At 42.3% G+C, this 71427-nt stretch overlaps 4 protein-coding genes across 4 annotated transcripts in view; all 4 read left to right on the forward strand.

Annotated features, from left to right (window-relative positions):
• Positions 1 to 15484: 15484 nt before the first annotated feature.
• Positions 15485 to 23163, forward strand: LOC117871171 (stromelysin-1-like). The gene is made up of 10 exons (XM_034758877.1): positions 15485 to 15639; positions 15799 to 16043; positions 16361 to 16509; positions 16603 to 16728; positions 18201 to 18362; positions 19211 to 19355; positions 20448 to 20581; positions 21194 to 21353; positions 22518 to 22621; positions 22806 to 23163. The coding sequence occupies exons 1-10, from the start codon at positions 15532 to 15534 to the stop codon at positions 22907 to 22909; spliced, it is 1437 nt and encodes a 478-aa protein (XP_034614768.1). The 5' UTR covers positions 15485 to 15531; the 3' UTR covers positions 22910 to 23163.
• An 8768-nt stretch (positions 23164 to 31931) lies between these two features.
• On the forward strand, positions 31932 to 40931 carry LOC117871798 (stromelysin-1-like). Its single transcript, XM_034759560.1, has 10 exons — positions 31932 to 32062; positions 33118 to 33362; positions 33475 to 33623; positions 34629 to 34754; positions 35231 to 35392; positions 35580 to 35736; positions 37453 to 37586; positions 38251 to 38410; positions 39995 to 40095; positions 40696 to 40931. Exons 1-10 carry the CDS (start codon positions 31964 to 31966, stop codon positions 40794 to 40796), a joined length of 1434 nt encoding a protein of 477 aa, XP_034615451.1. The 5' UTR covers positions 31932 to 31963; the 3' UTR covers positions 40797 to 40931.
• An 8802-nt stretch (positions 40932 to 49733) lies between these two features.
• Positions 49734 to 58833, forward strand: LOC117871172 (matrix metalloproteinase-18-like). Its single transcript, XM_034758878.1, has 10 exons — positions 49734 to 49920; positions 50931 to 51175; positions 51687 to 51835; positions 51931 to 52056; positions 52621 to 52782; positions 53230 to 53347; positions 54132 to 54265; positions 56361 to 56520; positions 58164 to 58267; positions 58505 to 58833. The coding sequence occupies exons 1-10, from the start codon at positions 49816 to 49818 to the stop codon at positions 58603 to 58605; spliced, it is 1404 nt and encodes a 467-aa protein (XP_034614769.1). The 5' UTR covers positions 49734 to 49815; the 3' UTR covers positions 58606 to 58833.
• Positions 58834 to 69939: 11106 nt separating this feature from the next.
• LOC117871173 (stromelysin-1-like) overlaps positions 69940 to 71427 on the forward strand; it is an 8981-nt gene continuing 7493 nt past the window's right edge. Inside the window, exons 1-4 of the mRNA XM_034758879.1 lie at positions 69940 to 70063; positions 70223 to 70467; positions 70785 to 70933; positions 71027 to 71152. Coding sequence (XP_034614770.1) covers positions 69956 to 70063; positions 70223 to 70467; positions 70785 to 70933; positions 71027 to 71152 — 628 coding nt within the window. The 5' untranslated portion in view covers positions 69940 to 69955. The remainder of the gene's footprint in view (positions 70064 to 70222; positions 70468 to 70784; positions 70934 to 71026; positions 71153 to 71427) is intronic.

Below are 71427 nucleotides of genomic sequence, written 5' to 3' on the forward strand. Positions count from 1 at the left end.
CACTCCCTTGTTAAGTCATTTTCCTCTCCTCAAGTCATATCAAGGCCAATAAACCCTGAAGTCCAGTTCTGTAATGGTTTTCATTTAGCTGTTATTCATCAATGAACAATTTGAGCAAATTTTGTTTCCCAGCAGGGGCATTTACCCACATCACCTCTTCAGTCTGATGCTCTAGAATAGTTTACTTTTTAGTATTATTATAAAGACAATGGACCACTCAGTCCTCCTACATCCCCTTTAGACTGCTTCAGTGTGGCAATGGAAACTTAGAGCAGCCTAAGGCAGCAGCTAAGGAGTCTTCTATGCTAGTAGACAGAACCACTTGAGCTGAGGATTCCCGCATGCTAGAGCAGTGGTTCTCAACATGGGGTCCATGGCCCCCTTGGGATGTGCAAACCCTTTCAGGGGGGCTGTGGGGCCCCACGGCTAAAACCCAGAGCCTGAACCCCAGCACCTCCTGTGGGGCTGAAGCCAGGAACCTCGGGGTTGGAGCTGCAGGGTTGAAGCCCTGATCTCTGATAACCCCCCGTGGGATTGAATCCCTGATCTCCGGCGCCCCCCGTGGGGTTGAAGTTGGGAGCAGCTGGGCTTCTGAGCCCGGATGCTCCCCATGGGGCAGAATCCCTGAGCCCATGGGCAGAGTTGGGAGACACGGGGGTGTTGGCCCCCTCCCCAAGCAACAGTGCAAGAGCAGGCAGTCCTGGGGCAGCTCCACACACCTCTCTCCACCTCCTTCTCTTCCCGCCCCCTGGCCAGGTCCGAGGAGGGAAGCTGGAGCCAGGCAGTGCTAGGGCAGCTGCTGCTCTGGTTGGTGCCATGGATCAGTCAGCCATGGCATTCCCTCATCTCTTGCTGCTGCTGGTGCAGGGGGTTGAAGTTGCTCCTCAGCTCCCAGCCCTCTTTGCTATCAGTCAGTAAGAGCTACCTTGGTTGGGGGACCCAGCTGGCAGATCCCTTGGGGAACACGGACCGCAGGGGAGCCCTCCCATCACACAGCCCCTAGCTACCCCCCTCCCTGCACCCTGAGCTACCCCTCTGCCCGCACAAAGCCCCTATCTACCCCTCTCCCTGCACCCTGAACTACCCCCCTGCTCCCACCCATCCCTGCACCGTGAGCTACCCCCCTGCCCGCATACAGCCCCTAGCTACTCCTCCCCCTGCACCCTGAGTACCCCCCTGCCCGCATACAGCCCCTAGCTACCCCTCCCCCTGTACCCTGAGCTACCCCCCTGCTCCCACACAGCCCCTAACTACCCCTCTCCCTGCACCCTGAGCTGTTTTCAAACTTTTTGAGCTGAGCCCCCCACCTTTGAGTTCTAATTTTTGATTGCGCCCACCCCCCCTAACCCAGACTGGCAGGTGGCCTGCTGAGGTGAGTCAGGGGGTAGAGGTGGCACTCCCTTCCCGGACCCTGCCATAAGGAGCTAGCTTGAGCCCCGCTGGCCCCTGCCCACCCAAAATAGAAGTCAAACTACACCTATGCCTGTACCCCCCTCCCCTGCCCAGAGCTCCCTCCTTCCCCACTGGGCCTTGGAGTTTTTATTGCATGTTGTGAGGTGCCTCAGAAAGAAAAAGATTGAGAACCCTGTGCTAGAGGATTTCTCAGCTGGTGTAGGGCTGGCTGGAGTACAGGGGTATGCCAAGGTGGCAGAGGCATTCCTGACCAGTGGAGTGGCAACTTTGGAGCCACTATCCATTGGTGATTCTTGCAGCATCTAAATAGGAAGAATTGCTGCATGTCATTTAATTCAGTACAGGCTGTTTTTAAAAATATCCTTTGGTGGAGATGGAGACTGCAGAAAATTCAAACAATTCCAATTACCCCTCCACTTTCAGCACATTCTCATGCTCCTCTCTTCTTCTGCCATCTTGGAAGTCCCAATCTTAGCCAGGCACTGAGGGAAGCACAGACAGTGCACTATCCAAGTATGATGGAGACAAGATATGGAGCTGTGTGCCATCACTTCTGTGTGCTGACGCCAGCCCGGTTCAAAATGTCTCACTGTTTCCCCTTGTGCTCTCACATACTAGATAAAAAGGATGGGAAGGGGTTTGCAAAACAGAACATTGCAGCATTCCACAAAACAGAGCTTTTAAACTAGAACAACAGCCGAAAACAACCCTCTGACCCTTGTCAGAGGTAAAAGGACAGCAGCACCCTAAAGAGGTCCTGTTTACGAGGTGGGGGCTATGGGTGAGTTATCCATGGTCAGTGGTATAAGAGGCTACTGACAGTTCTCTAACAGTGAGTGTGAACCCACCACATGGAGAACTACAAACAACAATATGGTCTCTGTCCCATACCCAGAGCTACAATAGGATTGAAAGGGCTCAAGGAAATCTGAGGGCTTCAGCTGACAACTATGGTTATCAATATGCCCTACTCTTCCCCCAGTTAGGAAGATTAAAAACAGGGCAATAACTGGCAGCCAGCATCGAGTAACGGCTTCCTGAATAATGGCCTAACTGCTGCTCATTTCAGGGAAATAGCCACCTGAAGGGAAGCATTAATGTCAACCATTATTGCTGAAATTAGCACCACCTTATAGGTACAAGTGGTCCCAGTGCTTCCCTCCACTTCCTGTCACCAGCCCCAAGGACAAGGGTGCAACTCACCAGCCACTTACCATTATTTTATATGCATATTGTGATAGCACTTAGGCCGTTCAGTCAAGGACCAGTACTCAGGGGCCATTGAGTTAAAGACCATATCAATCATTAAGTCACGGATGGTGGGAATTGTATCAGTTACCAGTTTTGCATGAAACAATATGAATCTAAGAGCAAGGTGTGATGTTATATGAGTAAAATATGACCATGTAGATCACTGTAGCTACCACTGTTATACAATTGCAATAAATCTTGTACAAAGTATGCCAGGTAAGGTGTCAATGGAAAAGTTATGGTTTGATTAATGTGATTATCCTATTTGTATGCATGTGTCATTTTTGTATCTGGAGTTCTGAATATTGACTATGTAATTGTATTTCAACTGTGTTTGCTCCTGGTAACACCCACAAGGTATTTACATCCAGTCTAACCAGCACATTGTGAAGGGAATGTTTAAGTTGATGGCCCATCAATGACACAATGGGCCATGGAAGAAGCCTATCCCCACTTTCCAGATGGACTGTAAGCCAGTGAGGGGAAGTAAGAACTCACCTTACCCATCTATAGAGGCTGCCCAGATTCATGTATATAAAATTAAATGGGTGCTGCATGTTTACTTACTCCCCACTGCTGCTGGAGAAGGTGGGCAGTGACTTGGCTGCACCCCAGAGCTGGTGGCCAGAAAAGTTGAACTGGTTTGATGGGAGGGTGTCACAATTTGAAACTGGAAGAGGCCAGCAGAGCAAGAAGGAAGCAGCAAATGAATTGTGTCTCAGAGGCAACTCCTGTTGCTTTTCTGCACCACCTATTTCTCCAGGTTGTGCCTAAAGTCAATACCTAGCTCCAATAAACTGATCTTCTGAAATGAATGACAGGATCTTTTCACAGAAAAGCTCTCTTGAAAGGTCTCAAGTTTCAAAATTTGGATCTAGATTTCCTTCCCCCATTCCTCAAAGTTGTGGGGTGTTTGGCTTAGGCCTATCTCTGGTTTTAAGAGTCATGACATAATAATAACAAATTATAACACTACTTAAGATCACATATTTGGGGGAAAAAAACCTCCTGATTAAACATTTCTGCTGGGAAATGAAATGTGGCTCAAGTAATTTGTTTATACACGTCCACTAAATACAAATATGGAACTGCTTTAATCTTTGTTACTGTTGATGTCACTTGAGAAGAGGAAACTGACTTTACAAGACAGTGCTGGGAATTCATCCCTAATAATTGAGATCTGTCACTGATAGTCACGTAGATCATTTCTCTATGTATCATTACAATGGAACCTGGCCTATATGCCCACTGGAATTTGAATAAATACAAAACATTAATATCACTATTTACTATTAGAATGGCATTGAGAGGCTCCAGCTAACATTGAGACAGAACAAATCCATAGTAAAAGACAATTCCTGTCCGCAAATGCTTGCAAGAGAAAGGAAGTATTATTAACCCCCTTTTATACGGGAATCAAGGCATAGAAAGACGGAGTGAGTGGCCCATGGTGATGCAGGAAGTTTATGGCAGTTGGCAGAAATGGAACCCAGATCCAGACTTCCACTTGGTTTTATCATAGGCCATCTTTCCTATGTCTCATTCAAATAGTCTCAGTCCCCTCCCACACAGTTTCCTTTCAGTCTGCCTGGCTCACAAGTAGGGAGCAATCTGACATTGGGGAAGGGAGTGGTACAGCAATAACCGTGAGAAGGGAGGAAGAAGTGCCTGAATGGGAAAGGGGAACCGCACAATAGGAGAGCTGTCCTTAATAAACCATATGGAGAAGGGGAGAAGAAATAGTTGGTGATGTGAGGAGAGACCAAAAGGGAACAGAGCCTCCTTTCCTCACCCAAACCATGCTGACTTGCCATCAGGAAAAGACCCAGGGTGCAGTTATCACAGGGACTAAGCTGTGCTGCCTCCTTACCATTCACTTTCAAACAGGTACTGAAAAATGTATTTACCTAAAGCTGGGTGTCAGAATTTTGACTGGAATTCAGACCAATCCTAATTTAAGGCTGAATTTTGGGATACTCACAGTACCACCAAAAACACAGACAGAAAGTGAGTCAGCTTTTTTCAGCCACAAAAATCACCCTAACAAATATTCTTTGGCTACTTTAAAGCGTGTGCAATAATAGAAGCTAAAAGTCATGGATTTGTTCTTCATCCTGTCTGTGTGTGGGTAGAGAAACAAAATCCTCACTCGTTCTTCAACTGTTTTTTAATGATGACTATCTAAGAACTTAGAGAGACAAGGTGGGTGACTTAGTACCTTTCATTGGAACAACTTCTGTTGGTGCGAGTGACCTCGGTCAGTACAGACCCAGAGTTCAGAGGTGCATCTGCAGAGTTCACCTCCCACCCTGGGTGGAGGTAAGGAGGCACCATATTCCCTATGCCTCTCCACCAGCCACCCTGCTGGCCATTCGCTGCACCTCTCCAGCCACTCATTCACCAGCTGACTGTTAGTCACCTTCTGCTACCACCTGCATTTCTGCTGTGATCACTGTACATCACTCTCTTAATGATTTTCAGCTCTTTGCAGGCTGGGCAGAAACGTTGCCCCATCTCAAGTGATTTCGGCTCTGATTGAGCATGTAAAATAACAAAAGAGGCTCCTAAGGAAGCCTAGTTAGCTCTTTCTTTGATCAGTGGGGAGGAACACGTTAAACCAGGATGTTGGTGTTAGTCCTGCTTTGAGCAGGGGACTGGACTAGATGACCTCCCGAGGTCTCTAGTCCCCCCTAATATTCTATGAGGAACCCTTGGGGTGGGTTTGCAATCCTCCTGGCTGAGACACCTATCCCCATCCCTCTTATTTTTACAGTGCTCTGGCATTCAAGCCCCTGGCTAAACGAGGTCCTTTCAGCTAAGGGTGGCGCCCCTCATTTTGGACAGGCTAAGCACAGTCCTGCTTCCCTGTATTCCTATAATAATTACAACATTGGTAACTGCATTTCACTACCCCTGCATTCAGTACTAAAGTGATTTGTAACCCAACACCAGCCAAAGTTGATTACTTTAAGGAAAACACTACTCTATCTGCTGGATATCTCAGTAGAGCAGGAGCAAACTGTATTTACATAAACACACCCAAAGTCTCTCCCCCTCTCAGCTAGCTGTCAGGGAAGCATTCATTCAGTACATTTAGACCCTTACATGAGTAATCGCTATCCAGGAACATTCACATGAGCAGCTTTTGTTCATATGAATGTCTGTTCTTCATACAAATGCCCACATTCACATGTGTGTCCAAGATGGTCCTCTTTTCATTATTCACTGCTTGTTATTCACAATTTGTTACTTTTTATTCCGTTTTTAAAGTCTCAGTCAACCAATTAGGAAGCCGAAATGATGCCGTGTGACAGCAGACCAGTATCACATGACAAGGAATGGGTAGTTAAAATGAAGGGTTTGCAAGCAAGCCATAGCCTGGCTCATGTTAATTCCACCTATTTGGGTCGTATTTGTGAATAGCGAAGATATTTGTAGTAATCAGAATTTGTTCACACAAAATTCTCAAACGCACACACAAAGAGGGTTAAATTCATCAGGCAATTTACTTAAAGTGGATGATTTGTCCAGCTGTAATCTCTTTGATATCAGACTGTTTTATTAAGATGTATCTGTGTTTGAATTTTATGGAATCTTTATCAAATGAGAAGCCATTTTTCAGAAACTTGAAAATTTCTGTGCACTAGAAACAACATTTCAGACTGCTTTTTCAAATTTTGCACTGGGTTAGTTGGTGTTCATTGTTGCTGCATGGAATTGGGCCTGTTTTCTTGATTGGATGAGTCTACCCTAGGCAGTCCGCAGGACAAATAGTTAAAGCTATTTTAATTCATTTCCTCAAATGAAGTGGCTGCATTTAGTGTGTTCTCTCTCAGACGGCCAGCAACAACGGTTGTCGGTGGTGGTGGGGTGATTCATTTCCCTCCTGGCTGCAGTATGGTGGGGAGAGTAGATTATCTCCATCCCTTGGGATTGTAGGCAAGCAGTGGTCCTGCTTAGCATTCCTCAAAGACTTTGCAGGGAAGCACAGTCCTTGCTCCAAAGAAGATACAGAAGAAGGCAATAGTCCACCTTCCTGGCAGGAAGACACCATTATATAGGGTAGAGGGAGACTATGTGTAGAGAGAGCTGTGAGACCTGGTGGGTTCCCCATAGGTTCCAATAAAAATTAAGATTGTCCCTATTCTTGTGGACACCTCAGTCATCTGCAGGGTCTTTGGAAACTGGCTGCATAATGGTAGGATGGGTCTGTCTCTCCAGGTGGGCAGCCAGAGTTTCTGGTCATTCAAAGCCTGTGTGATTTCATCCCATGCCCAGTAAGTAGTAACAGCACTAAAGCAATAGGAACCTGCTCTCATATAGGCCACCACCTCCTCTGACAGAGTGAAAAGACCTAGCTACTTCTTCCATCCTTAGGCCTGCCAAGACCTTGATTCTTCAGCTTGGCTCTCTGTGTGATAAGTCTTTATAAGTGGACTCTCTATGTCATTATCTAAATAATTGATGAAGATATTGCACCAGGTCTCACAGCTCTCTCTGCACATAGTCTCCCTCTACCTTATATAATGGTGTCTTCCTGCCATTGCCTTCTTCTGTATCTTCTTTGGAGCAAGCTGGGAAGGGTTGCAAGTGCTTTGGAGGATAGGATTAAAATTCCAAATGATCTGGACAAACTGGATAAATGATCTGAACTAAATAGGATGAAATTCAATAAGGACAAATGCCAAGTACTCCACTAAGAAAGAAGCAAGCAGTTGCACACATACAAAATGGGAAATGACTGCCTAGGAAGCAGGGAAGTGGTCGCCTAAGGCGCTGCGATTTGGGGGGCGGCGACCGCAGCGGTTTTTCGGCAGCGGGGCGGCATTTTGGGGCGGGACCTTCCACTGCCTCTGTGGAAGGGCGGCATTTTGGGGTGGGATCTTCCGCCGCCTAGGGTGGTGGAAAAGCTGGCAGCTTCCTGCTAGGAAGGAGTACTGCAGAAAGGGATCTGGGCATCATAGACTCATAGACTCATAGACTTTAAGGTCAGAAGGGACCATTATGATCATCTGGTCTGACCCCCTGCATGCTGCAGGCCATAAAATCGTCCCTACCCCTTCCCTGGACTCTGCTGTTGAAGTCCCCAATCCTGTTTTAGGTGACTTCAATCGGCAGAAACCCTCCTGCTAGAGATCCCTGCCCCATGCTGCGGAGGAAGGCGAAAAACCTCCAGAGGCTCAGCCAATCTGCCCTGGAGGAAAATTCCTTCCCGACCCCAAATATGGCGATCAGTAAGACCCCGAGCATATAGGCAAGAGTCTCCAGCCTGACCCCTATCAGCCATTATACAATTTACCTACCATTTCTTGGTTTTCCTTGACTACTATGTTTTACCATTAAACCATTCCCTCCATAAATTTATCTAACTTAATCTTAAAACCAGACAGGTCCGTCGCCCCCACCGTTTCCCTCGGAAGGCCGTTCCAATATTTCACCCCTCTGACGGTCAGAAACCTTCGTCTAATTTCAAGCCTGAACCTCCCCACAGCCAGTTTATATCCATTCGTTCTCGTATCCACATTAGTACTAAGCTGGAATAATTCTTCTCCCTCCCTCGTATTAATCCCTCTAATATAGTTAAAGATAGCAATCATATCCCCCCTCAGCCTTCGCTTTGTCAGACTAAACAACCCAAGCTCCTCTAGTCTCTTTTCATACGACAGGTTTTCCATTCCTCTGATCATCCTAGTGGCCCTTCTCTGCACCCGTTCCAGTTTAAGTTCATCTTTTTTAAACATGGGAGACCAGAACTGCACACAGTACTCCAAATGAGGTCTCACCAGCGCCTTGTACAATGGAAGCAGGACCTCCTTATCCCTACTAGATATACCTCGCCTAATGCATCCCAAGACAGCATTGGCTTTTTTCACCGCCACGTCGCATTGTCGACTCATAGTCATCCTGCGGTCTACCAGGACCCCTAGGTCCTTCTCCTCTTCCGTTACTTCTAACCAATGCGTCCCCATCTTGTAACTAAAATTTTTATTAGTCATCCCCAAATGCATCACCTTACACTTTTTACTATTAAATTTCATCCTATTCCTGATACTCCAATTCACAAGCTCATTCAAGTCTCCCTGCAGGATATCCCTATCCTCCTCCGAATTTACAACGCCTCCCACCTTTGTATCATCCGCAAACTTTATCAGCCCACTCCTGCAATCGGTCCCGAGGTCAGTTATAAATAAATTAAATAAAATGGGTCCCAAAACCGAACCTTGAGGCACTCCACTAGTAACCTCCCTCCAACCCGACAGTTCACCCTTTAATACGACCCGCTGCATTCTCCCCATTAACCAATTCCTTATCCACCTCTGGATTTTCATATCGATCCCCATGTTTTTCAGTTTAACCAATAATTCCTCATGGGGTACAGTATCAAACGCTTTACTGAAATCCAGGTATATTAGGTCCACCGCATTTCCCTTATCTAATAAATCCGTTACTTTCTCAAAGAAGGAGATCAGATTCGTTTGGCACGATCTGCCCTTTGTAAAACCATGTTGTAATTTATCGCAATTGCCACTAACCTCCAGGTCCTCAACTAGTTTCTCTTTCAGAATTTTCTCTAACACCTTGCACACTACAGATGTTAAACTAACAGGCCTGTAGTTACCTGGATCACTTTTTTTCCCTTTCTTGAAAATAGGAACCACATTAGCTATTCTCCAGTCTAATGGGACCACCCCCGAGTTTACAGATTCATTAAATATTATCGCTAATGGGCCTGCTATTTCCCGCGCCAATTCCTTCAATATTCTCGGATGAAAATCGTCCGGTCCTCCCGACTTAGCCCCATTAAGGCATTCAAGTTTTGTTTCTACCTCGGATACGGTAATCCCCCATCCTGAATGCCCCTCTGTAGTGGTGCTAGTATCCCTAATACCTTCAATGGCCTCATTAAACACCGATGCAAAATATTCATTGAGATATTGCGCCATGCCTAGATTGTCTTTAATCTCCTCTCCGGCAATAGTCTTCAGCGGTCCCACTTCTTCTTTCTTTGCTTTCTTCCTATTTATGTGGCTGTAAAACCTCTTACTATTGCTTTTAATTCCCCTCGCTAGGTCCAACTCTACACGGCCTTTGGCCTTTCTCACTCTATCTCTACATTCTCTGACTTCGCTAAGGTAAGTTTCTTTACTAATCCCTCCCCTCTTCCACTCTTTGTACGCTTTCTGTTTCTTCCTAATCGCCCCTTTGAGTCGGTCGCTCATCCAGCTTGGTCTAAATCTCCTGCTTTGTAATCTTTTTCCCTTTTTTGGAATGCAGGCCTCCGACAGCTCATGCATCTTTAACTTGAAGTAATCCCAGGCTTCTTCTGCCTTTAGATCCATTAATATGTTTGCCCAATCCACTTCCCTTACCAGTCCCCGTAATTTGTTAAAATTGGCCTTTTTAAAATTATAAACCCTAGTCTTTGACTTAATTCTGTTACTCCTCCCATGTATTTTAAACCGAATTAGCTCATGATCACTGGAGCCCAAATTGTCCCCCACTACCACTTCCTCAACGAGGTCCTCACTACTTACCAGAATCAAATCTAAAATGGCCTCCCCCCCTCGTCGGTTCAGCTACCACTTGATGAAGGAATTGATCAGCAAGCACATCTAGGAACATCTGAGCCCTATTATTACTACTAGCGTTTGTGCCCCAATCTATATCTGGGAAGTTAAAGTCCCCCATAATTACACAGTTTCTATTAGTAATTACTTCTCTAAACACATTAAATAGTTCCTTATCCATATCCTGGGTCGATCCCGGCGGTCTATAGCACACTCCAAGCACTATCCCCGGAGAGGCTCTAGTAGTCCTATTACCCAGTGTGAGTATTGCCCAGACGGACTCTGTGTTATCTAATCCATCAACTATTATTTCTTTACAGCTTATTTCACTATTGACATACAATGCCACCCCCCCACCTTTACCTTTATTCCGGTCTTTCCTAAACAGCGCATACCCCTCCATACCTGTGTTCCAGTCGTGACTGCCATTCCACCACGTTTCCGTTATTCCTACGATATCTGGTTTCAGCTCTTGGACCAAGAGCTCCAATTCCTCCATTTTATTACCTAGGCTTCTGGCATTGGTGTATAAACACCCTAATGTATGTCGTTTAGCCTGTCTCCCATTCGTAGCACTATAAGTTGCGGGCCTCCTTGCGTCCGTCCCCCCTGTCCTTCCTATGTCCAATCTCATCTCCCTGGCTATGTCTCCTCTCATTTTACTCACCTTTTCCTTACTGGAATCTGGCGTGGAGATTAACTGTGCATCTCCCAACCTTCTCCCCAAACTTCCTAGTTTAAAGCTCTTTTGATAAGATGAGCCAGCCTCCCTCCCAGAAGTCTATTTCCTTCCCTACTCAGGTGAAGCCCATCCCGCGAGAACAGGTGTCTGTCCCCGAAAGCCTCCCAGTGGCCATACATCCCAAAGCCCTCCTTATAGCACCACTCTCTTAGCCAACTATTTATTCTCACAATCCTATCAGCCCTTTGCTGCCCTTCCCTCGGAACGGGCAGAATCCCACTAAAGATAATCTGAGCCTCTATCTCCTTGAGCGTCTTCCCCAGCCTGGCATAATCTCCCTTGATTCTCTCTAACGAGAACCTAGCCGTGTCATTCGTTCCTACATGAAGGATTATCAAGGGGTTCTTACCTGCTCCTTTTAGGATCCTTTTCAACCGCAGGTCCACATCGCGTATCTTTGCCCCCGGTAGACAGCACACACTTCTGTTCTCCGGGTCATAGTGGGTTATAAGCTAACTATGAGTCAACAGTGTAACACTGTTGCAAAAAAAGCAAACATCATTCTGGGACGTGTTATGCGTGTTGTAAGCAAGAGATGAGAAGTAATTCTGCTCTACTCTGTGTTGATTAGGCCTCAATTGGAGTCCAGTTCAGGGTGCTAGATTTCAGGAAAAAGAAATTCCACAGAAGAGCAATAAAAATGATTAAAGGTCTAGAAAACATGACCTATGAAGGAAGATTGAAAAAAATGGGTTTGTTTAGTCTGGAGAACAGAAGACTGAGAGTGGACATGATAACAATTTTCAAGTGCATAAAAGGTTGTTACGAGGGAGAAGAATTGTTCTCCTTAACCTTTGAGGATAGGACAAGAAGCAATTGGCTTAGATGGCAGCAAGGGATGTTTAAATTGGACATTAGGAAAGACTTGCTAACTGTCAGGGTGGTTAAGCACCCTGGGATAAATTACCTAGGGAGGTTGTGGAATCTCCATCATTGGAGATTTTTAAGAACAGGTTAGACAAACACCTGTCAGGGAGGGTCTAGATAATACTTAGTCCTGCCATGAGTGCAAGGGACTGGATTAGATGATCTCTTGAGATTCCTTCCAGTCCCACAATTCTATGATTCTATGATTTGTAATTTATTGTATACACAGATGCACACCATGTCCAGTGGGGATAGGAAAGACCAAAAGCATATGCCCACTCTAGTTCCACTTTTGGAAATGGTAAAGGGATTCCTCAAAGACTTTGGAGGGAAGCACAGTCCTTGCTCCAAGGAAGATACAGAAGAAGGCAATAGTCCACCTTCATGGCAGGAAGACACCGTTATATAGTGATCTATTATGGCTCCTGCCCTCCTTTCTTCACCCTTTTATCCTCCACCCTAGGATCTAGCTAACACAGAGAGGCAAAGTGCCAAATTCTACTTCTGGATAGTATTTCAAATATCTGTAGTTAAGAAATCACAAAATTTCCAGCTAGCCCTGGGATTTTGATTATCTGCAGAAAATTTTGGTACTGTTGAAATTTAATTAAAAGCAACATTTGAGACCTCAGATAACCATATAAGTTGGACTGGAGAAATATGTTGCACTAGTGGTGATCCATAATACTGGAAGGATGGTCCAGCAGTTAGGACATTAGCCTGAAGACTCAGGAGACCTGGGTTTAATTCCTAGCTCTGCTACAGACCTTGGGCAAGTCACTTAGCCTCTCTGTGCTTCAGTTCCCTGTCTATAAAATTAGGATAATAGCACTTCTCTACCTCAGAGGGGTGCTGTGAGGATGAATATATTAAGGACTGTGAGGTGCTCAGTCACTCTAGTGATGAATATAAGTAACTAAGCTAGGTCACTGAAAGTCCCTTCTGTAGAAGTGGGCACTGCTTCCTGAGAGCCTGCCACTGATGCTGTAGGGATTTCTGCTTTTTCACTTCTGTATTATACAAATATATGTTTTAAACTCTGTACATCTCCCATCTGGAGCAGGAGGGTGGCTCCTGGTCTCCTCCCCCCGAAGACACATGCATCAGGCAATGCAGTTGATTGTAATGGTGCTACTGGTATAGGCCAGTAGCAGATTACTTATCTCTCCCTGTCTATCCCCAGAGTAATGGGGAAGTAAAGAGGGGCCTGTGCCTCAGAGCAGGGGTTTTCAAACTGTGGGTCGCGACTCAGTACTGGGTCGCAGAATGGAAGGGACTAGGTCATGGTGGTCCAAACCCCTGCCCCAGCTCTGAGTCCCCGCAAACCTGAAGTCCCCTCCTGCACCCCAAACTCCACATCCCTGGCCCCACCCCAGAGCCTGCACCCCCAGCCCAGAGCCCTGACCCCTCCTGCACCCCAATCCCTTGCCCAGATCCCCCTCCCACAGCCTGAACCCCTCATTCTCGGTCCGACCCCGCAGCCCTCACCCCTGTACCCCAACCCTCTGCCCCAGGCCTGATCCCCTCCCACACCCCAAACCCCTCAGCCCCAGATCCATTGGGTTGCAGGCATCAACAATTTTCTTCAACTGAGTCGCTAGAAAAGAAGTTTGAAAACCACTGCCTCAGAGGGACGATTTGAGTCACAATGTCTCCTGGATACCCTGGGCATGGTTCCTGTGCCATTACTTAGAAATGTGTGAACTGTTCTCTGACAACCTGCAGAACTCACCTCTGTGGCTGTCAGTTTGACCTGGCTTGCATATCTGGGCCTTCACAGTCATACCGATTCTCAGTTCATCACATCTGATATGCAGAACCATAAAATCATTATCTGTAAGCTTCAGTCTGCAGAGCATAGCAACTGGACTTGTTCATTAGCCTACCTCACCCTTCTGAGAGCCTTGGACAAGAGCCAGGCACATTCTGGTCTGTAATTTTTTAGTTACTAACATGCTCAGTTGCCAATCCTAGGGACTGAAGTTTACAGATAAGAATATTATGGTCCCATGTGTCAAATGCCATTGAATGAGATACAGCATTTCAAGCATTGTGGAGAGACAGGAAGAAAGTGAGGTCAAAGTCCTACCCTCCCTCATAAAGTCCTATGGTATGGCCCATGGATTAGCAATCAAACTGGGAAAAGATTATGATATGGATACTCATACCTTCCCCAGGACCTATTGTGGCAACACCCATTAATAGATATGCTTGGTCCTTGCAGAGGGGATATAATTATTTATAGTGGGGTGCTAATCATGATGTGCCAGAGTTAACGTTGCACAACTATTTCCATTTTAGTCCTGTCATTAGTTGCTTGCATCTTTCTGAAACATTCACTTTTGGAAGCTGACATTTCCCATAGTTGGTTTGTGCACAAACATGGTTTGGGAAGGAGAGGGTCGGAGTGGAAATTTGATCTGAAAAACAAGTTTGGCATTTTTGAATGTGAGGCCTCAAGTTCATAGATTCATAGATTCTAGGACTGGCAGGGACCTCGAGAGGTCATCGAGTCCAGTCCCCTGCCCTCGTGGCAGGACCAAATACTGTCTAGACCATCCCTGATAGACATTTATCTAACCTACTCTTAAATATCTCCAGAGATGGAGATTCCACAATCTCCCTAGGCAATTTATTCCAGTGTTTAACCACCCTGACAGTTAGGAACTTTTTCCTAATGTCCAACCTAAACCTCCCTTGCTGTAGTTTAAGTTCAAATGCTCCGTTCTTGAATGAACCCAAAGCTCTGTTGTTCTCGCCCATCTTTTATAGTAGTTAGTTCTCATGCAAGTCTATGGGTCTTGCTGTGTCATATTTGCATTGTTTATCACAGATCTGGTTGTATACATAACCATCTTTTATCTTCTTATCTGGAATTTTGTTCTTGTTTTTGGGCGGATACCTTTGTACTTTAGGGTTGTTAATGTGCACTCTTTGGCCCTTGGGACAAGATAATACTGGCATCTTTGTTTCTTCACTTCCCCTTTGGTGATCATCACATCCGTTGTTGGCGTCTCTTCTTATTTACTCACACACTTGCATTCTCACTCATACAAAGAATGGCTAAACAATTTTCTAATGAGCAATTAAAGAGAACAGCAAAGTGAACAGTTAAACAATCTTTTAACAAGCAGCTTAGACTTGGAGCAAAAATAAAATGATTTTAAAGCAAAACAATTTCATATTACAATTTTAGCTTATAAAACAAGACAACTACTGACAACAAATTGGAACAATTTACTAGATTAAGACAACATTTGCTAACATGTTTTTTCTCACACAGCTACCTTTTAGCACCTCTGAAAAATCAGACTACTTTTATGCAGATGCCTAGATACGACTTTTGGTGCTGAACTCAAGTTTGAAAATGTTGGACTAATTTAGGATGGAAAGGGGGAAAAATGGGATGGAAAGGAATAGGAAGATATCCTGGACATCCTCTGACAATATTGCAAAATCAGGGGGTTTCAGACGAGGTCACCTGTAGTGTGTCATACTTCTCCTAAAAGTAGCATTGTGTATGTTTTGTGGAAAATCAGAGGATGTTATAAACTGTGAGTCATGTCACTGTTGATTTTACAGAGCACCCAAGTGATATATATACTGGGACACTGAGGAGACATGCATAGAAAAGATAGAGACTGAGAGATTTTGTTAAACTAGTGACAGGAAAAAGAAGCGATCTTGAAAATGAAGAGTCTTTCATTCCAGATCTTACTTTGTGTAGCATTTTCTTATGCTTTACCATTAGTTCAAGAAACAGAGAAGAAAAATGAAGAAGACATGCAATTTGCTGAGGTAATGACTGTAGACAGTATATATGCATAAAGCTGATAGGAAGAATTAGTCTTTTATCATATTAAGATCACAGCAATAACTATATAACTATTAAGATTATTCTATACATTTTAAAAGAAACATGAATGTCATAAAATGTGGGTATTTTTTTCCCGTCAGAAATATCTGGAAAAGTACTATAAACTTAAAACAGAGGCAGAACCTATCTTTAAAATGAAGAACAGCAAACCCATAACTGACAAAATCCAAGAAATGCAGAAATTCTTTGGGCTGAAAGTGACTGGGGAACTGGATTCCAATACTCTGAAGGTGATGAAGCAGCCCAGGTGTGGAATACCCGATGTCGGTCAGTTCAGCACCTTTCCACTGTCTCCTAGATGGACAAAAACAGATCTGAAATATAGGTAATATTTCAATGTGTTTCCTTGAGTGCCTCAGGGAATTACAGAAATAATTAGCTTTATATGTTTATTATTATTTATTCTTATCATTATGGTAGCACCTAGGAGCCTGAATCAGGATCAAAGCCCTATTGTTGTAGGCACTAAAGAAACACAGAGGTAGACATATATTGTGTGTCAAGGAGCATATTGTCTAAAAAGACAAGACATACAAATATAATATACAGACAACAAGGAAGCAAAATGTTTAACTTTAAGTACATGTCCTGTTAGTTGCATTTTTAATTGCTTACATTTATTTCCTTATTATTCATTTAAAGGATTTTGAACTATACACCAGACATGGAACCAGCTGATGTAGATGAAGCGATTGAGAAGGCTTGGAACGTCTGGAGCAGCGTGACCCCACTGAAATTCACCAGAGTTTATGAAGGCAACGCAGATATAATGATCTCCTTTGTGGCTGGATGTAAGAGAATCCCCATGTGTCAAGGATAAGTATTGACTCCTTTACTTACAGTCCTGATTAAGAAGAATCATACTTTTATGTATCCTTTTCTAGTTCATGGTGACTTCTTTTCCTTTGATGGACCGGGTAAAACTCTCGCTCATGCCTTTGCACCGGGCGAAGGTATTGGTGGAGATGCCCACTTTGATGAGGATGAATACTGGACAAAAGATTTGAAAGGTAGGTATTCCTTACTATTTCATTAGCATTCTCTGTGTACAGTGTTTGATTTTAAGAGCTATTAGCTCATTTTTACACTGGAAAGAGATGGGGACACAAAAGTAATGCAGCTTAGTAATAACTACTTATAAAGGGTCTGAACATGCTGTACTTCTCAGCAGAATTCGCCTTGAAATCAGTGGTTCAGATTCTGAGCTCAGTGACACCCATGACAATCCATAGTAATTCCACTGAAGTCAATGCAATGACTACAACTGTGGCTCCCGTGGAGTGACTGGAATTACCATGGATGTGGACTGGTTTGACTGAGTTAGTGTCGGCATAGAATTGTGCCCTCAGGGTGAGATTCTTAGCAGTTGTAAAATATTGAACTCACCACTTTGAAAACAAAATAAAATAATAAAGTGATGATAACTTTTAATAACCTTGTGCAGGGAAAACAATGTGTGTTCAGTGGATGAGTGTATTTGTGGTGCATGTTGGGTGCTTCTGTCTAGTGTGCTTTATTGTGGGTTATATTATGGGATCACAAGCTATGGGGCTCAATGCAGGAATTATGGAGTGAAATTCAATGGCCTGTGTTATTCAGAAAGTCAGTCAAGACAATCATAATAGCCATTCCTGGCCTCTGAATTCATCAATATTAACAAAACCTTGATTATACGTAAGGAGGGATATTTCTGCAGTATGAACAGATGCTTTAATTTTGGCTGGTCTCATATTTGTTTCTTTGAAGGAATAAAAATGTAATAACCTCTACATAGTCAAAAACTAATTATTTTCACAGTCTTTTTTCAAGACTAAACATGCCCAGCTTTTTTTAACCCTTCCTCATGGGTCATGCTTTGTAAACCTGTTACCGTTTTGGTTTCTCTGCTCTGGATGCTTTTTGATTTGTCCAAACCTTTGTTAAAGTGTGGCACCCAAAACTGGACACTACTCCAGCTGATGCCTCACAAGAAGCACAATTCCCTCTTGTGTCTTACATATGACACTCCTGTTAATACACCTTAGAATCATATTAGCGTTTTTTGCAACTACATCACATTGGTTGCTGATGTTCCGTTTGTGATCCACTATAAACCCAGGTGGTTCAGATCCTGAGTCCCACTGTGACCTGGATCCAAGCCCTGTCATTTTGCAAGGTGGACACAGCTCAAGCTGCAGACCAGAGTCAGAAGGTGTGTGTAGTCCATATGGATGTGCTAATATGTCCGTGAGGCCTGGGTCCAGCAATTGTGAGGTTTACAATGCAATATGGATACTTAAGCATGGGCTTGGAAACATTGTGTTCACAATCCCAGGTCACACAAAGCCAGGTTTACAATGCAGTGTTGACATACCCTTTGTTTCCCTTTTTAAACTACTATGTTCACCCTTCTCCTCCTCCTCTCCGCTCACCCGTCCTTTCCTATTGTTTTATGGGGACATTTATTTAATCTACGTGCATTCTACGCTTTTTATATTTTTAGGACACAACCTGTTTCTTGTTGCTGCTCATGAGTTTGGCCACTCATTGGGTCTTGATCATTCAAATGACTTTGGCTCCTTGATGTATCCAATTTATACGCCGAAGGATACCAGAAACTACAGGCTCCCTCAGGACGATGTTGATGGCATTCAGAGCCTATATGGTAAGGAGGAAGCATCACTTTTTTTTAAAGTCTCTCTCATACAGGTTACAAACAATCTGATGAGAATGTGTAACCAAGAGCCATACCGTGGCCTACCTGTGTGGGGTGTGAAGGGGGTAAGGCGCCTCCGTCCTTAGAGCAGTGTACAGGGGCTGGCTGTAATTGCAGTCCTTGCTCGTACCTTTACACAGGGACTGTGTTCCCTCTTGTGTCCTCTTGGGTGCTAATCATAGCCAAAGGGATGAGAAGCAGGTAAGGCCATGGCTCACTCTAAGTCCATCTGCACGAGCTAGCTCAGCTGGCTAACTCTGAGGAGGAGCATATAGTGCGACCCCTTCGTGCATATTAGTCACCCCCTGCCTCCCCTGCAGAGGTAAGTGCTTCCTGGGCATCACTAATCCAAAAGGTTTAAATATGTTTCTGTATGAAACTTTGTGACAGTCTTGTGCCAGCTCCTAAGCAGATGTGAATTGGCACAGCTCCATTAATATCAAGGAGGAGTTCAGAGAGGCAGTGGTGAGGGCACTAGGCTAGGACTCCAGAAACCCAGGTTCAATTCCTTGCTCTGCCATAGAGCTTCTGTGTCACTAATCCTCTCAGTTCCCTCATCCGTAAAATGGGGATAATAGCATTGTCCTACCTCACAAGGGTGTTGTGTGGATAAATACATTAAAGATTGTGACGCGTTCAGATAATATGGCAGTGGTGGCCACATAATTACCTAGATAGAATGGGGGAAAACACTGTTTCAAACCAATGGAGAATTTGGCCCAGTACTGCTGTTCTCCAAGAGCTGTAATAGCAATACTAACTGACCTTCCAATTCTGCTTTTAACCTCTTCCCTAAGGACCCCCAGCCTCTACTGAGCCACCAGTTTCCACACCACCCACAGAAACACCCACAGAAACATCAACCACAGGCATCTCTGACCCTCACGTGACTTTTGATGCCATCACCACCCTCCGTGGGGAAATAATATTCTTTAAAGACAGGTAAATTATTTCTGTTTTGTCAACATCAAGTTTTGCTTAGTCTACACTTGTAATGGCAATGCTTTGACAATTAGTTCAAGAGGGGGGATTTCCTTCCAAATGTATAGTCAACACAACCTCATAAATTTCTACTTGCCCTTGTAACCTGGGCAAAGTAACTGGGCTTTCTGACAGCTGAGTAAATATTAGTATTTTAAATCATCCTTAGTCATCCTGTGCATGGTCTGTTACATTTCCATGGCAATTGTGCAATCAGAGCATTGTACTTTGGCCTACAGCCATATCACATGAAGCATTGTTCTTGACAGACTGGTGTCAGGCTGCGGATGGCAGATCTAAAGGGAAAACTATGGGGCTATCGAAAGTGTTGTTGGTGATTCAGTAGGTGGCATTCTTAGCCTCCAGACAGCATTGAATCAAGGCTCCAGCTGCAGTGCTTGGCGACACTCTGCTGTTAGAGGCGCCATCTTTTCAATGAGATCTGATACTTAACCCTTTAACGGGTCATTTAAAGATCCCAATGCACTTCTTGCAAGATGGAATAAAAGTGGCATCCCCAGGGTTTTGGCCAAATACCAACTCAGGGAATGACATTCTGCCTGCATAAATACTTCGTGAAGATTCAACGGAAGAAATTATTCTAAATGTCCCTCCTAAAAAGTGCAGTTTAGTGTTGCTGTGCATTGTCAAAGAGCTGATACATTGCACCGAAGAGATGGCTGCATTTACATGGTGGGCAAAAGGATTCCTCCTGACACAGCGTTACAGATAGGTTTCAGCTCTTCCCTGTGCCTTACTGGGGACCAAAGGAATGGGAGGGAAAGGGTGAGGTAAAAGGGCAGGGTGGAAGAACCACAGTGCAAAGAAATAGGACAGGATTTCTCTGTAGCGCTGAAGAGGGCACTAGGAAATGGGCATTGCATCTCCAAGGGGACATGATCTGTGGGTTGGGAGCATGTCCCACCACCTGCAACTAAGGAACAAATGTACAGCTCATGTAGTAGGAATTTTTATTACATTTTCCTGTTGACGATCTCGTGAATTAATGATAAAATATGATTATATGAACAAGCAACTTGTCTTTTCAATCAGGTACATCTGGCGCAAGAGTCCTTATTTCCCAGGTATTGAGCATGATTTAATTTCTTCCTTCTGGCCAACGCTACCTTCTGGCTTTGAAGCTGCTTATGAAATTGACAAAAAGGATCAAGTGTTTCTTTTTAAAGGTATTTCTATTGAATTCCTAGACATTCTTCTTACATGTGAAAATGAAGAAGCAATTATTATTATTTATAATAACCACCACCACCTAGCACTTACATAACTTTTCACTTCAAAGTGCAGTTTCACAGTCATTAACTAATTAAACCTCACAACAGTCCTGTGAAATAAGATATTATGCCTATTTCATAACTGAAAGGAAAACTGAGAGTGAAGTTAAATGATGTGCTTAAGGCAGGTGAGAGGATCAGTTATATATCTGAGCTAAAGTGTTTAAAATGGAGTGCTTACATTTAGTCAGCTAAATTCATATTTAGGCACCTAACTAAGTGGCCTGATTTCCAGAGGTGCTGAACAATCCTAGCTCCCATGGGGGGGAAATGTTTTTTTTAACTACTCTAATGAATTTATAAAGCAAAAAATCCAAGTGTCCTGAAACCTTAAACATTCCAGCTGCCTTGCGAGAAAGGAGTGTCTTCAAATTCAATGCTATCAATGGAATACACCCCTCAGGGAACAGAAAAGTTTCCTTGGGGAAGCTCCACGACTGTAATTAAATACTGCTTAAGCTCATCAGAAGTACCTATCAAGCTTTCCTATCTTGTTTTTCTTGACAGGCAACCAATACTGGGTTGTCAGTGGATACTCTGTACATCCAGGTTTTCCTAGGAACATCCACACCCTGGGCTTTCCAAGATACGTTAAGACAATTGATGCTGCTGTTTATGATGAGAATACAAAAAAAACGTACTTCTTTGTAGGTGACAAGTATTGGAGGTAAGATTAAATTCTCCCAGCAAATAATCCATGCATCTTATTTAAAGCCTTATTAAGCCTTTACATTTGGAATTCTGACAAATCTGTGGCTCCCTTGAGTAGGATTTCATGACTGGTATATTGCACACCCCATTATTAAGCTGAATTTCAATGACAACAAAGATAGAGCTCAGATCTTCCTTTTCTTTAAAACACTCGAGTTAAAGAACATTTTCCATTCGCTGCTAGTACAGTAAAAGCTTTTTTATCGGGCATGTCGGGAGAACGGGGGGTGCCGGTAAGTGAAAAAGTCCGGTTAACTAAGAGGGAAGGAGTTTGGGTGTTGGAGGGGGTATGGGCAGCTCTCTACAAGCAGCAACCTATCCCTGCTGTCCCTAGGGGGAGGCACAGCTAGGCCCCCTCCTGAACTCACACTCCCTCCCAGAGCACATGCCCCTCCCCTCTCCTGCACGCCGAACCCCTCGTGGCTGTTCCTCCACCTAGGAGAAGAGGGATATGTCTCCGCTTCCAGGGAAGCACGCGGAGCCAGGTATGCAGCCTGTTGGCCCGTGCCAACTGGACTATAAACTGGACTTCCGGTGAAGATTAGAAATGTCAGTTTATAGATCTTTCCGCCTGGTACAAGGCCAAATAATACAGCCTTTACTGTAGTATGTTCCTATAACATAGGTGAACATATCCAATTCTACCCAGCAGAAGGTAGGGTACACCAACACAGTGGCCAGTTCATTATAGTATAATAGTGTAATTTGGACAGGGACTGGCTTTGTGTTACAGGTTTGTACAGAGCTTAGCACATCCATTTAAATCTGTTTTTCTTGCCTTTCTCTCACTTGGGTCTTATGCGTATGCTTAGCTTCACTCAGGTGACTAGTCCCATTGACAACTCATAAGCACAAAGCAAGTCAGGTACAGAAATGTCTTTGCAGGCTATCAATAGGAAAAACAAACTATTTAGTCAGAATAGCTACAGACAACTGTGCATAGATTAGTAAAGGTGAAAGTATTCGTATAGTAAGGATTTATACAATTCAATGAGTTTACAGTAGCTCATGGTTAGTGAGTTTTAGCTAAGGGCAGGACTTACTTGTTGTAAAGGTCAGTTGGAGTCAATATTAAATATCACATGCTTATGTATTATTTTCATTTCATTTCTTCATTCAGTTATGATGAAGTCACCGAATCCATGGAAAAGGGTTATCCAAGACGCATATCAGTTGACTTTCCAAGAATTGGCAATAAGGTAGATGCTGCTTTTCAGGAAAAAGGTAAATAGAAAAAAATACTTTGATAGGTGAATATAATGGAAAATATGCATTTCCATAGATTCATTACAGACATTAGTAAGGGTGTTTCTTTATGTGTACACATTTTAAGTTGCAGCATTGTTTGTGGAAAGAGAATGAATATACATTTGTACAAAGTAATTATTCATTTTGTTTTTATTTCTAGGAAATTTCTATTTTTTCCATGGCTCAAAGCAGTATGAGATAGACACCAAGTCCAAGAAAGTTATTCGTGAAATGCAGAGAAATAGTTGGTTTGACTACAAATAAGAGCAGACACACAAGGCAAAAGAAACAGAATCCAATTTTGTATGCACTAGAGATGGCTTTTCATCGATGTTTTGTTTCTAATCAGTGTTATTTATCTTTTACTTTATGTCTGAGTCACATAAGAGCTGTGATCCCTGATAAATATTATTTTAAATAACAGAGAAATGTTAAATGTAATATATAGTTTTAACTTATCTTAGTATTGTATTTAGGCTATTTATTAATGTGTCACTCAGCAATAAAGCTATTTTATGTTTGTGTATATAACAGTCTTGGGTTCTTTTGGTCCAGACTCCTTGTCTTTCTGGTCAGCAGCACTAGAGAAGGGGCCAGTGAATTTAATTTAATTGCCCTGCAGGCTGAACTCCCAGCTCAGCCTTTCAGACAATATGATGACTTTAAGAAACTGCACTAGCTGTAAAGGAGAGGCAGAGCGGGAGGCAGAAGTAAGTGGGCAGCTCCAGGGTAGAAGCAAGGGGAAAGACATTAGAAGAAGAAAATAGAAGCACAGAACTAGACCTTAACTCTCTGCATCATAAGAGTTGATAGTTCTAAGACAGCTATGACCATCTAGGACCTTGACAGTCAGCGTTATGCTGGACACTGTGATCATGTGGAAGTTCACTGTGCTCTGGTATGTTTACTCCTAAAGCACATCTCGACTATGTGAGTTATTTTGCACAGGGCCTATGACACACAGTTGAGTAGTTCTGATTCCATCCAGTAGAGGGCAGTCACACCCCCTATTCATTACAATATTATTCTAAACAACTGATTCTATCATCACGCACTACCTGAACTGTTATAATTTCTTTGTGTCTTTTGTAATGAAGTAGAAGGGACTGACATAACCCTAGATAAAGGTATTGCAAAAGATGGGGGTGTCGGATGGCAAAAGTGGGAGATTTGGTGGCTCAGGGGAGTGACAGTGGGATATATCCTTCAGTTCTCTAATCTGAATGCAGCTCAGGTCAATCTGAGCTATGAGGGAAAACTGAAAAAACTGGGTTTGTTTAGTCTGGAAAAGAAAAGACTGAGAGGGAACAGTTTTCTAGTACATAAAAGGTTGTCACAAGGAGGAGGGACATAAATTGTTCTCATTAACCTTTGTGTATAGGATAAGAAGCAATGGGCTTAAATTACAGCAAGGGCAGTTTAGACTGGACATTAGGACAAACCTCCTAACTGTCAGGTTAGTTAGGCACTGGAATAAATTGCCTAGGGAGGCTGTGGAATCTCCGTCATTGGAGATTTTTAAGAACAGGTTGGACAAACATCTGTCGGGGATTGTCTAGATAAGACTTAGTCCTGCTGTGAGTGCAGGGGACTGGACTAGATGACCTCTCAAGGTCCCTTCCAGTCCTATGATTCTAGGATTCTATTGTTGGTGACTGGAACTGGATATAGCTATGATAGCACCAGGCGGAAATTGGTCATAGATAGAGCACTGAGCACTTACCCAAATCAGGTGATGTCTTAAATTGAGTACCCAAAATCCAAGGCACCCACAATCACCAGTCACATTTGAAAATCTTGTCTATGTAGTGTGCACCCAACCCTGCTCTCACTGATGACAAAAGTTATGTGCAATCCTAATGACTGCATTCAGAGTAGTATCAGGCCCTGAATAAACACGCACTGTGAGAATGTGTGGTGGGCGTGTGGTATAGACCACCCAATCAGAAGGATGATGTAGATGAGGCTTTCTTCAGACAACTAACTGAAGTTTCCAGATCACAGGCCCTGGTACTAATGGGGACTTCAATCACCCTGACATTTGCTGGGAGAGCAATACAGCAATGCACAGACAATCCAGGAAGTTTTTGGAGAGTGTTGGGGACAACTTCCTGGGCAACTACTGGAGGAACCGACTAGGGCCATGCTCCTCTTGACCTGCTGCTAAAAAAAAAAGGGAAGAATTGGTAGGGGAAGTGGAAGTGGGTGGCAGCGGTGACCATGAGATGGTCAGGATCCTCACAAAAGGAAGAAAGGAGAGTAGCAAAATATGGACCCTGGAATTCAGAAAATCAGACTTTGACTCCCTTAGGGAAGTGATGGGCAGGTTCTCCTGGAAAGATAATATGAGGGGGCAAGGAGTCCAGGAGAGCTGGCTGTTTTTTAAAGAAGCCTTATTGTGGGCGCAGGAACAAACCATCCCGAAGTGCAGAAAGAACAGCAAATATGGCAGGCAACCAGCTTGGCTTAACAGTGAAATCTTCGGTGAACTTAAACTCAAAAAGGAAGCTTACAAGAAGTGGAAATTTGGACAGATGATTAGGAAGGAGTATAAAAATATTGCTAGGGCATGCAGGGGTGTATTCAGGAAGGCCAATGCACAACTGGAGTTGCAGCTAGCAAAGGATGTGAAGGATAACAAGAAGGGTTTCTACAGGTATGTTAGCAACAAGAAGGTCAGGGAAAGTGTGAGACCCTTAGTGAATGGGGGAGGCAACATAGTGACAGATGATGTGGAAAAAGCTGAAGTACTTTTTTTGCCTTGGTCTTCACAGACAAGGTCAGCTCCCAGACTGCTGCACTGGGCAACACGGTATGGGGAGGAGGTGAGCAGCCCTCAGTGGTGAAAGAACAGGTTAAGGACTATTTAGAAAAGCTGGACGTGCACATGTCCATGGGTCCAGATCTAATGCATCCGAGGATGCTTAGGGAGTTGGCTGATGTGATTGCAGAGCCATTGGCCATTATCTCTGAAAAATCATGGGGATATGGGGCAGGGCCAGTGCTACCATTAAGGCAAACTAGGTGGTTGCCTAGGGCACCAAGATTTGGGGGCGCCAAAAAGCGGTGCTCCCAATTTCCCCCCGCGGCAGCTCCCCACCCCCCAGGCCTGGGGAGCCGTGCGGCAGTTCCCCACCCCAGCTCAGCCTCTGCTCTGCCTCCTCCCTGAGCACGCCGCCCCCACTCTAATTTTCCTCCCCTCCCAGGCTTGCGGTGCTAAACAGCTGATTGGCGCCGCAAGCCTGGGAGGTGGGAGAAGTGGAGCAGCAATGATGTGCTCGGGGAGGCGGCATAGCAGAGGTCATCTGGGGTGGGGAGCTGCCACACGGCTCCCCGGGCCGGGGGGTGGGGGTGGGGAGCTGCTGCGGGCTGGGGGGGGTGCCTCAGGGTGTGTGGGGGGGGCTGCAGAACAGTCAGCCTCACTTCAGTCCCTGGCAAAATCATGGAGCAGGTCCTCAAGGAATCCATTTTGAAGCACTTGGAGGAGAGGAAGGTGATTAGGAACAGTCAACATAGATTCACCAAGGGCAAGTCATGCCTGACTAACCTGATTGCCTTCTATGATGAGATAACTGGCTCTGTGGATGGGGAAAGTGGTGGATGTGATATATCTTGACTTTAGCAAAGTTTTTGAAACGATCTCCCACAGTATTCTTGCCAGCAAGTTAAAAAAATATGGATTGGATGAATGGACTATAAGGTGGATAGAAAGCTGGCTAAATTGTCGGGCTCAATGTGTAGTGATCAACAGTTCGATGTCTAGTTGGCAGCCGGTATTAAGCGGCGTGCCCCAGGGGTTGGTCCTGGGGCCGGTTTTGATCAACATCTTTATCAATGATCTGGATGATGGGATTACTTGAACCCTCAGCAAGTTCTCAGATGACAATAAGCTGGGGGGAGAGGTAGATATGCTGGAGGGTAGGGATAGGGTTCAGAGTGACCTAGACAAATTGGAGGATTGGGCCAAAAGAATCATAGAATCATAGAATCATAGAATATCAGAGTTGGAAGGGACCTCAAGAGGTCATCTAGTCCAACCCCCTGCTCAAAGCAGGACCAATTCCCAGCTAAATCATCCCAGCCAGGGCTTTGTCAAGCCGGGCCTTAAAAACCTCCAAGGAAGGAGACTCTACCACCTCCCTAGGTAACGCATTCCAGTGTTTCACCACCCTCCTAGTGAAATAGTTTTTCCTGATATCCAACCTGGACCTCCCCCACTGCAACTTGAGACCATTGCTCCTTGTTCTGTCATCTGCCACCACTGAGAACAGCCGAGCTCCATCCTCTTTGGAACCCCCCTTCAGGTAGTTGAAGGCTGCTATCAAATCCCCCCTCATTCTTCTCTTCTGGAGACTAAACAATCCCAGTTCTCTCAGCCTCTCCTCATAAGTCATGTGCTCCAGACCCCTAATCATTTTTGTTGCCCTCCGCTGGACTCTTTCCAATTTTTCCACATCCTTCTTGTAGTGTGGGGACCAAAACTGGACACAGTATTCCAGATGAGGCCTCACCAATGTCGAATAAAGGGGAACGATCACGTTCCTCGATCTGCTGGCAATGCCCCTACTTATACAGCCCAAAATGCCGTTAGCCTTCTTGGCAACAAGAGCACACTGTTGACTCATATCCAGCTTCTCGTCCACTGTGACCCCTAGGTCCTTTTCAGCAGAACTGCTACCTAGCCATTCGGTCCCTAGTCTGTAGCAGTGCATGGGATTCTTCCGTCCTAAGTGCAAGACTCTGCACTTGTCCTTGTTGAACCTCATCAGGTTTTTTTCTGCCCAATCCTCTAATTTGTCTAGGTCCCTCTGTATCCGATCCCTACCCTCTAGTGTATCTACCACGCCTCCTAGTTTAGTGTCATCTGCAAACTTGCTGAGAGTGCAGTCCACACCATCCTCCAGATCATTAATAAAGATATTAAACAAAACCGGCCCCAGGACCGACCCTTGGGGCACTCCACTTGAAACCGGCTGCCAACTAGACATGGAGCCATTGATCACTACCCGTTGAGCCCGACGATCTAGCCAGCTTTCTATCCACCTTACAGTCCATTCATCCAGCCCATACTTCTTTAACTTGGTGGCAAGAATACTGTGGGAGACCGTATCAAAAGCTTTGCTAAAGTCAAGAAATAACACATCCACTGCTTTCCCCTCATCCACAGAGCCAGTTATCTCATCATAGAAGGCAATTAGGTTAGTCAGGCACGACTTCCCCTTCGTGAATCCATGCTGACTGTTCCTGATCACTGAGAAATCTGATGAGGTTCAACAAGAACAAGTGCAGAGTCCTGCACTTAGGACGGAAGAATCCCATGCACCGCTATAGGCTGGGGACCGACTGGCTAAGCAGCAGTTCTACAGAAAAGGACCTGGGAATTACATTGGACAAGAAGCTGGATATGGGTCAGCAGTGTGCCCTTGTTGCCAAGAAGGTCAATGGCATATTGGGCTGTATTAGTAGGAGCATTGCCAGCAGCTTGAGGGAAGTGATTACTCCCCTCTATTTGGCACTGGTGAGGCCACACCTGGAGTATTGCATCCAGTTTTGGTTCCCTCACTACAGAAGGGATGTGGACAAATTGGAGAAAGTCCAGCGGAGGGCAATGAAAATGATTAGGGGGCTGGAGCACATGACTTACCAGGAGAGGCTGAGGGAATTGGGCTTGTTTAGTCTTCAGAAGAGAAGAGTGAGGTGGGATTTGATAGCAGCCTTCAACTACCTGAACGGGGGTTCCAAAGAGGATGGAGCTCGGCTGTTCTCAGTGGTGGCAGATGACAGAACAAGAAGCAATGGTCTCAAGTTGCAGGTCTAGGTTGGATATTAGGAAACACTATTTCACTAGGAGGGTGGTGAAGCACTGGAATAGGTTACCCAGGGAGGTGGTGGAATCTCCATCCTTAGAGGTTTTTAAGGCCCTGCTTGACAAAGCCTTGGCTGGGATGATTTAGTTGGGGTTGGTCCTGCTTTGAGCAGGAGATTGGACTAGATGACCTCCTGAGATCTCTTCCAACCTTAATCTTCTACGATTCTATGATTCTATGAATGTATCTCATTGCATATTACTGTAACAAATGCATATACACAGTTGATATTTTCCATAAACAATAAGATCATTGTTCAGTCTAGTCCAGGATGCAGCAGTGGCCAGTCTGAGTTGCTTCATAGGAAAGAGAAACAAAAGTTATAATGCTCCTCACAGGCAATTTTCAGAGGAGGTGCCATGTGGGCATACCTGCTGGAGAAAAGAATGCTCTCGCGTGGCCTGAATAGGAGATGAATTTTCAGAGGATTTGGAAATTCAGCTCCATCATTGCCCGGCCTGGCAGGGTTTAGTCCCTTCTCTAGATAGACACACATACATGGAGAGTTTCAAATGAATCAAGTCTGGCCTGGAAGTGATTCCTGCATGAAGGGATGTTAGTGGATCCAGCATCCTTAATGTTATAGAGGAAATTATGGCAGATTAGGCTTCTGGGAAGAACACACACTCTAGTCTGGAAAGGAAGGGAGATCCACCAGGAGCCACACAAAAGGCACAAGCAAGACAGCAAGCCCTGCCATTAAACAAAGACTATCTCATTCATACGAGCTGTCATTATGCAGCTGTCAGAAGAGGGGTACATGCCTCTCTCTCTGCAGCTGGCATTCTCAGCAACATAATTCATACATATGGCTCCATATTTACACACACTAGCCTCAGGGCTTGGCAGTAAACTACGCAGACAGGCGGGAGATGTAAACATCTCTGTTAGACGCCACTCATCAGGGGCACAGCCAGAGCTGCAGTTTTACAGCTCAAAAGTTCCTCGTGTGTAGGTCCTCACTCTTGTACTTTAGCCTGTGGCTCCCACACTGCTGCCAGAGTACACTGTGGCCAGAACAGGGCTGGGTCTGTGAAGCATTTTCAGAACAAACCGTACTCATTACCTCACAGGCAAGCCGTGTGGGGACCCCCACTCTTATCTTCTGCCTTTCAGGTTGGTATTTGTACAATTTAAAGTAGCATTTACATATGCTGATTGGCAACTTGCATGCATGAACACAGTTGAAAAGGACCAAATTTTGAGACTTCTACTCAGCATTGTGCCCACGGGAGGATGTCGTCTTCTTCTGGTGCTGTTACTAGGGGCTCTGGCCAAGGGAATGCTGCTGGTGGGGGTATCGACCCTGGCATAGCAAGGGCCAGACAATGGTATGAGACATTCCTGAGAAAGAGGCTTTGAGAAAGGAGAGTGTAGCAATTAGCAAGTCAAATCTCTGTGGAAGAACAAGAGATTCTCATTATGGAGGTCACTTCTAGGTTCGATCGCTTCATGGGCAAGGCTTCAAAAAACATCTCTGTGGCTATGAAAGTTTCTATATGGGATGATATACTAAGAAAAGTGAATGATTTTAGTGGATGATGGACGGCACCAAGAAATGGGGGGGAAAGAGGGAACAGAATAAGAGGGCAAAAGTTAGCAACAGGGCACATTTGACAATATTGCTGAGTCCTGCCAATCAAAGTACCACAACAACCTCACTAAAACCGTCCCAGTGCCTCTGTGGATGGGCACTATAATGCAAACAATGATGAGTGTGGAAAATTTAGGCCCCATGACCAAGTGTCTGCTTCCTCCTGAATCTCTGTCTTGTGTCCTGTTTCAACAAGACCAACCAACCATCCAAGGGGAGAAAGCAGATACTCAAGACTTCATCATAATGTCTATCTCCTGGGGCTGCTTTCTGCTGGTTTCCACTGATGTGTCCCAGAGGGAAATAATTCAGCAAAGGTCTCTGTAATGTATGTACCTCTCCTTTCAGAAATCTCCTCTATTGCCATCTCTCACTATGTTTTGGATACTTCCTCTGCCTACTTCCTGTGGCAGCCTGTGCCATTTATGGTGGAGAATGAAACAAAAGATAATTCTCCACCCTGAGGTGGAGATGGTGGTGTTAAACCATTAGTTAAAGATTTGAGCTTATGAATTTTAGGGGACTTTCTAAGGCCTCATGCCCAATATTCAGGATGCTGATGCTGATTGGTTCATGCACCATATGAAGCAGAGAGAAAGCTTCCTGACAATAGCGGGGAACATATTATCCAAAGCATAAGAGCTAGGCCCGGATTCTGGGCTCTGTGGTGGCTCAGTACTCTGGCTTTGCTGGTATACAAGGGCCACAAAGCAGGCCAAACTGGCCATTTGGGAATCAGCTCTGGCATAAGGGAGATTCTGTTAGGATAGAGCCAGCAGGACATTCCCATATCACCCTGCTAACAGCCCCCAGTGTAAGGGAGCACCAGGGGTGTGGTGGTAGATTATGGGGGAACATGTTGAAGGAGGAGATATAGTCAGAGCACAGTGCACTCCTGCTATTCTGTACCATGTTCAGCACAGTGTAAGATGGAGCAGCTTCTAAGGACTGTTCTAGCTTTTATTGTTCTGTTCCTTCGCTGTCTCCAAAATTAAGGTGGTGGTGCAACAGTCCTTTACCCCATGCCCAATTCCTGCATTCAGTTTACCTTAACCAGGCCTGAGAATCAAGTTGTAATTGCTGCGTGGGATTGTTGCTTGGTAGTACAGGCAGGAGCAATGGGCAGAGAGAGACATGGGTGGTTCCAATAGAGCTAAGAACCTTATTAAAGATAACCTGGAAGTGATGCAAATAATCAGCATTGCTTTTTCAGTGTCTTATAGCACAAGGACTATTCCAGTGGGTAAGGTGAGCAGATTATGGCACTACATTAACAATGAGATTTCTCCCAAAATACATGTGACCATAGAAGACACTTGTTTCAGTTGTCTACAAAAAAAACTGGAACCTGCCAAGGTTTCATTTTGTTTCTTATTAGAGGCCACAATTCTGCAAAGACTTACATCTGTGCTTACCTTTGAGCACCTGAGAGGTTTCAAATTAATGGGCCTGTTCAGATGCTTAAAATTAAGGACATTCATAAATGTTCTGAGGCTCAAGGCTGGATTTTTTAAGTAGCTAAAATAACATTTTTCTTACCTGAAGAAACAGTGAGTTTATAAAGGAAAGGAATATCAAGCTATTTCCTGAGCATTAATCATATTGCCCGATTGCAAAATTTGCAAAGGGGCGGAGTGGGATGGGAGGCAGTTCACATGAAATCTGTCAAGCTTTTCATGCCTAAACCAGTGTTTGCATATCTTCTGTTGGTAATTGGAGGCTGTTCTAAACTGTGAGTCAGGCTACACCTGACTTTATGAAACACACAAGTTCTATATAAACAGGGATACGTGAGAGACTTGTATGTAGCGGGCGGAGATTGAGATCTACATAAAGACAAGACATAGAAGCAAAAGAATGAAGAACCTTCCGTTTCTGCTGTTACTATGGGCCGCATCTTGTGCTTTTCCTATAGATCCGAAAAGGAAAGTGGAAGAAGAGACGAAGCTTGTTCAGGTAATGATTGCAGACACACAGGACCAGATCCTGAGCTGGAGTTAATTGAAGTTAATGGAGCTATGCTGATTTACACCGGCTGAGGATCTGACCCTATACATGCTGATGGGGTGAATAGTCTGGTTCAGCATTTCCCAAAGAATAGAAGTAAGCCCTCCTAGAGGGGTGTGACACACTGGCCGTGAAAGGTTCCCCAAGGCTGCCCTTCTAAAATGGTGGGGTGGAAGGGTGGATAGGACTTGTTTCATTTTCCTGAAGGGGGTGCTTGGTTTCAAAAGCTTGGAAAGTGCTTGCCTTGGGTGCTGTTTTAATGGATGTGCAATGCTCAAAGTGAGGCAATATTTCTAAAGAATAATTCAGCGTTGACATCATGAACCGTAGACATTTGCCAGGAAGCATCTTATTATTATTTTGTTTTACATTATTTTGCAGGAAACAATTTAAAATTACAGTGCACCCGTTTAGGGTCTGATACTGCAAACATTTAAACATGTGAATAACTTGACACACAAGTAATCTTCTTGGCTCACTTGGGGCTTCTCAGGGGAGTAAAGATATTCTCATGCATAGGTGGTTGTAGGATCGGGATCTTCATTTTTGGCTGCATCATTGCACATGATAAAATGTAATGCTATTGGCAAATCATGCTTTCAATCATGTTCTTCAAACATCTGTCATTGTCTGTCTTTAGATACTGCATGGAGTGCTGGAACAGATAGTAAGTCTAAGGTGTTTTGTCACAAAATGTTCCATTTACAGGGCAAATGTTTATTCTGAATGTGTTCTGAGCATTAATCCTATTGTACAATTGCAAAACATTCATGCTGAACTCTTGTAGCCACATTATCACACAACAAGATAACGTCAAGGTATTAATATAAATGGAAAATGGGAACTAATTTCAGTTTTACAAAGTTTCTAAACAAGATGAGTTCCTGAGACACAGAGGGAACAAGCAGCAGAAGCCCAGGATAGATCTCATGACAGAATATTTAATATTATTTTGCAAGATCTAAAAAAGAACCTAGTGTCTTAATATATATCTGTTTCATCAGAAGTACCTGGAAAATTACTACAGCTTTAAGACAGATGGGAAGCCTGTTCTAAGATGGAAAAGCGATAGTCCCATAGTCAACAAAATCAAAGAAATGCAGGAATTCATCGGATTGGAGGTGACTGGGAAATTGGATTCTAACACTCTGGAGGTGATGCAGAAACCCCGGTGTGGAGTCCCTGATGTTGCTGATTTCTCCACCTTTGCAGGACAACCAAAATGGGGGAAAAGAACTCTAACATACAGGTAACTATGCAGTAGTAGAGGGATTTTCTTGAATTAAAGGGAAACAAGTTGCTCCAAGTAGATGATCAATATTGTAAAGAACTCAGCTGTTTCTCTATATTATATTTGAAAGGATTTTGAACTACACACCAGACATGGCCCAAGTTGATGTAGATGCAGCCATCAAGAAAGCTTTTACAGTCTGGAGCAATGTGATCCCATTGACATTTACCCGGGTTGACAGAGGTGATGCAGATATATTGATCTCCTTTGCAGCCAGAGGTAAATATATCTATTATCTATATATAATCATTGTAAATATTACCAGACAGAGGTCTGTGAATTATTTTTCCTGAAATTATTATTCATTATTATCATTTGTATTAGGATGGGGATCCCATTGTGCTAGGTATTATACAATCACACACAAAAACACAGTCCTCACCCGAAAGAGTTTACAATCTAAGGTTCTGATACTGCAAAGATTTATAGCTGTACATAACTTTACACACTGTGTGTAGTTCAACGGGATTGTGCGTAGTGTATAATGTTCAGCCTGGGCAGACATCGGCACAGAATCAGGGCTTGTGGGTTTTACTCATGACTGTAGATCCATGTAAGTCACTGGGACTACTCACATGCTTAAAGGTAAGCACAGGTTAAAGTGCTTTGCTAAATAAGGGCCACAGAGCTCTGTGCTTGGGGCTGGCTCCCCCTCGGGGGCTTTTCTGTGGTGGAGGAGGGCAAACTCCACCCCCAACTGGGATGATGTGGGTGGATCCTCAGGGAGATTTCTCCCACAAAAGCTCTCTTCTATGTGCATAGGAGGTAGCAGGATCTTAATTAGACATGATGCAGTGAGTAAAGAGAACAGAAAGTAGTGGAGGATGGTGGAGGGAACAATAAAAGGTCATGTGATTATTTTGGTTTCTCACATGCTTGTCTTGTGGTTCGACTATATAAATACAAGTTGTACAACAGCTCGCCATTATTTTTATTTACTTTCCTTTCCTTTGCATTTCTCCTCCCACCAAGCCATTGTACCTGCATTCATGCCCATCTCCAATCCTTACTCAATTCCCACTGACTGCTTCATGATCTCTTCCATTTTGACAGATTTTTGTTTCACTTCCAATTGTTTAGTGTCTGCAGATCTACTAGAAAGTCAAAATTTTCCACTTTTCAGTAAAAATTGACAAATAATGGGGTTGTCAAAATTGCATGTCAGAGGAATTTGGAGTGTTGCAAATGCACAAAGAGTTCTATTGCATCTTATTCCATTCTTAGTTCACAATGATTTCAATCCCTTTGATGGTCCTGGTGGGACGGTTGCTCATGCCTATGCACCTGGCAATGGTATTGGTGGAGATGCTCACTTTGATGAGGATGAAAACTGGACCAAAGGCTCACAGGGTATGTAAAACAACTCTTAATATTTCATACCTGGGCTCGGTAGGATTTTCAAAACAAGGCACCTAAATTTTGACTCCTAAAACCATAGTTAGATACCTAAGTGAGTGGCTGATTTTCAGAAGTGTTGAAAAACCAACAGGATTTCAGCACTTTTGAAAACCCATCCCACATAATTAGCTTCCTCAGGCCCCAGTTTTCCAAAGGCATCACAACATCTGGACTCTTGTACCCACATTGATCTCTGCTGGAGTTGTTGGGTGCTGGATCAGGCCTACAAGCACTGCACCTTTGTACTTTTGATGCACTTCAATGTATTTTCATTGTACTTAGTTTTATTTCAACTATATCTGAGTTTACTATAAGCACTAAAACCCTCTGTTGTATTGAGTGTAATTGGGTGGCTTGTATTTCACATTGATGGGCAAGAACATGAAAAGACTTACCTTTCTTTTATACATTTTGTTTGCTGTTTTTAGGTTCCAACTTGTTTTTCGTGGCTGCGCATGAGTTTGGCCATTCACTGGGACTCTTCCATTCTAGACACCCTGATTCACTGATGTACCCAGTTTATAGACACTTTGATGCCAAGACTTTCCGTCTTCATCAGGATGATATTAATGGCATTCAATACCTCTATGGTAATCAAACATTATTAATTGCTCAATGTTTATGGCCTCTAACAAGTTCAAATAACTTTTAATGAAATCCATGTTGAATGGTTATATTAACTATAGCTTGAATAAAAATGACAGATCCACTGAAGTTATCTGAATTTTATAATATCAAATCCTAGTTTTAATTTCTTCTCTAAACTGTTTTCCCTAGGACCTTCATCTAACCCCCCTGAAGATGCAACAGAATCTACTGTCTCCATAGAACCCCTGGAGCCAACAGAACCACTACCACCAAACACTTGTGACCCTAATCTGACTTTCGATGCTGTCACCACTTTCCGTGGAGAAATAATGTTCTTTAAAGACAAGTAAGCTGACTGGCTTAAAGCAACATCATATCTTTTGCTTAAATCTTCCTTTGATGGCACAATAATTTGGAAAAATAAGAAACATTCCAAATTTTGTCCAGCATGTTAGTCAAACCAATATTATGTTCAAAAAAGGTTCAGATAAATATCACCAATCTTTCTTCCCAAGTGCCAACAGACCTCCTACTTACCTGCACAGAAATGATCGTTAAGGGATATTTCCTTAGACTGTAAGCTCTTTGGGTCAGGGGACATCTTTCTGTTCTGGTTATTTATGCAGTATCTAGCACAACAGGATACATAGGTGGGGTCCTTGGTACTACCACAATGCAAATGATAAACCCTAATAATAATAATAACAGCAACACACACTTGCCACACTTATTTCCCAGTCTAATCATAGGAGAAAACTTGTCAAATTTAGATAAGATTGTGGTAACTGTTGACAAATTCTGACTTCTTCATTGTGACCTCTGTATGCTGGATTCTATCCTGGTATCTAACACTGGCAAGTTTTATTTGGGTACTTGGGTTCTGCAGTATTCCCGGGACAATTCATGGATTAAAACAACTGACCAGAGATGAGCAGTAAGTGTGCCAAAGCTGAAGCATTCCTCCATGGAAAATCACTAATAGTAGCAACAGAGAGTCCTATTGTATTCCCACTAATACTAGGTTGCTCTCAAGGGCTTAAAGAGAATAGATTGTGGGTTCTGAGGACCCAAAAAGAGGAAAGTGGGATAAAAGGAGGTCCTAGTGGAGACCTGGGATATGGTATGGTAGGAAAAGAATAGAGGTAAGTATTGGTGGGTAAAGAGACAGATCTGGTTGCATTAAGGAAAGGGAGGCAGAGGAAGAGGAATGGGATGCAGAGAAGACAGAGAGAGAGTTAGAAAGGGTCCCTTAAAAGACATGGATAAATTAGAACAGGTCCCAACATTCAGAATTCAGGAGAACTCAGTTTTGGACTCTGAACCCATTACTTGGGACACTGAAGTTAGCCATTTACCCATCTTTAACTGCAGCCTTCTAAACTTTGAAAATTTGCCATCCCAAATACCAAGTCTACATGCACACCCTTTGCAATGATGATTTCGGATAATGAAACCAATTACCATCGTTATATTTTATCATTTGTTCAGTGCTGCACAAAGGTGTAGATTGCTTCTGCCTAAAGACTTCACAGTCTAAAGGAGTTTATAATGTTGTATTCTGACATTCAAAATATAGTAATGGCAGAAGAACAGGCAAATAAGTATTGTGAAATCTGCTTTCCCTGAAATCCAAAGATTTATCCAGCGATAAACTCTCTCAGGGGAAAATCATCAGCCCAGAGCCTAGCACAGATATGTGGAGTAGATCTTGAGGAATCCCCTCGTCTCACCCAATTCTACCACCTCCCTTTCTCAGTGGTGTGCTGCAGAACTGAGTCCCATTTCTTTTTCGTGTAGCAGAACTGCATTTGTTCCATGCCAGGGAACCCTCTCTAGCCTCAGTGGTAAAGGCAGTTTTTAGCTCTTAGTGATTCAAAAGTCAAAAATCTAAGTAAATGCATAGAAGACATGATTTGGGGGCAATGGAATGTGTATGTGTGCCAATATACAATACTCTCTGGGCTGTAGAAGTTGTAAACTCTTATTGCCATGGTTAGAATCTCACAAATTGTTATGTATAAAGATATGATTTAATAAGCAAGTTGTACTGTATTTGGATCAGGTACTTCTGGCGCAAACACCCTACAAGCAGAGAAGTGGACTTTAATTTAATATCTTCATTCTGGTCACCTCTGCCATCTGGCTTGGATGCTGCCTATGAAATTACGGACAAAGATGAGACATTTCTTTTTAAAGGTAAGCATCTGAATTTCTCTACGTTCTTCTTACATGTGACACAAATGGAATTTACTTGCTTTGAAAATACACGTCTACCTCGATATAATGCTGTCCTCGGGAGCTAAAAAATCTTACCGTGTTGTAGGTGAAACCGTGTTATATCAAACTTGCTTTGATCCACCGGAGCGCACAGCCCTGCCCCCCTGGAACGCTGCTTTACCGTGTTATATCTGAATTCATGTTATGTCGGGTCGCGTTATATCGGGGTAGAGGTGTAGTTAAGGAAATTGAACCTTGTACTCTTTTAATGGGATTTCATGAACTCTGATCTAATCCAATTTACTGGTATTGTTTTGCAATTAAATTGCTAACAAAAACCACACTCGGCATCAAAATGCATGTCACTTATTTGATTAATGTTAACGAAGCTAAATTTCCCTAACAAATCAAGCTCTATCCAAGGAAATGTGAAATGGCACTTTTTTTCTGTAGAACTATTTGTCTAAATTAAAAATAGTAGCCCAAATTCATCCTTAGCATTCAGAAGAGTTACATGAGGGATGGATTTTGGATGTGTTTAAAATACAACAGAAGGCGATGGTCCATTGTTTACTGTAGCCACTGGAATATAATTCTCAACAGAAGTTCCTGGCAAAATGTTTTCAACAACTTTTCTTGATAGGAAATAAATTCTGGGTTGTCAGAGGAGATGCTATACTGTCTGGATACCCAAAGAAAATCCATGATTTGGGCTTCTCAAAGGGTGTGAAGAAAATTGATGCAGCTCTTCATAATGCAATTAATAGAAAAACATACTACTTTGTGTCTAACAAGTATTGGAGGTAAGATTTCATGTTTAACATTCTTGAGTATGAGGTAATAGGGACCTCTGAGCAAACAAAACCCACATCACCAATAACTGTATCCTTAATTTGCTTTATGATGCTTTAGTGGCACACTGACTAGCCAGTCTCTTACACTGTCATCGCTGCCTGTAGAAAAATAATATTCTTTAAAGGCAGGTGAAACAGTTCTTTTAAAGATACATAAAGTTTTGCTTAAATTATTTTACTTACATATAGAAAAAACATCTAAAGCTTTACTGCACATTTTAAAGCAAACAATAATTCCTAATTATACTGAGTCATAAGTGTGCACAATGTTTTTATCAGAACCTTTTCTGGGGGTTAAAAAGAAGTTCAGATTATTATCCCCAATTCCTCTGTCCAGTTACCAACAGATGGCATTATTATGCCACTAAACATGTGCTATATATTGCGGTGAATTGGCTAGTGTGCATGTTTACCATTCTCTCTATTGGATGCAATCAAAACTGCTCAGCTTTGTGTGTCATAGCCCTTATACTTCTAACAGTTAAAGGAGATTCTCTTTTAGCACAAGTAATAAGCGACCTATATATGTGGACCACAACAATGTGATTTGTATCACTGTGGAATAGTTCCAAGTGGTCATGATGTGCAGCATAGTAATCACTGTGAAGTGATGATTGCTCAGATCTTGAAAGCTATTTAGGTGTCTAGCTCCCACAGATTTCAGATTTGTTACAGTTTGTAAAATGGATAGGGTGAGTAAAGGATTCAATCTGATCCTCCACTCCTAAAACTCACTGCTTGGAGAGCTTCGGTCAAGCCATTCATCTTGTTTGAACACCGTTGGTTGTGATTTAATTTCTACGTTAAGTACAAATATTACAGCAAACACTTTGTTATAGCCTGTGGGCTGGTAGTACAGTGATGGTAGTCATATGGCACCTCAATGTATGTGATATAACAATGATCCCACAAAACGCGGATTTTTCTTGATAAACAGTTCTTGTAGACATTTCAATGATGTGTTTTTAAGGGAAAGACTATAGTCTCCTGTTTCCCATACAGTAGCTGATCATTCACTTCTCCACATCCTGCCTATTAGGCAGAAAAACAATAAATGTTTTGCAGATCAGGAATGATGTTCAAAGATGCACATGTAATTAACACAAGGGGCCAGCTCCTTAGCTGGTGTAATTTGGTGTAGCTCCACTGAGGTCATTGGAGGTGTGCTGATTTATGCCATCTATGGATCTGGTTTAAGAATAGCTAAGTGTTCAGTGATCTTATGTAACGCCAACAGACCCCAGTTGTCGGTGCGCGGGATCAAACCGGGCATCTCTGGAGCTTAGTGCATGAGCCTCTACCACATGAGCTAAAAGCCAATTGGCTGTTAGCTAAGGCTGTAGAGCAGACTCATTTTATCGCTCTCTCTTAAGGTGGTCTTGGTGCCACTAGAGGGGCCAGAACACCACACCCAGAAGGTGTGTGGGTTACACTTAGTTCACTGTTAACAGGCCCTCTGTAAAGAGTGGGGCTGGCTTACGTGGCATTTGGCTTATTTTTAATTGTCTTCATATTGTTTTTTACTTTCCTCAGTTATGATGAAAGAAGACAGTCCATGGACAAGAAGCCAAAGCTGATAAAAGATGAATTTCCAGGAATTAATGGGAAGATTGATGCTGTTTTCCAGCATAAAAGTAAGTGGAAACTCTCAGGTAAGGAAGCATTAAATGGTTCAGAAGTGATAAGAGACATGGTTAAATGGGGTACGTAATACTGAGAGCCAGAAACATCTGCATGTTAATCCTGGCTCCGGTACTTTCTCTGTGGCTTGGACAAGTCACTTAACCTTTCTGTGCTTCAGTTTCCTTACCTGTACAATAGGGATAAAAATACATCCTGAGGTGTATTGATAATCAATTAATGTTTGCACAAGGCTATGAAAAGATCAGTACTAAGGGACAGATTGGGATACCCTTACTCATGTTGTCTTGTCCTTACACCATAAGTAGTTCCACTGTAGTCAATAGAAACACTTGTGAAGTAAGGTATTGCTCAACATGAATAAGGATATCACAGTCTGGCCCTAAGACAGTAAAGTTACTGTGTTGAGATTAATGATCAGGAATAGTTTGTTTTTTCCTCTATGTCAGATAGGATATTATTTAGATAGAGCTGTTCTGCAAATTGCTAGAGTGGGTGACTCAGATAGTCTTTTCTAGCCCTTTGCAACCTTTAGTGTAACAGCTTAATATTTATATGTGCAATATAGTAATTCAACTTGCTTTCATTCCTAGGGTTCATATATTTCATTCGTGGATCACGGCAGTTTGAGTTTGATCCAATTACCAAGAAAGTTACTCGTGTCCTAAAGACTAACTTCTGGTTTCCATGCTAAGAACATGAAGTCCTGGATGATGTATAAAAGAAGTAAACGATACTGTAAATACACCAGAGATTACTTTTCATTAATTTCTAAAACATGTAGTCAGGATTCTACAGATTTCAGTGTACGTCCACTGGTCAAACTATAGCTATGGTACAATCTGCAGTTCTGTAAATAACAGAAATGCAATACTTAGCATGAATATGTGTATATGTAAATAAATATGTATCATATCTAGAGATTTTGTATTTACTTGCCAGATGATGTATTTACTTGCAAAAGATGATAATTTCCGCACTCAAAAACTGTTGCATCCAACACAGGAATTCTATATTAGATTTCATCTTGACAGACAAAGAGGAACTAATACATAGAACTAAAAATGAACGGTATCTTAGGTACAAATGCTGAGGACTTGATCACATTTATAATATGCAAATAGAATAAAGTCCAGACCAGTAATATATATCTCCAGTGCTTTAAAAGGGCCAATTTCAGAAGGCTGAAAACAATTATGAGCCGGATCAGCTCGGAGGAAGAATTTAATCACAAAAATGAGAAAGATAATTGGGGATTGATTAAGAACACTTTACTAGATGTCTAAAAACCAAAATCCCATAAGTGAGGAAGAAGGACGATTGGTAAAAAACATACAACGTGTTTTAGAGGGGAAGTGAAGGTAGCTATAAAAATTATATATATAACAAATGGAAAAAAGGGAAAGTTGATATTAATGAATATAAATCAGAATGTAGGAATTATAGAAAATTGATAAAAAAAGCAAAGGGACACAAGAAGTGATCTATGGCCAGCAAAATTAAGGACAATAAGGAGTTTTTAAAAATATATTAGGAACTAAAGGAATCCTAACAATGGTATTGGCCCATTACTAGATGGGTAGAATTATCAGTACTAATGCAGAAAAGGCAGAAGTGTTCAATCAAAATTTATGTTCTATGTTTGGAAAAAAACAGACAATGTAGTCCTAACATATAATAACACTCTTTCCATTACACTAGTATCCCAGGAGAATGTTAAACAGCACTTACTAAAGTTAAACATTTTAAATCAGTGGGCCCAGATAACTTGAGTTTTAAAAGAACTGGTTGAGGTGATCACTGGACCATGAACGTTGATTTTCAATAAGTCTTGGAACACTAACAGTTTCAGAAGACTAAAGGAAAGCTCAAAAAATGCCAATATTTAAAAAGGATAAATGAGATGATCTGGATAATCATAGTCCTCTCAGTCTGACATTGATCCCAGACAAGCTGATGGAGCGGCTGATATGGGACTACGTTAATAAAGAATTAAAGGAGTGTAATATAATTAACGCCAATCAACATGGGTTTATGGAAAATAGCTACTATCAAACTAATTTGATACCTCACTTAGATGGGATTACTAGTTTAGTCGATAAAGGTAATTGTGTTGATGTAATATACTTAGCCTCTGCACCTGCACACCCCTAGTTGTCACCAATCACCCCACACTTGGGGTATGTCTTCACTACCAAAGATAAAGCGTGGTAGCGCTTTAACATGGCTCTGAAGTCACAGCCTCAGCCCTGGGAGAGAGCTCTCCCAATGCTGTAAAAAAACACCCCCACGAGGGGAGTAGCTACCAGTACTAGGAGTACGGCGCCCAGCACTGGTGCAGTATCTACATTGCCACTTTACAGCGCTTAAACTTGCATCGCTCAGGGGGGTATTTTTTCACTCCCCTGAGCGAGAAAGTTTCAGCGCTGTAAAGCGGCAGTGTAGACAAGGCCTGGAACCCAAATGGGTATCATCAAACAGTTACAACCCGTACTCCATGGAGACCACATCCTGAAGGAAATCTTGCCTGAACTCCCATGTCTGGCTTTCAAATAGCCCTCCAACCTCTCCAAGCTCGTCATCAAGATCCCCACAGAGCAGGACACACCAGCACAAAGTGGCACCAGAACAACAGATGCAAAACCTGCAGACATATCTCCACTTCTACAATGATCAACACCCCCCCACAACACACTTTTTAAGATCCAGGGGTCCTACACATGCCTCAGCTAGTGCACTAAATGCCCCAATAGCAACTATGTGGGTGAAAGCAAACAATCACTACACTCCCAAATGAACTCACACAGGAAAATGATTAAAGCAAAAAACACCTACCACCTGTGCGTGAACACTTTCCACAAAGCAATCACTCTGTATCTGACCTATCAGTCCTCATCCTCAACGGAAACCTGCACAGCACCTTCAAAAGATGAGCCTGTCATTACTTTGGCTGACACTAAAAATCATGGACTGAATAGAGACACTGGATTTATAGCTTATTACAACAATCTGTAACACACTAGTGCCCCCACCACCACCACCACCACCACCACCACCCAGCTCTTCTCCCTCCCTTTTCCCCCTATGACTAGAGAGGTGTTAACAGCAGGGCCGGCTCCAGGCACCAGCCCAGCAAGCAGGGGCTTGGGGCGGCCAACGGAGAGGGGCGGCACTTCCACCTCTTCAGCAGCGGGTCCCTCACTCCCTCTCGGAGCGAAGGACCAGCCGCCGAATTGCCGCCGAAGACTGAAGCGCTAGCGGTAGAGCTGATTGCGATCACGGCTTTTTTTTTTTTTTTTTTTGCTGCTTGGGGCGGCAAAAACCCTGGAGCCGGCCCTGGTTAAAAGGCCACTTCACCTTGAATGGTCCCTCAAATATGTGTTAACCACTTACATTAAATAATTTGTTCCTCCTTATATTTAGCTGTTATGCTCTGAGTACATTTCCCAGACCTGAAGAAGAGCTCTGTGTAAACTCAAAAGCTTGTGTCGCTCACCAACAGAAGTTGACCCAATAAAAGATATTACCTCACCCACCTTGTCTCTCTAGACAACTCTAAGGCATTTGACTTGGTACCACATGACATTTTGATTAACAAAGTAGAATGATAAAATTAACACAGCATGGATTAAAAGCTGGCTACTTGATCAGTCTCAAATTGTAATTGTAAATGGGGAATTATCACTGAGCAGGTGTGTTGCTAGTGGGGTCTTGGTCCTATGCTATTTAACTTTTTTTTTTAATGACCTGGAAGAAAACGGAATCATCCCTGATTAAGTTTGCAGATGACACCAATATTGGGAGAATGGTAAATTATGAAGGGGACCAGACACTGATCAGAGTGATCTGGTTCGCTTGGTAAGCAGGAAGCAAGCAAACAACATATGTTTTAATATGGCTAAATGTAAAGATATACATGTTGGAACAAAGAATGTAGTCTATATTCTAGGACTTTATCCTAGAAAGCAGTGACTTTAAAAAAGATTTTGGGAAATGGGAGCGGATAGTCAACTGAACATGAGCTCCCAGTGCGATGTTTTGGCCAAAAGGGCTAATGCGATCCTTGGATGCAAAACCACTGTGATCATCTAGTTTGACCTCCTACATAACACAGGCTATAACATTTTACCCAGTTTATGCTGCAGTGAAGGGAATTATGTTTCCTACTACGTAACTGAGCACTATTAAGTGCAATAATTTTTGGCTGAAGTAGGCCTTAGCTTTGATAAAGACATCCAGTCACTGAATTAAAGACTCCAGCTGATGTTGCATTGACCACTTTCCTTGGTAAACTGTTCCAGGGATGACACACCCTCACTGTTAAAAAGGTTGGTCTTATTTTGCACCTTTGTCCATTCAAACACTAACTTGCAATGATGATTTAGTGCAACAACCAAAAAGCTTTTAAAAACCCAAGATAAAATAGTAATTTTCCTTTGTCTATTGTGTTTGTGCTGACAATCAAATGCATCTGTTAATGGCAATGTTAAATTATGTCTACATTCATCATAGAAACAAGAAAAATAAAAACTAGAACATGAATTGAATAACCATTTTGATTTTCAAATGTACTCACCATTAAGGATGAAATCCTAGCCCCACTGAAGTTAAGGGATGTTTTGTCACTGACACGAGTTGCGCCAGCGATTCACACTGTATATTCTCCCCATAGAAGGAATGTGTCTGGTTGAGCCAGTATTGGCCAATATGCCATTCATGAATGCTTTGGTGGCCCCTTCACTGTCTATAGGATTTAAGTTTTAATTAAAATTCCTTTTCTGGCCATGCTGCTGGTGAAGAAGACCTTCCAGATGGAACCCAGTGCAGAATATAATATAATAACCCTGTCTGAATATAATTATGGACAGAAGCAATAGCGCTAAAAGATAAGATATTGCTGTCATTTGGCTCAATAGAGATTAACTCTGGAGCCTAACGACAAGTTAAATGTCAACATTTTACAATGTTTTACATTTTCCTAAACAACACATAAAAGTTCAGCTTTGCAGACCAGGTCAGGAAGGGCTTTGAGGATGTGATAGGGAAAGGTGCAGATATGTTTACTAGAGAAGCTGTCAGGACATTAGAGTTGAATGGAGTGGAGAAGGGATGGGAGGAGTCAAGTGGCCCCTACTGTGGTTGTTTGGGGATGATTTTGGGTTAGCGATATAAGGAGAGGAGATATCACGTCAGTAAGTGTAGATGCAGGCTCACAGAATGTTATCCAGATCTCAGAGAGATGGCAGAGATCTTCTTTTTGATGCAGTGGGTATTCCAGAGGGAGTAATAGATAGAGAATGTGGCTCATATTTCCTGTCGATTCCCTGGAATGTATACAAATCTGGGGATATCTGCAAAGCGTAGTGGCAAACGAAGTGCATGACTCTGATGGAAACTCCACCAGGGGATCCCCACCTGTCTTCCCTTGGGTAAATTCCAGCCTGGGATTCAGCAGACCAGGTTGGCAGAGAGGAGTGCCTGCAAGAATGATTAATCTGCCCCATATAGTTTGTGTATTCAGGAAACAGCTTATTGACTTGGAAAGGTGGCACTCCTCTGCCTATCCTTAAAATAGAGTCCAACTGATTTCAGTTGATGACGTTATGTCTGAGACTGTGCAAGTCATTGAGGTGTGACTCAGGAGCTGGTCCTATCACCTGTCGGAGTGTTACTGTTTTAATACAACAGACTAATTATACTGATTCAGCATGTAACAAGTTGTACTTTGCTCTATGTGCCATAGAGTGACCATATTTCCCTCAACTGAAAATGGGACACTGGGAGTGAATATAGACCCTTCTGCCGCAGTCCTTCTTCCTCTCCTTTTTCTCCCTCCCCTCCTCTCTGACCCATTATGCTCCTATTTCCCTCCTCCCCTGCCCTCTCCTCACTTCTCTGAATTGAGGGAATATGAGCCACCTGTCTTTGTGGCTGGCCTGATCTGACATCACAGAAGTCATGACTTTTTTGGTAAAACTGGGCATTTTGTTTGTTTTATCTGATTGACTGATAATTCTCCTAAAGCAGAATCTATACTGTTTGGTTAAAGAAAATGTCCAACATTAGCTATCATCTCATTTACAATAACGCACATCAGGAGCTTGTATCAACTCTTAAATAGACACATTACATGGGGAGGCCTCCTTTTTCTCAAGTTAGTAGCAAAATGTGCAGGACCCCAATGTGAATTTTCTAGTGATTTAAGAAAGCATGATAATAACTGATTCAACACTGATATACAATAGCAGTGTATGGCTTCTGTGTTCAACTTCGTGCATAAAAAAGTGACTCATTAGCAAAAGAGCTTGTTTCAGCATAACATTATTTTACATGAAGATGTTAATTTTTATTGCTTCAGAGGAGATTAAAAGCAGACCACTGTAGGGTACAAATGGCAGTGCAAGATGTTTGCACAAAAATGTATAAATTGTCCTCTTAGAACAAATACAGAACTTGCTAGTGCCACCTACTGGTGGAAAGGTAAAACTGAATATAACTCTTGCTACAGCAAATGCTGAAATTGTTAAAACCAGCTCTTTGAATTGCAAATTAGTGTTCTTAATTTTCATAGTACTAAAAATGGTATAAATGGAAAAACTACTGGCCAAATTGCCCCCTCATGAAGGAAAACCTGCAGTAGGAGGAAACCCCAATGTGGCTGCACTTTAGGAATTTCTCCTGACTTGTTTTGTCGGGGTCAGGGCGGGGAGGGGAGGTTCCCCTGAGAGGAAGAGGCCCTGGGTCCAGCCCTTCGGGGATGAAAATCACTAGAACATTTAAAGATTTTATCAGTTACAAATAAGGAACAAAGGAAAGTAGCCTGCAGATTTAAACATAATTTTGAATTCCAATGTAGCTGGGGTCCTAAAGTATCAGGAATAAGAAGCTAATGCAGCAAGAATGGGTCCAGTTAAAGAGCTGTGCCCTAGATATGCATAACAGAGGTGCCACTTTATAAGTGAAGAAATGTATGTCTAGAGTAAGGTCAACGTTAAATATGGAGAGGGGACTCTGAACTGCCTGGGGACAGATTAAGTGAAACTCTGCTAGGGATTGTCAGAAATGTTTTGATGAAATGTTTTGATCAGTGGAAAGTGCTGATTCGTTGAAGCCAAACTTTGTGTGGAAATGTATCAGTTTCAGTGAGAGAGAGAACGCCCCACTCCAGAAGAGGTAATAGTCCAGAGGTTGGGACATTCACCTCTGATGTGGGTTCAAGACCCTACTCTGAACTGGCTAGTGCATAGACTTGAACCTGTGTCTCCCACATCTCTAGGGAGTGCCTTAAATATCAGTCCATTGGATGTTCTTGGGTAGGTCCCCCCCTCCTTTTGTTTTGTTGTGTTTTTAATTTTGAAAGGTCTGTTTTATTCCACCTATTTCAAAACTTCAAAACATTTCACAAAATAGAATTCCTGGTTTCGGGCCAGCCCTACTTTCTGCCCAGTTGAGAATGGGACTTGAACAAGAGCAAGTTGGAAGACAAGTTCCATAATTAGCAAGCACAAATCTGTCCAGGGTATGTATGCATCAAAACACAGTCTTTCATGATCACAACCTGTTTCTCAAATACTGCATTGTAATTATATAACATTTTCTACAACCTCGGACATGCATGTATAGCATTTTGTGGCATGGTGTAATGTCCTGCATATGGCAGAGTCTGTGAAAGTCATTCATATGAAAAGGTATGCAGATATAATAGGATATAAATGTGGCATATGGAATAAGAGTTACTGGTGGAAAGTTCTTGATTGTAATATTTGAGAATCCTTAGGAAATGAAAAATGTAAATCCCCTCTAGTTATTCTGGTTACATGAGCTATTCATTATGGGTCCAACTCTGCTACTCTTAAGCATCCTCAGCAGTACCTTACTACACTAGTAATGACCCAGTGAGACTACCTGTATGGTCAAATGCTGCTCATTGTGAGTGAGGGTGACATATTCAGAATCTATAGCGCTACCGGAAACATTTAAGTGAGCTGTGAAAATTGCATGAAAAAAATCACACCTTGTGGAAAATATACATGTCTCCTTCTCTCCCTTTGCATTGGTCATTATCCTTTTGGTCATAATATTTTAAAATCTGGCCTGAGCTGATGTTTACCCAGGCATCTTGTGCCAAAACTGTCATGTGTGTGGGTCTTTCCATGCAATCTACGATGCATCGTTGTGTTTTGCTAATACCCTGTAAGTTAATAACTGGCATTATTTTTCATTAATCTTTGTCTATCCTTTGTGCTGCATGTATGTGTGTTTTTAAATGTGTTAATTTTCCTTCAAAAACCAAATAAAGGCAAAATGATAAAAGAAAGGAAGAAGGCAAACCAGTGAGTTACCTAGGGGGTAGCTGAGCAAAACTAAAAATACAACAATAGCCTGTATAAAACACAAGAAGGAGAAGTGTTTATGGAAAATCGTCTCTTTCACAAACGGGACTAGACTAGATAAACAAAGACTGCTTTTCAGCCCCAAGTCGATGAATAAGAGCATGACAACTTTGAACACATAACGTAATGCAATGTCATTGGAGTTGTGTCCAATATACGTGCCACTGTTTGTTCATTCCTGAAAATGATGATGAAACAAGAATAATCAAAATTGTGTTTCTTTGAATGATGAATCTTGAGACTGAAGATATGCATGGCTGAAAAGGAGATCCGTCATGATGTGTTATTTTGCTAATAATTGTAAATGTTGGCATTTATTTATTCCTTCCCTTTTTCTGAAACTTCCTGTGCCAGTTTCTCACAGTTTACCTCACAGAAAATGTATTAGTCTGCAGTGGTTAGAATGAAAAAAGATACAGAGAGATTTAGTTTGATTAGATAGCTGTCACTTTTGATTTAAAAAAAGATTAGTTCTGACAAAGGCCAAGGGATGGGGATGCTTTATTTTGCTTTCACTTACAATGCGTTACAACGGTTTAATCAGTAGAGTTAATCTTAATTTAGGACTCGATCCTGCAATGAGGACAGTCAAATATGTACACAATTGCATAACTTGAAGCACTCCTCTTGAAGTCAATGAGACCATTCGACTACTTAAGGTTTAGCACCTGCTTAAGTGCTTTACTGGAGCAGGAATTGAGTGCACTGGGACTCCACACAAGCACATCGGTCTGCTCTAAATGCAGGATTGGGATATTACACTGCAGTGAGATCAGAATCAAGCCCTGGCTGGGTAAATTTTGATTGTCCCTGTCCCAAAGAACTAAAGACTTTGGGGAGTATAATATAGTTGCCGGTGTTTTACTGAGGTCAATCGGGTTGCTTTCAAGTTTAAGATTAAGCTCGTACTTAGGTGATCTTCTAGATGGAGGTTGATGTGTTTATTTTCATAACTATGGCTACCATAATGTTTTTCTGAATTTTCTGAAAAAGTGGGACCACTTGGATGGGTCATAATCTAATAGAGGAAGGAAAGGAATTTGGATCCACCATACTCTTTCATTTGAAAACCTCTTTCTTATTAATATTATATAATTGTGAAAATGGGGGGAGGGGGTTCTGTTAGTTGTGTCGCCCCTTGATGATGAAATTATTGTTATGTATCATTGTGCTTGCTATTCAGAGGAAGTTATACACAATGAGTCAGTTTACAGCTGATGTCCACAGCTGCTATATAAACAGGGCTCTCTGAGAGATATGTATATAGCAGCTATAGAGTAAGCAGTGTTAGTGTTACAAGGCACAGAAGTGACGATAAGAATGAAGACCCTTCTGCTTCTGCTGTTATTATATGTAGCATCCTCCTCTGCTTTACCTGTGGCTCCAGGAACAGAAGATGAAGACAAAAACATCCAGCTTGTGGAGGTAAATATTTGCTATGAATTTCAAACACTGTAAATTAAATGGCAGGAAGAATTGGCTTCTTATCAATTTTGCAAAATTTTATCTTATAATTTTCAAACTGCAGTTGTATTTCTTATTTTTTAGAAACAGTCCTGATGTTCAAGAGGTATCAAGTTGCAGAAGTTTTAAGGGAAATATTTCCCCTTGGCACCAGCTTAGTTATGTCTGAATTATGATTATGACTGTCAGAAGTGATATAATAAAGTAATAAAATACTACAGACACATGGCATTAATTATGTTATCTAGCAACCAGATTGTGTTGTTCTATAAAAACGTAGGCCCCAATTCAGCAAGGTACTTAACTCTGTGCCTCATTTTAAGCTCATAAATAGTCTCATTGTCTTCAACGGGAGTACTTAAAATGAGGCACATGTTTAAGTATCTTGCTGAATCAGAGCCTTAATGGAGCAGCAGAACAAAAACTAAATGATATAATCCTTGTTAAGATGTTATAACACTTTTTATTTTTTTTAATTGGGTAACTAATGTTAGGCTCCTAAATCCATATTTGGTTGATAATTAGATGGCTTTGAAAGTGCTGAGCATCCAGCATCCTCCATTGGTTTAATTGGAAATCGTAACTGAGTAGTGGCTGAGGGACAGATGCTATTAGCCTTTACTGATTTGAGCAGCCCCAGAGAAGTCAACTGGATTACTCGTGAGAGAAAGGGCTGTGGGGAGAGGTTGCAATATACAAATTTTGAGTAAATAACTGAAGAGTAAATTTTAGATTTTTAAAGATACATGTTGCAAAAGCTTTCATTGTAAAACAGGAAATCTAGAGGTCAGTAAGAAAACTGTACTGTATTATCTCTTACTGTTTAAATAAATCCCTGCAGAAAGTGACCTGTCTTGACTCCTCGAAAACATGGACCCCAGGCACATGGGTGTAATTTTGTAAATGTTTAAACTGTTCTGCATGACTTAATGAATACAAGTGACCCAAAGCACTGTTCTTGTTTTTGTCAGAATTATCTACAACATTTCTACAAGCTTGAAACAGACAAGCAGTCTCGCTTTAAGAGTAAAAACATTGAGCCTCTAACTGAAAAACTCAAAGAAATGCAGGCATTTTTTGGGCTGAAAGTGACTGGGAAACCAGATGTTGATACTCTGGAGGTGATGAAGAAGCCCAGGTGTGGTGTACCTGATATTGGTCAGTATGTCCTCCTTGATGGAAATCCAAAATGGGAAAGAAAGGATCTGACATACAGGTAACATTTGTCTACAGAATTTATTGAGCAAAAGAGTTAAGGCCAAAATTTTCATATGATTTACCGAAAGTTAGGCACTTAATTCCATATTTAGACACCTAGATAAGTGTTCTGTTTTTAAAGGGAGGATGAAACCATCGTTAAAGTCTGTGGGAGTTGTAAATACTCAGAATTTGAAAATCAAGTCACTTAATATGCTGCCAAAATCTGGCTTTAAGGTGTCTAATTTTAGGCTTCAAATTTGAAATATTTTGGCCTAAAACAATATATTCTACCTGAACTACAAGTGTAGATACCAAAACGTGTACATTACTTTATGGAGAATAGGAGTACTTGTGGTACCTTAGAGACTAACAAATGTATTTGAGCATAAGCTTTAGCCTATGAAAGCTTATGCTCAAATAAATTTGTTAGTCTCTAAGGTACCACAAGTACTACTATTCTTTTTGTGGATACAGACTAACACGGCTGCTACTCTGAAACCTGTCATTACTTTTGGGTTATTTTAAAGGATTGTGAACTACACACCAGATATGAATCCAGCAGATGTGGACAAAGCAATCCAAAAGGCGTTTAAAGTTTGGAGCGATGTGTCACCACTAACATTCAAAAGGATCTACGATGGCAATGCAGATATAATGATGTCTTTTGAAACTGGAGGTAAGAACATTATACTAATACAAACATTAGCCTTCATCAGTTGTAGAAGTGCTTGGCAATAAGAATTAAGTTAATTATCCTTTTTTTTTTTTTAGATCATCGTGACAATTCTCCCTTTGATGGACCTGATGGATTCCTGGCTCATGCCTTTCAGCCTGGCAATGGTATTGGTGGAGATGTTCACTTTGATGAGGCGGAATATTGGACAAGAGGCTCAAATGGTAGGAGATTCATCACAACCCCTGTTTATACAGGATCAGATTGTGCAATCTTTGCTCATGTGAAGTTGTAACTTAGGCTCGGACCCACGAAAGACTGGGCTATAGGATATTCTGATGTGACTCTCTTTCAATCTCCCCTATTGAAGCTGATCCATTGTGTATAAATAATTAAATATTAATTGGGCAAGAGGGAGCAGAAGTGTGACTCTACAGTCCAGTGGTTCAGAGGTGGGAAGCCCATGTTCAAATCCCTTCTCATCAGGCAGAGGAGGGAATTGAAACTGCATCTTTCACCTCCTGAGTGAATGCCCTAATCACAGGGCTAAAATTTCTCTGGGAAGATTCTGCCTCCTCCTCTCTCGCTGGCCATTTTGTGTGGCATTAGGCATGTTCTCCTTCTACATTTCTTTATATTATAATGTTTGCAGAATTACTGAAAGAATCTCAAGTGTCTCTAATATGCTTTGGGCCAGCATGTATAGGTATTTCCTATTTAGTCAGCTGTACTATAGAGTCAAACACAGTTCACCTATTTTAAATATACATTTTTTTTTAATTCCTCAGGATACAACTTGTTCCTTGTCGCAGCCCATGAACTTGGCCATGCACTGGGTCTGTCTCATTCTACTGATCCTGGTGCTCTGATGTACCCCACCTATTCCTACACTGAGCCTAACGAATTTCGCCTTCCTCAGGATGACATTAACGGCATTCAAACTGTCTATGGTAAGAAAAATAAACATTTAGTCATATGCTGGGTTAATTTCACTTTTATGCAGAATGCTGCTTAATCAATAAAAAATGTATATTTTAAGGAACATTCTTCTAATTCTAGAAACATTCTAGTGTTGCTGCACAGAGCAATTCCAGTTTTGCTGAGCTCCTGTTAACTAGAGGTGGGCAATGGCCCTGAAGGTGGTTTCACTGAAGTTCAGCTCCTCTGCATGCCCATTCTTGCACACTTCAGTAGTTTTGTAGAAGCTAAGCCTCACCTGTGCTGAGTTTAGGAGCTCTACAGACCAGACGTTACCTGGCAGTACCCTGATTAATGACCACCTCCCCTGAATTTTTCATGAGAAGATTTTGTGTGCGCACCAAGTCCTTCATAACATTGGTTTTCAGCTGTATTTCTCCATATTATATAATGCCAATTTTTCTTTAATCTTCATGTAGGACATTCAGATAACCCCGTTCAACCAACTGGACCCACAACACCAGTAACTTGTGACCCCAAATTGACTTTTGATGCCGTCGCTACCATGCGTGGAGAACTGCTGTTCTTTAAGGGCAGGTAACAACAAAGAACTTCTGAGTTACTTCTTTGAACTACAGTACTCAAAAGGAAACAATATTTCAGATCATTTAATTCCCAGGAGATCTGAGGGGAAACTCTCACTTAGAAATGTAGCGCTAACAATAAAAATCACATACAAAAGGTGGTCCAAATTCTCTGATTGGGTGCCTAGCTTTACCTAACATTTCTCTCAGGCATGACAAAATGCTTTAGCTGTTTCCAAAGTGGCTGCATCAAATGGTGAGATGGCTAAAGGGCACCAACCATTGTACTGTAGTTTCTAAGGAATTCTAATTGTTTTCAATGGGAACTATAACCCAGATTCTGCTATACACAGCTCTGATCATAAGAGAGGAGCTTAAATGTCAGCGGTCTACCGGCTAAGGCTGGTGAAAGTGATTCAGGACTCCCCCCTTAGATTCTATTCCAAGTACTTTGCCACTGTAATCAGTGGAATGATAGGATTGTTATCAGTCTAGATTCAATTAAAAAGAGGGCAGCTGCAAACTCATGTTTTGCAATGGTATGTTTATGTGACATACTGGGCCACTACTTTGTCGTGACCCCGCCACAGTGTACGTCATTAGCAGGGATAGAACCTGTGACCTCCGGCACCAAAACTACTAAAGGATTAGCTCTAGTAGGTAACACTCATAGCAGACTCTTTTCCTCACTGTAGATCAAACACTAAAGAGAGACAGAATCAGACACATTTCACCTTTGTATTACGTTTATGGCAGTTTCGGAACAGTTTATAATTTGCCAAATTTATTTAAACCAGGTATTTCTGGCGCAAGCATCCTCAGATGACAGAGGTCGAACTCAATTTCATTTCTTTATTCTGGCCAAATCTGCCATCTGGAATTCAAGCTGCTTATGAAAATGTTGAAAGGGATCAAGTTTTTCTTTTTAAAGGTAACGGAATCTGACAATGTTAGTTCTTCTGATATATGAATTTACTGGGAATACTTTGCTCCACAGACTGTGCAATTCTCCTTAGATGACACTGCACGAAACAACTCAAATGTTCAAATTACAAAAGCCCCCAAAATGTGTGAATAATGAAATTAAAGGTTGCTTATCTATTTAATGTAAATGTTCTGAAAAGCAAGCTATGAAAATGGCTTCACTTTTCCTTCAAATCTAGTTTTATCATAAGAAATAGCATGTGTCGATTAAGAAGCACTTTGGCTAAATTCAAAATGTGCTGTGGACTAGATCACTAGCAGCCTTGAATTAATACACTAATTCAAGTATCAGAGGGATAGCTGTGTTAGTCTGGATCTGTAAAAAGCAACAAAGAGTCCTGTGGCACCTTATAGACTAACAGTTGTATTGGAGCATAAGTTTTCATGGGTGAATACCCACTTCGTCAGACACGTGTAATGGAAATTTCCAGAGGCAGGTATAAATATTCAGGCAAGAATCAGTCTGGAGATAATGAGGTTAATTCAGTCAGAAAGGGTGAGGCCCTCTTCTAGCAGTTGAGGTGTGAACACCAAGGGAGAAGAAACTGCTTTTGAACACCAAGGGAGAAGAAACTGCTTTTGTAGTTGGCTAGCCATTCACAGTCTTTGTTTAATCCTCAGTTGATGGTGTCAAATTTGCAAATGAACTGGAGCTCAGCAGTTTCTCTTTGAAGTCTGGTCTTGAAGTTTTTTTGCTGTAGGATGGCTACCTTAAAATCTGCTATAGTGTGGTCAGGAAGGTGGAAGTGTTCTCCTACAGCTCAACCTTCCTGGCCACACAATAGCAGATTTTAAGGAGAAACTGCTGAGCTTCAGCCAGAGGCGGCTCTGGCTTTTTTGCCGCCCCAAGCATGGCAGGAAGGCGGCTTCAGCGTACCTGCCGCCGAATTGCCGCCAAATCCACAGGACTGGCGGACCTCCCGCAGGCGTGCCGCTGAAGTCTGCCTGACTGCTGCCCTTGCAGGGACCAGCAGGGCGCCCCCCGCGGCTTGCCGCCCCAGGCACGCACTTGGAGCGCTGGTGCCTGGAGTCACTGCTGGCTTCAGCCTCAGCCTCCCTGATTGAACTAACCTCGTTATCTCCAGGCTAATTTCAGTATTAAGTCAAAGAGCTAGCAGCTGTTTTGAAAAGCATTCAGCAGGGTATTGGTTAATTATTGATGCCACATCCAAAGGTCTGATAGGCACCTTACAGAACACAGGGAAAAAAAGACCTCCAGAGCTCTTAGAATCCAGACGAAGACAGGACATACAGGTGAGGGTAATACTACAGGTGGTTAAAAAATGAAAACCTATTTATGTGAAAAATGTCAAACTGTTTTTCTTTGGAAGTGTTCAAAAGAGACCACTTTTGGTAAGCAAACATTTTAAGAAGCATTTCAATAATATTTTTGTTACAAATTTTGATAAGAATATCAAAAGGGATACAAAATTTTCCACAATCCCCATTCCCAACCCAAAATGTTGATAATGCTGACACTTGTTTGTGAAAAGTTTTATTTTAGTAAAAAGGCCATTTGTTGATGAGAATAGCTGTCTGTTTGAAATAGTTCAACCAGCTTTCGTAATGATACACTTAAGTGGGGAGAGGGAGAGAGAGAAAAGATGTATAAGATCACCTAATCACTTATGCACTTATTAATAGTTAAGTTTCTGTATATACATCTATTTAGACATGTATACACCTCCATTACCAAAGTATCCGAAGACATCCAAAGTATTGTTAATCTTCTGCATCCCAATAAACTGCTCTTGGTGGATTACTTAACAATTTGTAACATTCAAGGAGTCTTTTCCCAAAATGTATAACGTGTATAAGTGTATGGGAAGGGTTCTTCTTGGACTCATTGCTCCAAGGTCTAATTCCTGAACCTGAAGGACATCTCCCCTGAATCACTACTCAGCTATACCTGTCTCTTGAAAATTAAGTTGCTTTGTTATCATCATTGTAATGAAAGTACTAAGCCAGAAGCAATGATCTGATGTTGTTTAGTATGAGCAGAAGCCGCTGGTGAAACATTTAATTCTATTTTTTCTTTGCAGAGAACAAATATTGGGTCCTCAGTGGGTATGACTTAGTGTATAACCACCCAAAAAGCATCTATGACTTGGGCTTCCCAAAAAATGTTAAGAGAATTAATGCAGCTTTCAATGATGAGAATTCAGGGAAAACATACTTCTTTGTAGGTGGCAAGTACTGGAGGTAAGATTTCATATTCAATAGACTTAAGGTATATTCTCTCTTTAGGCTTGGAAGATTAATATGGAAACATAAAATAAAATGTAATAGAGATTAAACCAATTGGATTCCACAAAACTGAATAGGGTTTGATGGAAGTTAGTTTTAAAATCTAGGGAGTCTGCCAGAAAATACTAAACTTTCTATAGGTTTTTTCAAACCATCCTGTAGAAATCTGTGGTAGGGATTAATTATATTCTAGAGCAAGAGACACAAAACCTGTAGAAACACTATTATCTAGTAAATTCTTCAAGAATTACCCAAAGGATGTAATGTTCTGAAATTGTACCCCTGTGTCTCTCAAACTTCAAGCTAAAAGAAGTATTAATGTATGGATTTTTGTTCCTTCAGTGTGAACAGTCAGATGGGTTTATGCTGTGTGATTATGCAGTAGTTTGTGGTTACGTTTCTTTATATTTCATAGTAGCTCAGCAATCTTTTGCAATACACTACTCCACTGAACTAACACCTGCATCACATTGCAATGGCTCTTCAGCTTCTCATCTGAAAACAGTTTAGAATTCAGTAGAATGGAGTTCTTGGAATCACAATATCAGGGGCATGGTGCGGAGATGGTTGCAGGGGCTATAGCCACTCCAAAATTTGCCTTTGCCCTTCGGCAGCCACTCCGTAGCTGCTGCTGCTCTCCAGCCATCCAGCTCTGAAGGCACAGTGCAGAGAGTGGCAGTTGCTGGCTGGGTGCCCAGCTCCAGCAACAGCAGTGAAGTAAGCCCTGGAGGGGTACTGGAGTGCCTGAGAACAGTCCCCAGCCCATCCCTGCCTGCTGGGGCACATTGCACAGGGCAGGTGCAGGATCCAGGACTATCCACAGTAGCCCAGACTGAACCGCTCTGGCCTCGGCTTCTGTTCCCAGCCCCCCACAGTTGGGTCCCCCTGCCTTGGCAGCTCTTACCAGGTGCGAGCAGCCAGCACCCTGTACTGCCCAGCTCTGGCTTCCAGCCTCTGACCTGGCCCCAGGGAAGTGCCACGGAGGGGGCAGGGCCTTGTGGCAATGTTCTGTCTGGCCCACCTCAGCTCCTCCACTGGGAGCTGGTGCCGCCCCTGCATAATATAACAGTAAACCCCTCAAAGATACACATGACTTTTACTTAATAAATAATCTATCTGCTAGGCAGTTGACACTAAGACAAATATGATTTCAGAATTACATATACAGGCCTTCTGCTTCCCAGTGCTGGTGCTTCACTTTCCCAAGAAGCACTGATTGGCTAGGATGGGGTGGCCAAAGCTGTATATAGGCAAGAAGAGTGTTATTCATTTGGGGCAGCCTTGCAAAATTGTCAAGTAAACTCACCAGCTCAGTCTCTCGCTTATCTTTACCAGACATGCAGTTCCTGCCTGTCCCTGCCCATTCAGCCAGAACTCCTATACATATGCACACATGCACTCCTGAGGTGAAAGCTCAATGGAAGTTTTGTATGCAAACCTGAAAACAGAATAGCAAGGATTTTAAGGGTTCCGTTTGTTTAGCTCATTCTTAATGGATTTTCTACCAAGAATAGTCTCACTTATGTGTCAGGGTTTGTTTTCAACTTTTTAAATGTCATTTATTTACCATACATTATAAATATATTTCTTCTATGCAGATATGATGAAAAAAGGCAGGCTATGGATCAGGGTTATCCAAAGAACATAATGAATGAGTTCCGAGGAATTAGCAAAAATATTGATGCTGCTTTCCAGAATGGTAGTAAGTAAAACAAATCTTTAAAAACAGTTTACTATGCTAGAATATTTGTGCTTCTCTAGGTTGAAGAAATCTTTTAAAAGACAATCATTATTCATATTTTCACTACTGTATTAAGATCAGAAATTAACACAAATGAATATGTAGGTACTGTCAATGTTATATTTTGCTTTATAGAAATATTTGTTGGAAAACATTTCACCTATGAAATATAACCATTCAATTTATTTTTATTTCTAGGATACATCTATTTCTTCATAGGAACAAGACAGTTCCAGTTTGATCCTAACGTCAAGAGAGTTGTCCGTGTCATGAAAAGCAATAGCTGGTTTAATTGCTGATTAATTCCATTGATTTCCTTCTTGCGTGTTACAACTGTTTTATATGCAGTATTAAGCTATTAATAGATCTTAAAAAATCAAAAAAATTGTACTGTTCTCTGGCTTGATCCTCTGGGAGTTCTGTCTGAATAACTTTAGAATGTTACAGTACTGTCATTATGTAATTAATTGATTTATTATGGGCTGGACTTCCGATTACCCATAAATTATTTTATATTTGTCCTACCACTTCCTGTGTCTTGTGATCATTGCCACTGCTCAAGAGCTACACTCTGCTCCCCAGCACAGGCTGAGTAAATGGGCTGTGCCCAAGGAAATTACATGGAGTCTTAGGGAATAAAAATCTTCCCTCAACTCAAAAGCAGAGAAAGGAGCAGCCACACCGCTCTCTACCATCCACGGCCCACTGGAAAATTTCTGTGGAGCCAAAATATCCCCTCTCTCATCAATCCATTAGTCACACTCAAACCTCTCCCCTTCCCAGCCCCAAATTTCTCTCTATGGCCAACTGCTGAGCACTGCTTCTCTGACGCTTCATGTCATCCTTTTTGTCATACAGTGGAGCTGCATTACTCCTTCTACATTCTGGAACCTTTACGGCCCAGAATTAATTCCTAAGAGCAGGGCCAGCTCCAGGCAGCCGCTTAGCAAGCAGGTGCTTGGGGCGGCCACTCCAGAGGGGGGCGGCACGTCCAGCTATTCGGTGGCAATTCGGCGGAGGATCCCTCACGCCCGCTCGCTCACTTTTGGGGGGGGGGGGGGCTGTGTGGGGCGACAAAAACCCTGGAGCCGTCCCTGCCTAAGAGAATCTACATTTTAAAAATAGAAAACAAAATGGCAACGTAACTGGAGAGCCTGATGCTTTATAGGCACCTACATATTACACATTCATCCATTCATTTACCAGTTAAGGTGAAACAGAGATGTCCAGAGCCATGAAAGGGAGAACAGGTAGCTTAAACTTGATACAGTTGGAGAGCAGAACAGTGATGGATCTAAGCAATGGACAGACATAAAGCAATAGGAGAAGAAGATCCCACAGAAAAGCCATGAAAATAGTAAATTCAGGCAAATCTAGTGGCCCAGAGCCTATTTCTACAATACTGGGGTGCAGATGATTTTTCTATGATATAGTTGCCCTCAAAACTGCATATGTAATTTCTAAAATGGGAGAGTAATGAATAGTAGATGAATAAATAGTTAATATTCTTGTTTACATGCATACTTTTCTTTGCATGGGGTCTGAGTATTTATACAAAGAATAGCTGTTCCTCCTAACAAATAATAAACAACAAAGGGTTGAAATCAGAGCTGATTGGAAAATAGGAGCTTTTTCCCAGTGCAAATTTCTTCTCTCTCTCTCTTTTTTTTTTGGTCAAAAAACTCTGAACGTGTAGCCAAAAGCCGCTTACTGTGACAAATCACTTTCCATGAAAGATTTTATGTAATTGAAAGGCCAGTTTTCCATTGAAAAATAGTTTAGATGGAAGTTTTCGAACAGCCCTAGTGAAAATGAACAGCCATTCAGCATTTGAGGAAACGCTCACCGTATTTGCAATATTCTACCAGTTCTACTAATAAACGTAAGACATGTAGGAATTACTGTACCAGATCAAAGTAGTGATTCATGTAGTCTGGTACCCGGTCTCATTTATGGAATAAGTTGCACGTAGATGAATTTCTTCATAATCTCAGGCAGCTAGGGACTGCCATATGTCCTGTAGCATGAGGGTTATAATTATTTTAACTACATTGTAAAATATGGATGTTCCTCTTCCTGTGAGAACAGTAACATTAAAGTAAAACAGTAAAACACACATTGGTTAAGTAATTTTATTTACTCAGCCATCTATAGTATGTTTCTTAAGGATTTATTGAATTTCATTTAGCTGAGGATTCCCCTATGCTAGAGCAGCGGTTCTCAACTGACGGGGTTTGTGGCCCCCTGAGGGTGCGCAAACCCTTTCAGGGGGGCTGCAGGTCCCCACGGATAAAACCCAGAGCCCGAACCCCAGCACCTCCCATGGGGCTGAAGCCAGGAGTCTCGGGGTTGGAGCCATGGGGTGAAGCCCTGATCCCTGACACCCCCTGTGGGGTTGAATCCCTGATCTCCGGGATTCAACCTGTGGGATTGAAGTTGGGAGCAGCTGGGCTGAATTTCTGAGCCCCGATGCTCCCCATGGGGCAGAATCCCTGAGCCCATGGGCAGAATTGGGGGGTACAGGGGTGTTGCCCCCCCCCAAGGATCAGTGCAAGAGCAGGCAGTCCTGGGGCAGCTACACACACCTCTCTCCACCTCCTTCTCTCCCCGCCCCCTGGCCAGGTCAGAGGCAGGAAGCTGGAGCCGGAGCCGGGCAGTGCGGGGCAGCTGCTGATTTGGCTGTTGCCATGGAACAGGCAGAAGCGATGTTCCCTCATCTCTTGCTGCTGCTGGAGGGGGTTGAAGTTACTCCTCAGCTCCCAGCCCTCTTTGCTCAATCTTCCTTCATAGGTCATGTTTTCGAGACCTTTAATCATTTTTATTGCTCTTCTCTGGAATTTCTTTTTCCTGAAATGCTTTTTCCTCAGAAAGAAAAAGGTTGAGAACCATGTGTTAGAGGATTTCTCAGCCGGTATAAGGCTGGCTGGAGTACAGGGGTATGCCAAGGTGGCAGAGGCATTCCTGACCAGTGGAGTGGCAACTTCAGAGCCACTATTCACTGGTGATCCTTGCAGCATCTAAATAGGAAGAATTGCTGCATGTCATTTAATTCAGTACGGATTAAATTAATGTAATTGTAATGGCTCAAACATTGAATCTATCTCTCCTTGTAAGTATTCTCACACTTCTTATCAAACTGTCTGTACTGGGCTATCTTGATTATCAAAAGTTTTTTTTTCTCTTACTTAATTGGCCTCTCAGAGTTGGTAAGACAACTGCCATCTGTTCATGCTCTCTGTATGTGTGTATATATATCTCCTCAATATATGTTCCACTCTGTATGCATCCGAAGAAGTGGGCAGTAGCCCACGAAAGCTTATGCTCTAATAAATTTGTTAGTCTCTAAGGTGCCACAAGTACTCCTGTTCTTTTTGTGGATACAGACTAACACAGCTGCTACTCTGAAACCTATGAATAAAATATGACCATGTAGATCACTGTAGCTACCACTGTTATACAATTGCAATAAATCTTGTACAAAGTATGCCAGGTAAGGTGTCAATGGAAAAGTTATGGTTTGATTAATGTGATTATCCTATTTGTATGCATGTGTCATTTTTGTATCTGGAGTTCTGAATATTGACTATGTAACTGTATTTCAACTGTGTTTGCTCCTGGTAACACCCACAAGGTATTTACATCCAGTCTAACCAGCACATTGTGAAGGAAATGTTTAAGTTGATGGCCCATCAATGACACAATGGGCCATGGAAGAAGCCTATCCCCACTTTCCAGATGGACTGTAAGCCAGTGAGGGGAAGTAAGAACTCACCTTACCCATCTATACAGGCTGCCCAGATTCATGTATATAAAATTAAATGGGTGCTGCATGTTTACTTACTCCCCACTGCTGCTGGAGAAGGTGGGCAGTGACTTGGCTGCACCCTAGAGCTGGTGGCCAGAAAAGTTGAACTGGTTTGATGGGAGGGTGGCACAGTTTGAAACTGGAAGAGGCCAGCAAAGCAAGAAGGAAGCAGCAAATGAATTGTGTCTCAGAGGCAACTCCTGTAGCTTTTCTGCACCACCCATTTCTCCAGGTTGTGCCTAAAGTCAATACCTAGCTCCAATAAACTGATCTTCTGAAATGAATGACAGGATCTTTTCACAGAAAAGCTCTCTTGAAAGGTCTCAAGTTTCAAAATTTGGATCTAGATTTCCTTTCCCCATTCCTCAAAGTTGTGGGGTGTTTGGCTTAGGCCTATCTCTGGTTTTAAGAGTCATGACATAATCATAACAAATTATAACACTACTTAAGATCACATATTTGGGGAAAAGAACCTCCTGATTAAACATTTCTGCTGGGAAATGAAATGTGGCTCAAGTAATTTGTTTATACACGTCCACTAAATACAAATATGGAACTGCTTTAATCTTTTTTACTGTTGATGTCACTTGAGGAGAGGAAATTGATTTTACAAGACAGTGCTGCGAATTCATCCCTAATAATTGAGATCAGCCACTGATAGTCACGTAGATCATTTTTCTATGTATCATTACAATGGAACCTGGCCTATATGCCCACTGGAATTTGAATAAATACAAAACATTAATATCACTATTTACTATTAGAATGGCATTGAGAGGCTCCAGCTAACACTGAGACAGAACAAATCCATAGTAAAAGACAATTCCTGTCCGCAAATGCTTGCAAGAGAAAGGAAGTATTATTAACCCCCTTTTATACATGGGAATCAAGGCATAGAAAGACGGAGTGAGTGGCCCATGGTGATGCAGGAAGTTTATGGCAGTTGGCCATATGGAACCCAGATCTTGACTTCCACATCATTGGTTTTATCATAGGCCATCTTTCCATTTCAAATAGTCTCAATCCCCTCCCACACAGCTTCCTTTCAGCTGGCTCATAAGTAGGGAGCAATCTGACATTGGGGAAGGGAGTGGTACTGCAATAACTGTGAGAAGGGAGGAAGAAGTTCCTGAATGAGACAGGGGAACCGCACAATAGGGGAGCTGTCCTTAATAAACCATAAGGAGAAGGGGAGAAGAAATAGTTGGTGATGTGAGGAGAGACCAAAAGGGAACAGAGCCTCCTTTCCTCACCCAAACCATGCTGACTTGTCATCAGGAAAAGACACAGGGACTAAGCTGTGTTGCCTCCTTACCATTCACTTTCAAACAGGTACTGAAAAATGTATTTACCTAAAGCTGGGTGTCAGAATTTAGCTGGAATTCAGAACAATAGTAATTTGAGACTGAATTTTGGGATAGTCACAGTACCACCAAAAATACAGACAGAAAGTGAGTCGGCTTTTTTCAGCCACAAAAATCACCCTAACAAATATTCTTTGGCTACTTTAAAGCGTGTATAATAATAGAAGCTAAAAGTCATGGATTTCTTCTTCATCCTGTCTGTGTGTGGGTAGAGAAACAAAATCCTCACTCGTTCTTCAACTGTTTTTTTAATGATGACTATTTAAGAAATTAGAGAGACACGGTGGGTAACTTAGTACCTTTTATTGGAACAACTTCTGTTGGTGCGAGAGACCTTGGTCAGTGCAGACCCAGAGTTCAGAGGTGCATCTGCGGAGTTCACCTCATACCTTGGGTGGAGATAAGGAGGCACCTTACTCCCTGTGCCTTCCCACCAGCCGCCCTGCTAGCCGCTCGCTGCACGTCTCCAGCCACTCATTCGCCAGCTGAGTGTCAGTCACCTTCTGCTACCACCTGCCTTTCTGCTGTGACCACTGAACATCACTCTCTTAATGATTTTCAGCTCTTTGCAGGCTGGGCAGAAACACTGCCCCATATCAAGTGATTTTGGCTCTGATTGATCATTTAAAATAACCAAAAGAGGCTCCTAATGAAGCCTTGGTAGCTCTTTCTTTGATCAGTGGAGAGGAACAGGTTAAACCAGACCAGGGTGTGGGTGTTGGTCCTGCTTTGAGCAGGGGATTGGACTAGATGACCGCCTGAGGTCTCTTCCAACCCTAATATTCTATGGGGAACTCTTGGGGTGGGTTTGCAATCCTCCTGGTTGAGACACCTGTCCCCACTCTTATTTTTACAGGGGCTCTGGCATTCAAGCCCCGGGCTACACAAGGTCCTTTCAGCTAAGGGTGGCGCCCCTCATTTTGGACAGGTTAAGCACAGTCCTGCTTCCCTGTATTCCTATAATAATTACAACATTGGTAACTGCATTTCACGACCCCTGCATTCAGTACTAAAGTGATTTGTAACCCAACACCAGCCAAAGTTGATTACTTTGAGCAAAACACTACTCTATCTGCTGGATATCTCAGTAGAGCAGGAGCAAACTGTATTTTTATAAACACACCCAAAGTCTCTCCCCCTCCCAGCTAGCTGTCAGGGAAGCATTCATTCAGTACATTTAGACCCTTACATGAGTAATCGCTATTCAGGAACATTCACATAAGCAGATTTTGTTCATATGAATGTCTGTTCTTCATACAAATGCCCACATTCACATGTGTATCCAAGATGGTCCTCTTTTCATTATTCACTGCTTGTTATTCACAATTTGTTAATTTTTATTCCTTTTCTAAAGTCTCGGTCAACCAATTAGGAAGCCAAAATGATGCCATGTGACAGCAGACCAGTCTCACATGACAAGGAATGGGTAGTTAAAATGAAGGGTTTTCAAGCAAGCCATAGCCTGGCTCATGTTAATTCCACCCATTCGGGTCATATTTGTGAATAGCTAAGAAATTTGCAGAAATCAGAATTTGTTCACACAAAATTCTCAAACAAACACACACACACAAAAAGGGTTAAATTCATCAGGTAATTTACTTAAAGTGGATGATTTGTCCAGCTGTAGTCTCTTTGATATCAGACTGTTTTATTAAGATGTATCTGTGTTTGAATTTTATGGAACCTTTATCAAATGGGAAGCCATTTTTCAGAAACTTGAAAATTTCTGTGCACTAGAAACAAAATTTCAGACTGCTTTTTCAAATTTTGCACTGTGTTAGCTGGTCTTCATTGTTGCCGCATGATATTGGCCCTGTTTTCCTGACTGGATGAGTCTACCCTAGGCAGTCAGCAGGACAAATAGTTAAAGCCATTTTAATTAATTTCCTCAGATGGAGTGGCTGCATTTAGTATGTTCTCTCTCAGATGGCCAGCAACAATGGCTGTCGGTAGTGGTGTGGTGATCCATGTCCCTCCTGGCTGCAGTAAGGTGGAGAGAGTAGATTATCTCCATCCTTTAGGATTATAGGCAGGCAGTGGTCTTGCTTTGCATTCCTCTTCAGAGGGAAGCACAGTTCTTGCTCCAAAGAAGATACAGAAGAAGGCAATAGTCCATCTTCCCGGCAGGAAGACACCATTATATAGGGTAGAGGGAGACTGCGTGTAGAGAGAGCTGTGAGACCTGGTGGGGTCCCCATAGGTTCCAATAAAGATTGTCCCTGTCCTTCTGGACACCTCAGTCATCTGCAGGGTCTTTGGAATCTGGCTGCATAATGGCAGGATGGGTCTGTCTTGCCAGGTGGACATTCAGAGTTTCTGGTCATTCAAAGCCTGTGTGATTTCACCCCGTACCCAGTAAGTAGTAACAGCACTAAAGCAATGGGAACCTGTTCTCATATAGGCCACCACCTGCTCCAATAGAGTGAAAAGACCTAGCTACTTCTGCCATTCTTAGGCCTGCCAAGGCCTTGATTCTTCAGCGTGGCTCTCTGTGTGATAAGTTTCTATAAGTGTACTCTCTATGTCATTATCTAAAATAATTGATGAAGATATTGAACAGAACTGGACCCAGAACTGTTCCCTGAAGGACCCCACTTGATATGTGCTTCCAGCTTGATTGTGAATCACTGATTACTCTCTGGGAACAGTTTTCCAATCAGTTATGAACCCTCTGTATAGTAGCTGGGTTGTATTTTCCTAGTTTGTTTGAGAATGTTATGCGAGGTAATATCAAAAGCCTTACTAAAGTCAAGATATGAGTCTGATTGTGAGTGTGATTGTTTCCAACTGTGTTAATTTATCTTTCCTTTCCTTCTCTCCATAACCCAATATTGCCAAAGTGCCAAATTCTACTTCTGGGTAGAACTTCAAATATCTGTAGTTAAGAAATCACAAAATTTCCAGCTAAACCTGGGATTTTGTTTATCTGCAGAAAAATTTAGTACTGTTGAAATTTAATTAAAAGCAACATTTTGAGACCTCAGACAACTATGTGAGTTGGACTGGAGAAATATGTTGCACTAGTGGTGATCCATAATACTGGAAGGATGGTCCAGCATTAGGACATTAGCCTGAAGATTCAGGAGACCCGGGTTTAATTCCTAGCTCTGCTACAGACCTTGAGAAGTCACTTAGCCTCTCTGAGCTTCAGTTCCCCATCTATAAAATTAGGATAATAGCACTTCTCTACCTCAGAGGGGTGCTGTGAAGATGAATATATTAATGATTGTGAGGTGCTCAGTCACTCTAGCAATGAATATAAGTAACTAAGCTAGATCGCTGAAAGTCCCTTCTGTAGAAGTGGGCACTGCTTCCTGAGAGCCTGTCACTGATGCTGTAGGGATTTCTGCTTTTTCACTTCTGTATTATACAAATATATGTTTTAAACTCTGTACATCTCCCATCCGGAGCAGGAGGGTGGCTCCTGGTCTCCCCCCACCCACACACATACACACGGCAGTGCAGTCAATTGTAATGGTGTTACTGGCATAGGCCAGTAGCAGATTACTTAGCTCTCCCTGTCTACCCCCAGAGCAAGGGGCAAGCAAAGAAGGAACTGTACCTCAGTGGGACGATTTGAGTTACAATGCCTCCTGGATACCCCTGCCATGGTTCCTGTACCATTACTTAGAAATGTGGGAACTGCTCTCTGACAACTTGCAGAACTCACTTATTCATTAGCCTACCTCAACCTTCTGAGAGCCCTGGGCAAGAGCTAGGCACAATCTGGTCTGTAATTTTTTTAGTTACTAACATGCTCAGTTGCCAATCCTAGGGACTGAAGTTTACAGATAAGAACATTATGGTCCCATCTGTCAAATGCCGTTGAATGAGATACAGCATTTCAAGCATTGTGGAGAGGCAGGAAGAAAGTGAGCTCAAAGTCCTACTCTCCCTCATGAAGTCCTATGGTAGGGCCCATGGATTAGCAATCAAACTGGGATAAGGTTATGATATGGATACTCCTACCTTCCCCAGAACCTATTGTGGCAACACCCATTATTAGATATGCTTGGTCCTTGCAGAGGGGATATAATTATTTATAGTGGGGTGCTAATCATGTTGCTCCAGATTTAAGGTTGCACAACTATTTCTATTTTAATCCTGTCGTTAGTTGCTTGCATCTTTCTGAAACATTCACTTTTGGAAGCTGACATTTCCCATAGTTGGTTTGTGCACAAATATGGTTTGGGAAGGAGAGGGTGGGAGTGGAAATTTGATCTGACAAACAACTTAGCCATTTTTGAATGGGGGGGGGGAAGAAAAGAAAGGAGAGAGCAAGCAAGAAAGAAAATACTTTTTCAGCAATAGCAAATTTCTTACAGCCTTTTAAAAACAATCCTAGTACCACAGTGGCTGAGATCTGCAACTTGACATCTGGCTTGAGGAACAGTGCAAGGCCTTGTTCCAAAGGAAACTGGTCTTGATTTGACCTAGTTAGGCACATTTGAAAACCACATACTGAGCACACATAGATTTGTTCACTCAGCTCATCAGAGGGCAAATCCTGTCCCTTCCTCCATAGATGTGGAGACTCCCTGGGCAGAGGGCCAGTGTAGTTCTGGGGTGCTCTACTGAGGCCCCGTACATGTCACTGTGGGGGGAATGGAGGGGAGAGATATGGGTGGACCAGGAGACAGGGCCAAAAATTCACTATTGCCACAAAAGGGGGCAGCAGAGTCTACTCCAGCCTTTTGGTTAAATGAATCCCCCATAGGGTATGTTCACATAGCATTATGGAGCAAGCTGCCCAACCTGGTCAAAAGTCTTGGGCTCGTGGGGCTCACTGTACAGACTGTGCTTTGAAGTGGCAGCTTGGACTGGAATTTGGGATCTGCAGACTTTGGATCCTTAAGCTGCAATTTCAAAGTGCTGTTTTTGGAGTGCTAGTGCAAGGCCTGCTAGCTCGAGTCACTTGATGCAGGCAGGGAGGCTCGCTCCAAAATGCTGTGTAAACATACTCCAAGAGAGGATTCCTCTCCCTCAAACTCCAGGCACATCTGCCCCAGACTGTATGCTAAGGACCATGTATGCACATGCAGCTTAACTGGCATGGCAGTCTATATTGCTGAAATCAATAGCAACAACTGGGACTGAGGGAAGGGAGCCTACTGACTTTTCAAGATGCACAGAGGCCCTGTCCTCAGGCCTAGGTCAATCTTGTAGGGCATAAAGAGGTCAAGGAATAACTTCTGCAGATATTGTACTGTGCGCAGGAGAAAATCCTGCTCTGATGCACCTTAGTGGGAACTGCTGTTATGCTTATAAAAACTCACAGAATCTTTTTCAGGGGACAAGGCAATACAACACGTTTATTTAAAACACTAAACAAGTATCAAAATCAGTATATGTTTCTACATACGCACACACACCACAAAGATTCTGCAGCCTGTGTTATAGTTCCCAGTCCTTATCGTTGCTCGAGTCAGCCTAGTGGCCAGCTAGACTGAACACAAGGAGGGAGCTGGGCCTCAAGTCGGACACATCTGATGCTCCATTGTTAATGCAGAACAAACCCAAAGCTCCCTTGTTCTCACCCATCTTTTATAATAGTTAGTTCTCAAGCAAGTCTATGGGTCTTGCTTTTGTGTCATGCTTGCATTGTTTATCACAGAACTGTTTGTATACATAACCATCTTTCACCTTCTTATCTGGCATTTTGTTCTTGTTTTGGGGCAGATACTTTTGTACTTTAGGGTTGTTAATCTGCACTTTTTGGCCAACAGGACAAGATAATACTGACGTCTTCGTTTCTTCACTCCCTCTTTAGTGATTATGCCCATCCGCTGCTGGCATCTCTTCTTATTTACTCACACACTTGCATCCTCACACACACAAAGAATGGCTAAACAATTTTCTAACAAGCAATTAAAGGGAACAGCAAAGGGAACAGTTAAAGAATCTTTTAACAAGCAGACTAGACTTGTAACAAAACAAAATTATTTTAAAGCAAAATAATTTCATATTACAATTTTAGCTTATAAAACAAGACAACTACTGACAACAAATTGGAACAATTTACTAGATTAAGACAACTCTAACATTTGCTAACATAATATTGTTTCTCACACTGCAGCCCTTTAGCACCTCTGAAAAATCAGACTACTTTTATGCAGAAACCTAGATATAACTTTTGGTGCTGAACTCAAGTCTGAAAATGTTTGCCTAATTTACGAAGGAAAGGGGGAAAAATGGGAAGGAAAGGAACAAGAAAGTATCCTGGACATCCTCTGACAACACTGCAAAATCAGGGGGTTTCAGACGAGGTCACCTGTAGTGTGTCATACTTCTCCTAAAAGTAGCATTGTGTATGTTTTGTGGAAAATCAGAGGATGTTATAAACTGTGAGTCATGCCACTGTTGACTTTACAGAGCAGCCAAGTGATATATATACTAGGACACTGAAGAGACATGCCTAGAAAAGTTAGAGACTGAGAGATTTTGTTAAACTAGTGACAGGAAAAAGAAGTGATCTTGAAAATGAAGAGTCTTTCATTCCAGATCTTACTTTGTGTAGCATTTTCTTATGCTTTACCACTAGTTCCAGAAACAGAGAAGAAAAATGAAGAAGACATGCAATTTGCTAAGGTAATGACTGTAGACAGTATATATGCATAAAGCTGATAGGAAGAATTAGTCTTTTATCATATTAAGATCACAGCAATAACTATATAACTATTAAGATTATTCTATACATTTTAAAAGAAACATGAATGTCATAAAATGTGGGTATTTTTTTCCCGTCAGAAATATCTGGAAAAGTACTATAAACTTAAAACAGAGGCAGAACCTATCTTTAAAATGAAGAACAGCAAACCCATAACTGACAAAATCCAAGAAATGCAGAAATTCTTTGGGCTGAAAGTGACTGGGGAACTGGATTCCAATACTCTGAAGGTGATGAAGCAGCCCAGGTGTGGAATACCCGATGTCGGTCAGTTCAGCACCTTTCCACTGTCTCCTAGATGGACAAAAACAGATCTGAAATATAGGTAATATTTCAATGTGTTTCCTTGAGTGCCTCAGGGAATTACAGAAATAATTAGTTTTATATGTTTATTATTATTTATTCTTATCATTATGGTAGCACCTAGGAGCCTGAATCAGGATCAAAGCCTTATTGTTGTAGACACTAAACAAACACAGAGGTAGACCTATATTGTGTATCAAGGAGCATATTGTCTAAAAAGACAAAACATACAAATATAATATACAGACAACAAGGAAGCAAAATGTTTAACTTTAAGTACATGTCCTGTTAGTTGCATTTGTAATTGCCTACATTTATTTCCTTATTATGCATTTAAAGGATTTTGAACTATACACCAGACATGGAACCAGCTGATGTAGATGAAGCGATTGAGAAGGCTTGGAACGTCTGGAGCAGCGTGACCCCACTGAAATTCACCAGAGTTTATGAAGGCAACGCAGATATAATGATCTCCTTTGTGGCTGGATGTAAGAGAATCCCCATGTGTCAAGAATAAGTATTGACTCCTTTACTTACAGTCCTGATTAAGAAGAATCATACTTTTATGTATCCTTTTCTAGTTCATGGTGACTTCTTTTCCTTTGATGGACCGGGTGGAACTCTCGCTCATGCCTTTGCACCGGGCGAAGGTATTGGTGGAGATGCCCACTTTGATGAGGATGAATACTGGACAAAAGATTTGAAAGGTAGGTATTCCTTACTATTTCATTAGCATTCTCTGCTGTACAGTATTCGATTTTAAGAGCTATTAGCTCATTTTTACACTGGAAAGAGATGGGGACACAAAAGTAACGCAGCTTAGTAATAACTACTTATAAAGGGTCTGAATCTGCTGTACTTCTTAGCAGAATTTGCTTGAAATCAGTGGTTCAGATTCTGAGCTCAGTGACATCCATGACAATCCATAGTAATTCCACTGAAGTAATTCCCTCTTGTGTCTTACATATGACACTCCTGTTAA

The sequence above is a fragment of the Trachemys scripta genome, chromosome 1 (assembly GCF_013100865.1).
Source record: "Trachemys scripta elegans isolate TJP31775 chromosome 1, CAS_Tse_1.0, whole genome shotgun sequence".
Classification (NCBI taxonomy): domain Eukaryota; kingdom Metazoa; phylum Chordata; order Testudines; family Emydidae; genus Trachemys; species Trachemys scripta.

Excerpts from the sequence above, each read along its gene's own strand:
- LOC117871798 (XM_034759560.1), top strand. The coding sequence starts at position 31,964 with ATGAAGAACCTTCCGTTTCTGCTGTTACTATGGGCCGCATCTTGTGCT. Across the intron at positions 33,624-34,628 it reads GATCTCCTTTGCAGCCAGAG|TTCACAATGATTTCAATCCC; the intron begins GTAAATATATCT and ends TTCCATTCTTAG. Across the intron at positions 38,411-39,994 it reads GTGTCTAACAAGTATTGGAG|TTATGATGAAAGAAGACAGT; the intron begins GTAAGATTTCAT and ends TACTTTCCTCAG.
- LOC117871171 (XM_034758877.1), top strand. The coding sequence starts at position 15,532 with ATGAAGAGTCTTTCATTCCAGATCTTACTTTGTGTAGCATTTTCTTAT. Across the intron at positions 20,582-21,193 it reads TCAAGTGTTTCTTTTTAAAG|GCAACCAATACTGGGTTGTC; the intron begins GTATTTCTATTG and ends TTTTCTTGACAG. Across the intron at positions 22,622-22,805 it reads TGCTGCTTTTCAGGAAAAAG|GAAATTTCTATTTTTTCCAT; the intron begins GTAAATAGAAAA and ends TTTTATTTCTAG.
- LOC117871172 (XM_034758878.1), top strand. The coding sequence starts at position 49,816 with ATGAAGACCCTTCTGCTTCTGCTGTTATTATATGTAGCATCCTCCTCT. Across the intron at positions 51,836-51,930 it reads GATGTCTTTTGAAACTGGAG|ATCATCGTGACAATTCTCCC; the intron begins GTAAGAACATTA and ends TTTTTTTTTTAG. Across the intron at positions 53,348-54,131 it reads CTGCTGTTCTTTAAGGGCAG|GTATTTCTGGCGCAAGCATC; the intron begins GTAACAACAAAG and ends TATTTAAACCAG.